The sequence below is a fragment of the Schistosoma haematobium genome, chromosome 4 (genome assembly GCF_000699445.3).
Source record: "Schistosoma haematobium chromosome 4, whole genome shotgun sequence".
Classification (NCBI taxonomy): Eukaryota; Metazoa; Platyhelminthes; class Trematoda; order Strigeidida; family Schistosomatidae; genus Schistosoma; species Schistosoma haematobium.
In genome coordinates, this window is record NC_067199.1 from 10,439,011 (window position 1) to 10,497,767 (window position 58,757).

Genomic DNA, 58,757 nt, shown 5'->3' on the forward strand with positions numbered 1-58,757 from the left:
CTCTCTAAACTGTAGAGCAAAACATCTTGGCTTAGCCAAAGTCAGAACAAGTAAGTCATTTGGCATGATAAACTAGCTGTTTCTAAAACGTGAATTGACACTGTTAGTATACAAATAAACAATGCAGTCTATTGAACAGGGAAAAGGAGAGATATCAATAACATACTGAACAGTGACTAGAGGATAGGAAAGTGAGCCGACGATGCAAATAATGTTTTAGAATGAACATGAGTTTGTGGTTGGTGAGTAAACAAGACATAGTCATACAAGGTCAGAGAAAGCTAATGTGGTGGTGGGCGTTTCACGTTATCATTGGTGAGTTCGATTATCGATCACACTTTACAGTGATCGGCCCCACTTCTCATTGTTCTCCTTGTCTTGACGTCATCTGCAAACAATAATGCCGGTGACTTAAGCAATGAGGTAATTCATTGGTGTAGAGAAGGAAAATCAGGAGACCAAAGATGGTGCCACACCATTTTGACTGGCTCCCATTCGGATAGCGTTCCACCAACATTCACTCTGTTTGCGGTCACATAAGGGGTTCCCCGTCTATTCTTTTGCAGTGCCTGTTATTCCTAGGCTCGAGAGCTTCTGCCTAAAACCCAAGTGTGAATGTTGTCGGAGGTTTTGCTAAGGTCTATGAATATCACATCGACAGACAGAACACTATCTAGGGATGCTGTCCAATCCTCCCCCACGATAAGTTGGTCAGGCATAATTGCTTGTTTCGAAACCCGTGTTGCTCGGGAGTTAACACATTACACGAACCTATGTGATTTAGTGACCCAACCCAAAATATTTTTTAGATAACTTAACGACTATTGTAACGACCGAAATGCCAATATTCGGTTTAAACGCAGAACCAACGAACCAAAATTTATTCGATTAGACTAAACTACGTTCTTCTGTATAGCGTACAAAGTGTTTTTGAGTTACTCGTATTGAATTATATCGAAACATAAACTCTGTGCTCATTTTAAACATTCTAATGTGGGAAATCAAAAATACAAAATACCTCAAACGATACAGCTTGTGCTATACAGTTAAGGGTTTTCCCAACACAAATTGGCGTGCTAAAAAAAACCAGTTAATACAAAGGAGTTCAACACCTGAGAATCAATAAAAGTACTCCCAACAAGATGGGATCAGCAACCTATCTTCAGGGATTCGGGCAGTTTTTTCAAGGAGACAGTCAAAAGTTAACAGTTGTAGTGGCATTGATTCTGGTGGGAGAGTAGTGTAGTGGCATTGGACCATAACCACACAATCCTCAAAGCTGAATACGAGATTACTCGGAAAATAGATATTCAATATTTAACACGGAGAAATACCTAACGATGGAAAAGGCGGGAACAATGAATTGAATTGACTGGAGTTGATCGAGTGGCATGGCTCGGCCATGCAGGCGTGGTCCTTACTGAATGTTACCTTATATCTTCTATTCATATTAAATATATTGTTCTTTCTCTAGCCTAAGCTTGTTCTTCATCATGTACTGGTAGTTGTTACGATACAATGAGTTGGTGTAGTCGATGGTGTGACTTCCACGTAAGATCTTATAGATTAGGCAGTTATATCGTGACAAATCTACAATTTTAGGATTAGGTCTATTATTAACGCAGTACTAATATCATAGTAGACCGTAATTCTACACAGTCACACACTGAACCACGCCGTGACCTTGAGCTTAGTCAAATGCGATCTTATTGTCAATAATCCGACAACATGCGACAGAAAACTTAGGTAACATAAAGTAAGTCTTTAATCAAAGTCACATAATGAATGCTGAAACGAGGAAGACTAAAGAATGCAAAGTGTGATTAAAAGAGATACGAATGAATGTTAGAATACACGATAAGGAGAGGAAACAAATAAGCGACAGTACTGTCCAACAAAATGATGAAGAGGGATTTTCAAAGTTTTCGTTCCGTCACAAGTATGCTGATTAGACTGACAAGTTGGTAGTTAGATACAATCTGTATCCGACCATCTTTAAATATATGACTGACTACAGCATATTTTCAGTCTTTAGGGAGTTGAGCGAATGAAAGGGATATGTTGAGGAGCATCTCGAGTGGTCTTCAAATGATGTCAGCAAAAGATGATAACAGTTATGGATGTAACCCATCAGGGCTCGATATCTTACAAGGTTAGAGGTTAGTGATCGATGGAAGCACAATTTCCTCAGTTACATGTTCAGGTCCTAAGGTTAGTATTTCGGTGTGTTTAGGACAAGCATTTTTAACAAAACACGTGGAGTAGACTTCGCCAAAATATTTTCATAAACTCTCAGTTTTTGCCAGATCTCATTCAGCTAATAAATTTTTATTGTCGCGCAACTGTAATTGGGAAACACCATCACTGAGTTTTTGTTCTCCGTTCAACGTACGAAAACAATCTTTTCGGACAAGCGCGACTATCATATGACAACTGTCTTTCGTAAATAGTACGGTATCAAACTATGATCTTTCTACATTTATTCCGGATTGTTTTGTATTCACACTAGGATGATTCGTATGCTTTTGACAAGAATAAGTCCTCAAAGTGTTTCCTGCGCTTCAATAGATTTCGGGTTTCCTTAACAATCCATGGAGGGCAATGTGGTGGCTTACGTCTTGACCATGGGATAAACGACGATGTTGCGGACTCGATTGTAGCCCTAAACCTATCCCATTCGTCGTCGATCGACCGCCCCAGTCGAGATAGCATGGTCTCTGATTGTCGGAATATTAGCTCCCCAGGTATTGGAACAGGGGGTAGCAGATACAAATTGTATGTCATGTGTCCGAAATTTAAGTTAAGACACAACATGATCACTAGTCACCAGTGGGAAAGGTGCTGAAAGTCGGTGAGATCCTCACAATGGTGCGTGAGTACAAGGTCTAGCAATGACGAATCATGTTCCAAGTCAATATGTGTCGGTTTTGCGATACATTTTGCAAGTGCACACTGAATAATGATTGAAAGGAGGTTGCTATCGAAACCTTCACCTGATGCTGTAAGCCCAATCCAGTTGATATGCGGTGCATTGAAGCCTCCAATGGTAAGGCCACATTCTGCCTTACTCTGAAAACAGATGCGTCTTAAGACAAGGTCGTTAGTAAGACGAAACGGACTACGGTATATTCCTCATATAATCATTAACCCGTCTCTAGACTTAATTATACAACATGCTAACTCACATGTACCACAGACATGCGCCTCTGATATGGTTGATTGTATACAAAAGTGATCCCTAACATATAACATCATGTCTCCTTTATTGGGACTTATAACTTGGACTTTTAATACGGATGTAGCCTGAGGTGAGCCGCGTTTTTGTGACAAAAATCACATCAGGACTTACATCAAACTTAGCCCAGACGTTTTATTTCGAAGACGATGACTTCTCGTGTAGCAAAAATTTAGGGTGTTTTGAGAATCGTTCGTTTCGTCTGTTAGCTCCCGAGTTTTTAACTCCGTAAGGACATTCGTCTACATGATTCCATCTTCAAACGGTCAATCTGGTTAGACGCTAATGTTTGAATAACGAGTTTTGCATGCGATATTCAATATTACGTCTCTTACATCAAAACCCTCGAGTACCAACTTCAAGATCCTTCTTGGTTGGGTCTCGGCCCCAAACCATTTACCAAGTCTTATTACTTTCGTGATATTTACTCCTGAGGCCTCTTCAGACAGTATATTTCTGATGGCTAATTTCACGAACTCCAGCTCACATGCATGCCTATTAGCAGGATCATTGTCTTTCGATTCCCCCAGATTCATAACAATTAAACTGGAAACTGGTTTAACTTCTTTGAAAGACGTGTTCACAACTTTCGATCGTTGTGTCAAACCCTGCCTGTTAACTGCTATGAACTTACCGTTGGTTTTTCTCGTAACAGAGTTGTGGAAGTCGAGCGAATGACTCACAACAATGTATGATGAGGCCAAACGTTTCCCTTTTACGATAGAGTTAAATATTGTCTTAATTTGTCACTTCGGAGGGGTAATTTGCAAGACAGGATATGGGTCCACCAAGGGCCCTGCAATTAAACGGGCGCTACCTTTTCTTCATTTCTATGTTTCGGTGTCATCCATTTCCCATCAGTCGCAGGACCGAAATTAGTACTACTTGGGACAATAGTGGTTTTGTCTGGAGTACTAGTTGCTGCTGTAGCAACCTGGACACCAGTATGTAATAGTATTTTGAACGTTAGTTGTTTCGGGAAAGACGTACCTATTGCATGTCGCACAGTTGGGTGTCTGGCACGTGCCGTAACGGCACTTACGACACCGACGCATTCTTTGCTATCAGTACACATGTTACAGGTACAGCCCTTATTAACATTTTTGTTGACCAACGCCAGAAGGGTAACTGCATCATGGATGAGTAATGCTTTGCTCGAAAAACAAAACATGCAAGGCCAATTGAAGTTAGGCTTTGAGCACTCAAAAATGGACGTGTAAAAAATTTCAGACACTAACCGAATCAATCAAGTCAAAGTCGACCAACTATGCTTCGGTGCAATAAATACACAAAAGCAAATTATTACACACAAGTAAAATATCATTTTAACTGAAATACACTCAATTAAAGTGGAAACAGTAACTTTGATACGTAAATTACGATCGGAACAGTAAGTTAACCTCAACGAGGAGTAATATCACAGTTCTTTTCAAATGGCGCGCCATACAGTCATAAATTTATGACTTTTTTTGAAATCATCGGCAAACTATTGTTACTTGGCATGAAAATCCCTATTCTCCTCCACAACCATTTGTGACCATAAATAATTATCTATTGGTTATTGGTTCACTGGATCATTCATTCGGTGTGTTGATAGCCCCGCGGGTTATATATTTGTTGGTTTCTTGAAGCATGCCATCTGGGGCACCTTTGTTTGTCCTAAGTAAGTACATTTTGCTGTTCTAACTTTCGCTAGACCGTACAGCTCGTGGAGAACAGGGAAAATCTGTACAGTTAGCGAACATTGAAGCGGGAAAGACTGTTGCCGAAGTAATAAGAACATGCTTAGGACCAAGGGCAATGTTGAAAATGCTCATGGATCCTATGGGTGGGATAGTAATGACTAATGATGGAAATGCAATATTGAGAGAGGTTTGGAAACAAATGTCCCCTTATTTTTCAGATTACTGTTGAGCACCCAGCCGCCAAATCGATGATAGAAATCGCACGGACTCAGGATGAGGAAGTTGGGGACGGTACTACCTCTGTAATTATCCTCAGTACGTTATTATTTTTCTAAATATTGCATGTCTCTAAGGTGGAGAAATGTTAGCAGTTGCTGCTCCCTGTTTGGAAAAACAGGTGCACGCTACAAAAATTATATCCTCATTCCGAAAAGGCCTCGATGAAATGCTTGTATTGCTTCGTGAAAAGCTGAGGTAATGTAAAATACAAATTGTGTATTCTCAAGTGTTCCATGTAATGCATCAAATGAACGAGAGGTCCAAAAGATAATTCAAAGTTGTGTTGGGACAAAACTCATAAATCAATGGTAATATAAATATTTGAATCACTCATAGTTAGGTCCGACCTAGCCTGCAAGATTGCTTATGACGCCGTAAAAATCGTAACAGTGGAAACCGACGGTCGTAAAGAAATAGACATCAAACGGTACGCAAAAGTGGAAAAGGTAAGAGAAGTTGAAACCATATTAGTCTCAGATTCCTGGTGGGTCTGTTGAAGACTCGGTTGTTCTTGATGGCGTTATGTTTAATAAAGATGTTGTACACCCTCGTATGTCAAGAAGAATAGAGAATCCTAGGATCTTGCTTATGGACTGTAATTTGGAGTATAAGAAAGGCGAAAGCCAGACAACAATGGAGTTATCAGATGATAAGGACTTCACGTAAGTTGCATTTGCATTACCTATTCATTTTTAGTCGTGCTCTAGAAATAGAAGAGTCCTTCATCAAGGAAATGTGTGACCAAATTATCCAATATAGTCCCAATGTTCTTATTACCGAAAAGGGAGTTAGTGACCTCGCTCAACACTATCTGAGCAAAGCCAACATATCCGTCATAAGGCGACTCAGAAAAACAGACAATCTACGCATCGCGAGAGCATGCGGTGCTACTATTGTCAATAGACCAGAAGAAATCAAGGAGGAAGATATCGGCGTCCAAGCTGGTCTTTTTGAAGTAAAAACAATAGGAGACGAGTATTTCACATTCATAACGAAGTGCAAGGTGAGTCTTTCTAGAGATAAACACTTATTTACAGAATCCCAAAGCTTGCACCATTCTGCTCAGAGGTGCCAGCAAGGATGTACTCAATGAAGTAGAGCGCAATTTGCAAGATGCCATGAATGTAGTTCGTAATGTTATGTTGGAGCAGCGATTAGTTCCTGGAGGTGGTGCCATTGAAATGGCCCTGGCACAAGAATTAACTCAAAAATCAAAATCAGTTAATTCTGCCGTTCAGCAAATGGTTTACCTCGCAATGGCACAAGCCTTAGAAGTGATACCCAGGACGTTAGCTAAAAACTGTGGTGCAAATGTTCTTCGACTTATCACGGAGCTTCGTGCTCGTCATGCTACTGATCCTGCTAAATATTGGACATTTGGTGTGAACGGAGTGTCTGGAAAGATTATCGATATGAAAGAACTGGATATTTGGGACCCCTTGACAGTCAAGGCCCAAACTCTCAAGACAGCAATTGAGGTATGTTTACACTTAACTGTTTGCTAATTTTTAGACTGCGATTTTGCTGCTGCGAATCGATGATGTTGTTTCTGGGGTAAAGAAGCAATCGGGAGATAATACACAAACTCCCACAGCCACTGAATGAAGTTTCTGTCACCAAGTAATTTTTAACCTAAAATATATATCGATTCTACCTGCGTTACATCTTGTTCTTTATTCGTAAGGCACATTCGTAATTATTTATTATATGCAAACATTTTCTGAGCACTACTACCTTTCTCTTGTTCCGATTTGTGTGCATCATGGTTGCTTGCAAGAGATTATATTGCCGATAATTTATTATCCAACTGTAGTCTACATTACTTTCAAGACATATTTAGAATTACAGTTCGTAGCAATAACATCGATGTGTACTGAATGGCTATCCCATTAAGTCAAGTAAGCTTATTTCACTGGTTAATCTCAGTTGCTAGGATTTTTCAGAAGTGTGACAAATCTTCAATCTTTAGAACTACAGGTTGGCTAATATCAACCTCCAGTTACTTTGAACATGGACTAGTCTTTGTTAAACAGCATTATATAACGGAGAGAGAGAGAGAGAGAGAAAGAGAGTAAAATAAAGAATTGGGTATAAATTGACCTGTTCTGTTTCTAGTATTTTGTTTCCAAATTTGCCTTCATTTTCCTTTGTCTAACGTTAACTTCCATCCATTATAATGGATACATATCTAGTCTGTTTTGTCGAGTTCACATCTTGGTCCTTGAATTATTTTTCTGTATTACATTCTCATACTGTCTAAAATAACACTGCCCCTAAGTCTTTATAGACCAAAACATTTTCCAAGCAGCTCTACTTTTCCTTTGTCGTGGTAGTAACTACAAATGCAGTACACTATGTACATTTGAGTTTGTTTATTAAGTAAATGTGATTTCATAACAGATCAGGCTAGTGCATTTGACTAATGAATTATAAATTAGGTGTAATACTCTTTCCGATATTTGGAACCGTATACTTTTCCTATTATCTTAGTTGTACTGCAGCATTTAAGTATATGATTGTTATTTACAACATTACTAACCCTAAATATTTCAGAATCATCCTATAAGGAAGAAGTTCAAATGTGTGAGGACTGTTATCAATCGACAAGTTATTCAAATCTTATGGCCTTGGTTGACATGTCGACTTTGGAATCGGTCTTTCTACCCATAAATCTACATGACGTCTAAGTACCAAGATTTTCAAAGTCTTTATACACCAACACTTCAGACAGAGTGAGACCATACAACCACCTTTCTCCACTGATCCGACCTGACAGTGGGGTTAGGCAGTGTTGCACAATATCAACATTCCTCCATCATTGCCTCCAATGACATTGCGGAACTGTCTTCACAGGAAGGACGTGGTGTTGTCACCTCTTTTTAGAGAAAGACTTTCTAATCTTAAGTATTTAGATGAAGTTGTCTTACTGTAGAATGATGTACGGTCTATTCAAATCATACTTGTTTAGTCTATGATCAGTGTCCGTAAGTTTGTGAATAGCGTTATTTCCATCAGTATGTCTCTGATGAAGTTCGACAAAAATAGATAATGAACAGCCTTGTCGGACACCACTTGAGGTTGAAATATCAGATGACATTTCGCCGTAAGCTCTGACTAGACTGGTAGTGTTCGAGTAAAGGTTTATGTACTTCTGAGGTACGCCTTTCAGTGACAGGCATTGGGACAGAATCTCGCGGTCTACGGAGTCAAATGTTGCTTCTAATTCAAGAATGACCACCACTGTCGGACGCCGATACGTATGCTTGTGTTTTAGAACCTGACGAATGGTTAATATGTGGTCGATGCAGCCACGACCAGGTCTGAAGCCAGCTTGATTCTCTCGTGTTTGCAGTTCACGAGTCTTAGTTAAGCGTCTGATAATTATCGAGGCTAGTATTTTAGATACTGTATTAGTTAAACTAATCCCTCTATGGTTGTCACAGGATGATTTTAACCCTCTCTTATATATTGGGACGATAAGTGATTGTGACCAGTCAGATGGAATAACGTCTAACTCCCAGATCTTAGCTAAAATATTAGTCAGCCTAATCGCTAAAATTGGACCACCATCTTTAAAGACCTCTGGAGCCAATCCATCTGGACCAGCTGCCCTTCTTCGTTTCAGATTAACTATAGCTTTTTGAACTTCTGCTAGAGTTGGGGGACCTACTTCAATGTTCCATTCACACTGTCTGGTAATGGTGGGTAGTTGTAGAGTAGCTGAAGGCCAGCTGAAATGTTCCGCCCATCGTTCTAAACGTCTGGACTGAGAGCAGATGAGGGTATCGTCTTTTTCCGAAATAGTCTGACTTACACTTGACTTATTAATTCCAGTTTCTTTTATTAGTCTGTAGAGCTGTATTGTGTTCCCTATAGCCGCCGCCTTTTCCATCTCTTTTGCTTTCGTTGCCCACCACTGCTCACGGTCGTTCTTTAGACTTTTGCTTAACCTAGATCTGATTTGTTGTCGCTCTTCATCGTGTTCAGAGCCTGATGGGATGAGTTTACGAGAATCCATCAGTCCAATAGACCTAGAGGAAATCCATTGGTTCTTTGTAACCCTGTGGTTTAAATCACTGATAGATGTCATTGCTGTTTCCACAGCTGTTTGTATAGCTTTCCAAGCAACATCTGGGTCAACCTCGTTTCCAGAACTACCTAATTGTGACCTCAGTTGTTCCTGAAACCTATTTTTGGTTTTCTCGTTACTCAACTCAGTTCTAATGGGTCTTTTTACTGTGGCTTTTTTGCGTCCAGTGAGGCGCAAGCAGATGCGTGCCCGTATTAGGACATGGTCGGAGTCCAAGAAGGTACTCCAGAATGAGCGGCAATCTTCTACCGACCCTCTCCAACGATGACTGATGGCAATATGGTCTATTTGAGTCCATCGTTGGTTTGGTGTAGGGGGTCGCCATGTTAGACGATGTCTCTCCTTATATTTAAAATTTGTGTTTGCTAAAAATAAACGATTGTCTGAGCACAGTTGCAGCAGACGATCACCATTATCTGTTCGCTGTGCCGGTATACTAAAATACCCAACTAAATATCTTTCTGTTCGGTTTAAACTACCTATTTGGGCATTAAAGTCACCTGCTACGAGTACTATGTCTGAACGTTTAGCTTTCTGAAGAAGTTCAGATAGCTTTCTGTAAAATTCATCTTTCACTTCATCTGAGCTGCAGTCGGTGGGAGCGTAGGCAGAAACGACGAAAAGCAACGACGTGTGTCCCTATCCTTCCGAGTTCTTACGGAGCCGTTTAGCCGAACAGCACATAGACGACTGTTGACGGGAATCCACTCTAACAGTGCTTGTTCTGCCCTCGTAATTAGTCTTATGCGTATACCAGCCAGTCCACGAGAACTAGCCACCGGGTCGTCAGACACGGGGGTGTGTCTCGTCGGCTCTCCGTTTTGGCGGAGTGAGGTCAAGTGAATGACCACACTAGGATCCTGTATGCGTGTTTTGGAGACAGCATACATCAATGGTACGAGATTCTAGGGTTTTAGCCAAGGGGGCCTGCTGGCCGGTTGTCACTTCCCGGCTTCCCACACCTGTGGAAGGTTTTTTCTGAAGGTACCTGGAAAGGAAATTGGTTTAAAGCTGGTCTTAGTGACCTTAGAGCGTGATTGCAGTGGTCAAGAGAGAACTACTTGAGGTCAGTCACACACGACCTTTCTGTGAGTAAATTTTGTCTTAGCCCCTCACTTGTTGGGACCTTACTGCCGGAGACGGATGTACGTGGGATAAGGCGAGGTGTGCATTTTTACGGTCGATCTTTTCTAATCCCACCCTTGTGGGAAGGCAGCATGCCTGTTATGCTGGTTGTCTGAAGGAAACACCTTACTGCTGTCACACTGTACAGTCAGGACAACTTTGCTCTCGAACCTTGGGTTTGCTGCTTTTAGTCTTTCCGCTATCCAACCAGCCTCTCTGGTATTGTAGGATCTTGGGAAACGATTGTTCCAGTCAGTATAGCTCGACTGGTTCATCACGATAGGCAAGACCAACCACCACGTCAAGGTAAGAGCAATGGTCAGTACGTTCATCCTGAGTATATTTACTCCTTATCTTCATTTAGTCTCAAGTTTTAGTATATCTGGCATGTGTTTAGCAGTGGGATGGATCTAGGATGTTTACCTGAAACGCATCAACGGGATATTAGTTATATTCGTTATCTTTATAATGGAGGAAAATGAATCAAACAGTAGCAAGAATACAGATGTTCTTGAATATATATTTCAGTAACTGAATTCACTAGCACAAACAGTAATTATAAAAAATTAGTTTATATCAGTATAGAGGTTGTGGAGATTGTTAAGTTTTTGATTGAGATCATAAACCGATTGGTGTTGGACCACCATCGAAAACCTGGAGGCACTGGACGGCCGTTTCGTCCTATTGTAGGACTTCTCAGCAGTGGGCATCCACGATCCTGCTCGCGGCATTCGAACCCAGGGCCTTCTGCTGAAGAGTCCCACAATAGGACGAAACGGCCGTCCAGTGCCTCCAGGTTTTCGATGGTGGTCCAACACCAATCGGTTCATGATCTCAATCAAAAAATTAATTTATAATGGGATTAAATGGACACAACTAGACTGGAATAATAATAGCATTGGATTAACACCAGATTTAGAACGATTTGTAATTGAATTGGTATTGACACTGGCATCTAGAATCACCAGATTTTTAATTGTTGGGAAATAAACCTGAGACTAGACTAGTCTCCATCGTATAAAAAATGAATGCAAACTGTCCAGTGTCAATTAGTCAGCATGTCTCAAGTATTTATAGGTCAGTATAATGTTAGGATACAATCAATATATATACAGAATGTTTGCGGATACTATCCTTCAAATTAGACTAGAAAAACAAAATTCTATAAAAGAATCAAGTTAAGTAACTTGTCCAATTTAAAGGTGATCATCTTTATAAGGAAGCATCAGATAGGTTGCCACTAAGTCAGGGTAGAATCAGAAATCTATTTCAACATAATTTTTGACTCTTGGTAGTATAAATATAGAACCTAAGTCAATATTTTGATGGAAATGATACAGAACACATAAGGGCAGCGATATTGAGAAGAACAACATGTAAGGATGTAAATACAATAAAATTTCAGATGACTCATACACAATTCTTTACAAACTAAAGAGAGTAATTTGCCAAATCTGACACAATCAGGGGAACAACTCAAATATTAATAGTTCTTTAACTTAATATCAATTGTGTCGTTGCCTCAATTGACCTTGAAAAGCATTACTAATGGTTAAGTGCTCAGGCGCGAAGCCAGTAGGTCCTGGGTTCGAATCCCGCGGGGTGCGGGATCGTGGATGCGCACTGCTGAGGAGTCCCATACTAGGACGAAACGGCCGTCAAGTGCTTCCAGGTTTCCAACGGTGGTCTAACATCAATTGACTCATGATCTCAACCAAAAAAATTACTATGAGACATGACTGGTTTATTTTCGTGCGAATCTAACCAATTGAGATATACACACATCGAACAAGCACATTGCATATAGCTGACCAATTGTAAATGAGCTTTATATTTTACGTCTATTGTGCATTGAACATCGCAAGTAACCCGAGTGAAAACTTCATTGTGATAATAAAACCTTTATGACTCTAAATGGTTTTATGGATACAAAAGTATAGTTGGTCACAATTTATTAACTGCGATTTCGAGATGGTGATTTGTAGCTCAGGTGGGTGATTTTGTTCTCTGAGCTGGATGATTTGGTCGTGGCGCCTTCATCGCTCTTATAAACGACATCAGCACAAACCTCAAGTAGAAGTAAAGTGTTCGAATTTATTCACATGACTCAGCTTGTCCTGTAGACCTCGATCGGTTATTGTTGACCTTTAGCCTGTCATTGTTTACTTCTTTATTTTGATTGTATCTCATTGGTTTGATTACCCGCTTTATGACTCATAAAATGCAATAATGAATAATCACACCAGCTGAATCAATTACATTTTTTACCCAACAAAATGAAAACTGAAGGCCATAATAACAAACGTTGAGCGTTAAAATTCATTGGGTTGGTGTAAATAAATTATGACGTTTAGAGTTGTCGTTATTACTTTGAAATTCAATTTATCTCATAAACATTCAATTTTAGAATTATTGCACGGAACATAGTATAAATCATAAATCTCACTCTTAATCAATGTCATATACTACTCCAGTAGACTAGTTGATGACTGGATAGTTTATAAAACTTCCTCTATCTAGTCCATCGTGTTTGACGAATTTGGACGACTAATTGGCACTAATTCACTAGTCCAAATGGTTTCACACCGTGTCCAATATGTTCCGATATGGTTATGATCAGGTTACTGAATGCTCTACACAAAAGTTTCGTGTCAGTTGAAACCCTTCAATGAAAAGGATCTGTAATCAAATAGGAACCAATGCTTCTTTCCTACATGATTGCTAATCACATCATTTCTAAAGATGGACTATTGGATGAAGTCTTTGAACTTGTCGACCATCAGTCACCTATGTTCGAAAAACCGATCGAAGTCCGTGTTTTTGTCCACGTTAGAACTAATGTCTCTTTAATAATAAAACTTATTTTTGCAAATAAAAGAACAATTGTTAGAATTTTTAGGAGACGAAAAACATTTTAAACTATTTTAGAGGAATATATAAATGTTTGTAAGCAGTCGTTAAGATATAAAAACCTCAGTCTAAATTTGAACGAATGGTTTCACAATATTTGGGTGCCGAGTTAACGTAGGACATTAAGGAGGAACAATATATCTATAAAATCTCAGCGACTAAATTTTTATTAAATTCAACGTTTCGCTCAGCAATCCGGTCCAAGCATTTCCAAGGAAATACAACCAAAATTGTTGAATACAAATTATTATATAGTTCTTCGGTTAACTGTTTATTAAGTGGGTTACCAAATCATGTTATCAATGCTCAAAGTATTTGCTGTAGTGCATATGAGACATGTGGTGTGTAACGAGAAGCTGGTTAGGATAACAGATTGTGTGTATTCCTATGTAGATCTGAGACATGAGAACAAATCTTATTGACTATTTACCGCATTGGATCGGTGAATTTTCCGAAGACAACATATGATTTTTATATATGATATGAGTCAAGCATAAAATGAAGATAAATAAGCTAAAGATAAATGTGTAGCGGTAAATACATCATCAAAATATATGGTTTTGTAATTCTACGACATTTCATGCTGAACTCATAAGTTTTACTGCACACAGCTGAAGGCGCTCGGTCACCCATCCACACCAGATCACGAGTGGGTAGGCCGTATTACGCATCCCTTGCAACTGTTAGTTTTAAGTATTTATTATTAGTTGCCTTGGGACAGCTATTCGTATTCCATCTCTTCTATTAATACTATTTGTATATGTCCATATGTATAGGGCCTCCGTTGTTAATCTTTCTTTGTAAGAACTAAAACCTTTTTGTAGGATTCTTGTATTGGATCTTTGATTCTTACTAGTTTAGATCTCAGAGTGCTCTTTGTTCGAAAGACTACTTTTATATTTCGAAGATTTAGGATCCTGCTGATCTCTACTGAAATTCCTTTACGATATGGGACCACTACCGTGTTAACCCATTCCTTTGGTTTACATTTACCCTATCTTTTTTCCCAATATTTTTAAATAAAATCCTTAGGATAATTATTCATCAAAGTTGGCGACAGTTGGAGAAACCGTTGATCCCAGAGCCACACTTGCACGTGTGCACAAATCTCAAAAACCGGAAAATGTTGAAGACAGACATAGATCCAGTAACGCCTGGGAAACCAAATGGACATCGTTATTTAAGTTCTGTGTCAGAACCTAAGAGATATACACAATATCTAAAACCTTCCTAATAGGAACATTAGTAAATAAAGAGCAAAAATCAAGACCTATCCTCCAGGGAGTACCAGTTCCCTCAAGATTACAGGTACACCTTGCTGACGAGTGCCAAGTAGCACGAAACCCGGGTCCAGGGTTTCCTGTTGACTACCTCCAACCACCATCTAAAAGTTATCTACTGAAGATAATGGAAGATGACCGCGCGACATTGTGGATTGGTTAAAGTCAGACATTGACACTGTTGAATGCCGGCTAAGTGGTCTAGGAGTTAGACGATCGCGCGTGGGACCAAAGGTGCTGGGTGGGAACCCAAGTTGCAGAGTCGGGGATGCGTAATTCTGAGGAGCCCCGTAATAAGACGAAACGGCCGTCCAGTGCTTCCTGGTTACTAATGGAAGTCTAACATTGATCAGTTCAAAAATCCCCATGACCTCAAACTGTAAAGTTCATTACCTATTTCTACTGCTGCATGTTGTGAGGTATCGACAACAAGGTCGAATCTGAATAAACTTTAGTTTACAGGATGATTCAGTCGATGATTGTTGACGTTCTACTGCCTACTGGAGATGATTACTCGGATCTTTGCTGATAGACAACAGTATTGATACCTTTGTCCTTGTTATAATGACAATTTTTCTGTCAGTTGTTTTATGGTATCTATTTCTTCTTTCGGTACTTAAGGAGCATTAAGTTTTTGATTTAATAATACAGCTGAGATTTTAACTTTCGCTGCATTCGCTTGATCATCCGAATTTACTTAAAGTTCAATGTCTGAGATTTTACAAATATATTCTTCCTCAATATTTTAGAATTTGGTTTGAATTATCCAGCTGTGTACTATCACTAGACTTCATATATCACATACATCAGGTTTGAGTCATCATAATTTTCATCTCAGAGAGATGTTTTGTAGTTACTTATTTACGCCTTTTAACCCTCGTGTAGGAGCATAGGCCGTCCACCAGCATTCTCTACCCAACCATACCCTGGACAATCTTTCCCAGTTACCATTCACCATTTTCATGTCTGCATTAAATTCTCGACGCAGTGTGTTCTTCAGCCTCCATCTTTTCCGTTTCCCTTCAGGATCCCAATTGAGCGCTTGCCTCGTGATGCAGTTTGATGATTTCCGCAATGTTTGTTCTGTTAAACTCCGTCATTTCCTCCTCATTTGGAAGCTGGTTCCTTTTTCGCACAATAGGTTGTTGCTGAAGGTAATCAGGCAACGGACATTGAGTATATTGTGCAGTACTAAGTATAAAATTCAACGTCTACGAATCTACACTCGTCACTAATTTGTAGTTCTATTGAGTCGTGACGAGTGGACTTCAACTCCGCTGAGAGTGAGACACTGCCGATGACATTGAATAAGAATTAAGCAATATTGTAAATTAATTGGAGCTAGAAATATAAGTAATTCGATGCTGCCTCGGTGGTCTATGGGTTAGGAGTTTGTGTACGAGACTAAAAGGTCCTGGATTCGATCACCGATTGGTTTTCTAGAGCTTATGGCTGAGAGATCCCATGTCAGGGCGAGACAACTCTTCAGTTCTTTCTGTTTAACAAGAGCTAACGGAAGTCAGTTCGTGATGTAAACTATGAAATTCAACAGTCTCCACAAATATTGTGCAGCAACTACATTTTAAAAATCAACGTTAATTCATATATATTGGTTGTCTGGATCTTTTCATTGATGTTTAGGATTACAAGTGATCGGTCTCTTTTGGCATCCTGTGCAGATTGCATCGATAGTGCTAGTAAGTCACAAGTCGCGGGGTGAACAACTCTAGGATGTATGTATATTCAACTGACGAGTCACAAACAGGACGAACACTAGTCCCTGATTCCGCTGCTAACCACCATCCATCTCTGCTTAAAATGAAGATATTGTTGGAGTTACTTATTCATTCCAGTTGTACACAAATCGTATATTGTACGAATGGCATTGCTTTTGTAAACTAGAAAAACTTGATAATATGTATTGTTAGAATTCCTATAGTTTAGTTACATCAAACGTAAAAACACTTCTTAAGATTTTAGATTAAATCAATGTTCCAAGCATGCATTTCAGATTAAAATTCACTGTATATTGTCCTTTACGTGATAATTGATTACAATACTATACATTTGATTATCACATTTTACTTACATGATTACGACAAGAATTTGGTAATTCATTAATTAATGTCATTAGAAACACTTTCAGGATGGAGAAAATAATTTGAAAATCTAGTATTCCTATTGTATATGATTTATTCTAGGTGATAAGGTGCAGTGATGTGGACACACTCCTCGTCTACCGTTAGATCATGAGATTAAAATGGTCTCAATATTAGCTATTTCACAAAACAGTCCTTCTTGAATCATGTTTCCTACAGCCATTGTTACAGTTATCATTCCACTACTCCGATATTTATCTTGACAATCTCATCTCGCTATGCTAATGTGTTATAGGAACTCGAATTAACATGCTAGATTCCATTTTGCTCACTGATTGTGAGTGGAAAATTACATACAAAGTAGCCAGGATTCATGTAGGATAATGCTATAGGAAAAATAGCACAAATTCGGACCATTACTTGTGGTTTGCAAAATTGAGATATTTATTCCATGGCAGTTGGCGAGACAACCAATACCATCACGAGATGTATCTGATCAACAAAGTGGATATGGAATATACCTCGAAAAATTTTAAATAAATTATGAGTGCTTGAAATGAAGTTTTTCGATTGTATCGTTTTATATCAAAATTAGCTGAGCCTCAGTACTTATTAAATTAACACACCAATAAAATACAACTCAAAAACCACCAGCTCGATAACTCACCGGAACCAGAACGCAGTTGGACAGCGTAGCGATACTGGGTTTCCAGAACAAACTGAGAATCCAACCATCACTTTCAACGGGAAACATTAAAATCATGATCAAACACCCTTGTTATGTTCTCTGTATTTTCAAAGATATTTTAAATGCATGTGCAAGTGATTGATTCCTGCCTGTATCAACCATAGTTAGTTTATTCCGACAAAACTTTAAAGTTGTGCTGCTTCGTTTACTCGGAGGAATGTAGTAGTTTCTCATTGGATAGACGAAAAGGGGTCATAGCCAACAGAATAGAAGAATAGAACGAGACTACAATCTACAGATAGGCTTAGAGCGAAGGTTGAAGGACCTTGAAGATGTTTACTAACAAGGATTAAAAATTTGTGTAGAACTAGGATTTAGATTCAAAGTTGTACGTTCGAGTTAGCAATAAAGTTTTCATCACGAACTGATGCCAAAATGCTACTTGGCCATATGGATAAATGGATTTCGAGCCAAAACGCAATATCTATTACCTGAGATCTGATTAGCTCGTCCATAAATTAGTCTCGCCAAAGAACACTCTGTAAACCAGTTGTATTCAGCAAATCCCGATTTTGCATAACGACTTAAGGCGATTATTATTCAGATTTTAACGGACCTTTTTAATTTCTTATTAACTACCAGTGTATGTCAGTTGTACTTAGTCATTTTAATAACTATGAATTTCTGTTGTACTGATTATTTCACCATAATTTTGTATTTAGTGAAAATTACTCAACCACAGAACTCTGTAATTAACAATAACCGAGTAAACTTATATGTAAACTCGATCTCTGTTGAACTCGTCCAATAAGTCTTAACAAGAAAGGTCTTCTGAAGTTGCTGAAGCGATGAGAATCGTTGTGGAAGTTATCGATGGAATTCACATATTTGTAGCAATAGATCAACATGAAGATAGATTCAATTACATTTTTATCGACTAGAGAACAGTTTTAAAAACATAAAACAAACTCATGTTTGAGACTATTTTATATGACATGGAAGATAAATCCAGATCTCCATTAATCAAATCATAATATAACTAATTTCGTAACCATTTGTTACTGAAGGATACACGTGTTTGTAAGGCAATAATTTTTCATCGAAAATTTATGGTTGCTAATTCAAAGATATTTACAAAACATCTTAAACTCAGAGGTTTTTGCTCACTTCGATATGAAACGGAAAATACTTTCGAGAAAAACCCAAGAGTAGAAATTATCATCATGAATAAACAATAATGCATATGTTTTCGTAAAGAATGGTGAGCCAACTAGTCTTACTGGAAAGTTGTTAACTGATAACATACATATCACCAAGAAGACAATATAGATAACATCACCCAATATCATTCAGCGATAAATAAATAAATAAAACTGAAGAACACTTGAACAGGAAATGACTACACACCTTCAAGTTGAATGTAACTACTGATATAGCTGAATTCTGTTGTAATCATATGTCATATTTATAAGCTCGCATAGGAACGTCAACTAAGTAAAATAAGAATTAAGTGGCCACACTAAAATTTACCCTTAAAAAACTACATTATGAATCCGTTCAACAACACGATGACTCGCCACCGTTCATAATTCATTGCGAAAGCGAATTTTATATATATATTAGAGATCTGACCATTCTAATGGGAGACCTAAATGCCAAGGATGGAATGGACAACACCGGATATGAAGACATCATGAGACGACATTGACTGAGAGAAAGGAACGCAAATGGTGAGAGATTTGCAAATCTATGTGCCTTCAACAAACTTATCATAGGCGGCACTATATTCCCGCACAAACGCATACACAAAACCACATGGAGTTCACCGTGTCACACTACGCAGAACCAAATCGACCATATCTGCATCAATAAAATGTTCAGGAGGACAATAGAGGAGGTGAGAACCAAGAGAGGAGCAGACATAGCACCAGGTCATCACTTGCAGGTCGCCAAAATGAAATTGAAACTCAAGAAGCACTGGACAACGGGGCAAACAACATCACAAAAGTTTAATACGGCTTTTCTTCGGGATACTAACAAACTCAACGAATTCAAGATAGTCCTCAGCAATGGATTCCAGGCCTTTCGTGATTCACTCAATCGAGAAGGAATTACTATGGAGAGCAACTGGAAAGGGATAAAAGAACCAATAACTTCAACATGTCATAAGGTTCTGGGCCACAAGAAATGGAACACTGTTGATACACTGTAAAACATTCAAGAACGGAGAAATAAGAAAGCAGCAATCAATACCAGACGAACAAGAGCAGAAAAAGCTAAGGCACAAGCTGAATACACAAAAGTAAACAAACGAGTGAAGAGGAGCATCAGAACTGACAAGCGTAAATATGTGGAGGATTTAGCAATGACGGTGGAAAAGGCTGCAAGAGAAGGACACATGAGACAATTGTATGACACAACAGAGAGACTCGCTGGAAATTATCGTAAATCAGTGAAAAGTAAGGAAGGCAAAGTAATCACCAACATCGAAGAGGCACACACAAACCTCCCAATCTATGTTGGACCACCAACAATTGAAGAGATCAGCATGGCCATCAGACAAATCAAGAGCGGCAAAGTAGCAGGACCATACAACATTCCAGCAGAGGCACTGAATGCAAATGTAACAGTAAATGCAAGGATACTTCACATTCTCTTCAGCAAGACTTGGGATGAAGAACAGGTACCAACAAACCGGAAAAAAGGACCCCTGATCAAAATGCCAATGAAAGGCGATCTCAGCAACTGTGATAACTACAGGGGCACCACTCCTCTCAATACCAGGAAGTCCTCAACAGGGTATTGTTAAACAGAATGAAGGACTCTGTAGACGCCCGACTTCGAGACCAACAGGCCGCATTCCGTAAGGATCGGTCGTGTAAAGACCAACTCGCAACACTGTGGATCATTGTGGAACAATCAATTGAGTGGAATTCATCACTCTACATAAACTTCATTGACTACGGGAAAGCATTTTATAGCATGGACAGGACAACACTATGGAAGCTTCTTCGATACTACGGCGTGCCTGAGAAGATAGTCAATATCATACGGAATTCCTATAATGGATTAAACTGTAAAATCGTGCATGGAGGACAACTGACAGACTCGTTCGAGGTAAAGGCCGGTGTTAAGCAAGGTTGCTTACTCTCACCCTTTTTCTTTCTCCTGGTGACCAACTGGATCATGAAGATGTCAACATCTGAGGGGAAGCATGGGATATAGTAGACAGCTTGGATGCAGCTGGACGATATAGACTTCACAGATGATCTGGTTCTTCTATCGCACATGCAACAACAAATGCAGGAAAAGACGACCAGTGTAGCAGCAGCCTCAGCAGGTCGCAACATACACAAAGGAAAAAGCAAGATTCTCCGACACAACACAGCATGCAACAATCGAATCACACTTGACGAAGAAGCTTTGGAAGATGTAAAAACCCTTACATTGACGGTGGATCTGATGCAGATGTGAAGGCGCGAATCGGTAAAGCAAGAGAAGAACATCTGGAACTCAAAACAATTGTCAACCAACACCAAGGTCAGAATTTTCAAAACAAATGTCAAGATAGTCCTACTGTATGAGGCGGAGACCTGTAGAACATCAGCGCTTACATTATGCATTAGACATCAAAATATTGTATGCTAACAGTAAGATACATTAAAAAATTATTTAGCCAATGAAAAACACAATTACGATAAGAAACTTAGGATGAAGTGATGCGGAATAAGACAAATTTCTTAATGTTTTTTAGTCGAATATACTTATGGACCTATTAATTCGACATACTATTCATCACTTATTAACTGAAATTTTTAGTTATCTAAAGGAAAATATGAAATTTCTGTTGAAAAATAAGTTACGGGCCCGCACACTGGACTTTAAGCTATGATATACCTTGTCTTGACTAACAATCCCTGTTGGCTAGCTGAATTAAATTAGGCGGGATCGGACCCTGTAATCCGATAATTGCAAGTTAAGTGTACTACCGAGCAACTTATAATTCCACCACAAAAGTAGTTGCCAGAGTAAATCTTTCATTATACAAAAAACACCTGCAAAACAATGGATATCTAAGACATTTATCAACATGAGACTAGCGAGTAAGGTACATTACTCACCCAGATCAAGTCTTAGCATGATCGAATATGTAAATATGTAGTGTCAGTTATTATTTTAAGCCCATTTACCTTATTCTAGTTTTCGGACAGACCAATCTATTCATTCTACTTGAGTCATATGTTGACCATGTTAGTTATTCGCTTACCAGTCTTCATTGTTTTTATGTGAGCATATATGTGTGTACACTTCTTATCCCATGTCTGTAGCTTATTTTTGTCTGCCTATAAATATTGGCTGACGCCTGACTAAAAATGAGTTGGCTCACCAGCGATCTCCACCCCGCATCGCTTCTCTTCCTGCTATTCCATTCACCTTATATACAAAGTATATGTATTCAAAATCCCATTCTCGTTATTTGACTTATTTGATTCCGTTATTGACTAACGTGATTAAAGTCGATGATAAACGAGAATCGGCGATAGCAAACATCCATACGATAGGAGTCAGATCCACGGGCCACTAGAAATGCCACTGTTAGTAGGACTTAAGTGGCTGTTTATTGAAATGAATCCAACTTGACAGTTTACACCAGTTATCTTAATTTCAACCGCAAGTGTACACTATTACACATGTACATTTTTGAAGCCAACAGTTAGACTAGTAAAACTAAAACTGACGTTGAATCACGAAGCTAATAAAAATAATCGTTTAAAGATCCCCATCATCAAATTTTAATCTTTTAACAAAAATAATCATCTCATTTTGAACATACGATTAATTCAATTTTGCGACTACTGATTGACAGTAATTATCTCACTATTATTTTATTCCAATTATTGTTTCCATTAATTAGTTCTTAGTCTCTAAAGGCTATTTTCAATGTGTATGAAATTGAATCGATGCACATTGTACCACATCTCTTACATAGTTTACCGTAGTATTAATAAAATAGTAAATAAATGTGTAGAAATTCGACAAATCACCATACACCTGTTCTCTAGTAGCGACATGACGCACGACAGAAAAGATAAGACAAATATACGTACAACAACAGCAGTGTCAACCATCAAAATTCAACGTGTAAACCGCGGAAATTATTTGAGATTAGACAAAGTCAAAAACAGAAAAACAAAAAGGAAGACAGTATTTTAAGTAAACTCACGAATCCTAAGGGGTTATGCACACGCACCCAGAACCTTAAGCAAGGAAGTTAATAATTTACAATGATTTTAGAAAATAACGGTAACAGGAGATAATTTAAAGCAATGTTAACTATTGAATAAATATGTATATATGTACACATGGTGTTCAGAAACATCACAAATCACAAGCAAGGAAGAAAGAGCGGAGGAGAGGCGTTGAGATAAATATATATATAAAATATACAAAAGAATAAACAAGAGGTATTATATCATCATTTCACAGATGCTTTTGTTAAATGTTGTCTGGACGAAAGTCTAATAATGGTTTTCATTTATTGTCCCAAAGAAATAATAGTAAGAGAAAAAAATCGGTGCTGACTAATGTTAAACGCCAAGATCATCATCACAGGGAGGGATTAATTAAATCCAAATGTTAAAAGAAAAAATAATTAACTCATACTGAAGAGATTTTGGAAGGGAGATATACAGTAGAAATGAAATAATATATGGAAATACTAGTTAAGCACATAAATCTATGATGAAAATTACAACCATATTTTACAATGATTTGTACTGAATCATTTCAAGTAACAGCTAGAAGTGAATCGTAGATTCCATTTTAATTATTGGGTGATGTCAGTTGATGAGATGTATCTAAAATGGTGAAAAAATCATAAAGCTTGTTAAGTAGTTCCAGGTACTAATTAGAGATCTTACCGTTGAATAATAGGGGATTTGTGACTTATTTGGAAATAGGAATAAATTCTATACATGAAATTGTTTTCAAATAACAGCTCGTGTTATATATTTCCGCTCTTAATGTATTCGGAATTCCAGCAAACACATAGTATCGGGTAAAGAGAGGAACACCGTAATTGGATAGACTGATAGTGTGATCACTTCACAATTCGTGATTAACTTGAGAGTTGACAGTATAAAATTACTGACAGATTTCAGAAAAAGATTACAAACATACCCAATTGGAAAGGTAGCTCATGAGACAAGAGTATAAGAATGGATACACACATGAATAATTTCAATCATACCAATTTTAATACATGGTACTTTAAATGCACGACAACAATTTGATAAAATATAAACACGGATCATACCGAACAAAAGAGATTCTACAATTTAGAGCTCTTTTTGAGTATCACACATAGAATATTGAAATAACAGCATCTGACTTTTATCTACAAATAACATTCCCTTATCAAAACATTACAAAACGAAGAAAATTTTCTTTTCGACGAAATCATTTATTTAAACTGTACAACGTTTGCTAATATATATGGTTGGTTAATCAAAATCGACTCAACTGGTACAAATTTGTATTGACCAATGCTTTAATAAAATACCAGCACAGATATTAGAATTTGGACAGAGTTGATTTATAGTGATGATCTACAAATATTCTCTACTTCCGATAACTGCGTTTTACGGTCATAAAGTATAATAGAGAGAACTGTTATACAGCATAATTGTCCTTTAATAGGCGTACAGACATCTCGAGTACGACATGATTGGTGAAAGTTTACAAAGTCAAAGTCAGCTATCTGAGTCCACGCGAAGATATTATCAAACACCAATTCACAAGGGCTGACAAGACTTTCAAGATAAGTGAAGAGGTCAACAAACTCAACTACATGAATTTTACCTTCGATTTAGATGTTACCACAGAGTCATGAAGGTATGTTTTGCCTTTTAAGAGGAAGAAACACGTCATAAAATACACGGTGATCAGAAAACCCTGCAATTCGACCATCTCCATAAAATCACCTGACAGGAGGTCAGTTCCTGAAAAGTAAGACGAGTGTTATCTCTGAAAGAATGACTAGAACAAGTGGAAACGGGTAAAGTTGGCAGCCCTAACGAAAAACAGTTGATGTTTCAAAATCTGGTAACAATCGTCACAAGCTTTGACTCAAGTAGCAGTATTTGAGCAAACAACATTTACAATGCTTGTGTACTTCTTTGGTACAGATTGTGAAAACAAAAACTTTCGCAAAGCCTATCAGTCAATCGAATGTCGCCTTAAAATCAATAATAACCTTAAAAGTTTCAAGCTGTTTAGGAATACAAAGTAAGTGTAGTGATGTTGACAAGCACAGAAATACGAAAATAAGGAGTCAATGGAATAGTGCCAAGCAAGTAAGCAAATAGTTAACTTACAGTTATAATGTTGAGTACTCAGTAGTAACATAGGACACGTTATGCGTTGTAGTTGATGGAACATTAAGATGGTTAGATTGAAAATAAGCACTTCTACTGGGTACTGATAGGTTCGATACAGTAGATGACGCCAAAATAGGTGGAGTTGTTAATCTTGGCACAACAGTTTGGGTCAATGACTGATTATGTGTTGGATAAACTGAAACTGGTTGAGATATTAGACATTCCATTGAATATGTTGAGGAATTGAAAGAATGAGTAAATGAATCGGATGATGAGTAAACTGGATTACCAAAATTCGACATCGACGGTTGTGTAAGAGTAGTTGAAGACGTTCGAGAGTATGGATGAATACTATCAAATGCTTGAGATGATAGTTCATGGTTATAGGACATATTATCGGAGGAAAGACTGTATAAATCTTCTCGAAGAATATCCGGATCCTGTTTTAAAGTCTCGGTGATGTAATGATGATTACCAGTTGATAAGGGAACGTTGACTGAAGCCATTACATCAGGATCAATAATCAAACGACCAGCATCTTCTTCTTCAGATTCATCCTCAGAAAATGTAGGTATATCGACTGTGTCGGATAGAATACCTGAAACTTTGAGATCCGGAAATACATGTGGGAATTGAGTTAGGAGTTCTGAATGTGTGGCACTAAATGTTTTATCAAAGTCTTGTGGATCGGTAGTTGATATATTTGATTCAGGAATAATCCCTGAAGTAAATGGACTTTCTGTGTCTTCTTTTGATGAATTTTCAACAATTTGATGTATTTTGTTATTAGTAATTGGGACATCTAGATTCGGTAATGAAGAAGAATTGTTAACTTCATTTTCAAAAGAATTTTGTGCATTATTGCTCAAAACCTCAGCACACTTGAGCTTACTTCTCAATTTCGGTTTCGAAAGAATGATTTTTAAACGAACATTAGATTTATTATTTGTTAAAGAAGAATTGTACTCTTCTACCAACAACTTTTTATCTTCAGAAGTATTAGCATAAACCTTATTTTTAGTCTGCTGCTTTGATCTACGTTTAGATATCACATGTAATTTTGATTCTATAGACGCAGTGACTTCCCCGTCTATGTTATTATAGGTACTTTGACCTAAGGATACATTCGAAGAATCAAAAACTGATGGACATAACATCGAAGGTTCTTGTTTCTCACAAGAGACTTTGGTTTTGTTTTTTCTTACTTTGTTATTTAGATGTTTACTTCGCTTTGTGGTCGCGTTCACTTCTACACCAAGGTTTATGTCGGGAATGGATAGTGATGATGCAGTTTGTGAAACCTCCAACTGTTTGGCATCATCGAGAACAGATATTTCAGATGGCTGAGATAAAGATTGTTGATGTATTGTGCTGCTAAAAACTTCGTGATCCCATTCACTTTCACTATCAGTAGAGTGAGTTTCTTGCCTTTTTTCTGCCGCTTGTTTTGCTTCATTAACTGCCTGACGAAAAACTCCACGTTTCTTTTTGTTATCAAATCGTTTACAATGTTCTAGGAAATGAAATAATTTATCACATGGCATGTATGACACCTGATTCCAAGCAAACCAATGAAGACAGGCAGTATAACAAACCTGCTCTGATGTTAAAAGTGGAGATGATTGTTCTTGGAAATCCACGACGGGGCGTACTTGTTCAGAATTCGGTAAATCAACTTCATTGGCAACTACACGTTGTATGCTAGTAATCTGTGCAGGCCAGTAAGGCCATCCTGAAAGTTTGCTCCAAACTAGGTCACCGACACGAAAAACAATGCCGTCATGTAACTTACAGCGTTTTACTAAAGGACCTGATATTATTAAACTCTCGCATGTAGATCCCTTCTTTGAAGAACTGGCGGATGGTGACGGTGACGGTGAACGTAAACCATTGCAAAGAATGTCTAACTTCAAAGCAGATGGATTCGCATTCGCTATTGAACTATTTTCTTCACTCACAACTTTAGAAGCCGAAGTAGCTAATTCTAGATGTGAACCAGTCTGTAACTTGACAACTTCATATTGCGTCGGTACAGTTTTTGAACACCCAGAAGGTTGTCTATTCCGATTAATTTTAATCTTTATTACAGGAAGGGCAAGACCAGAACTATCACTTGTCGGGGTCAAGCATGGAGACACATGAGATGTAGACTTTTGGTCAGTTATGTCCAAATATTTCTCGGACTGTGAAGCGTCCCCTGATTCAATGTTACGACTGTTTAACGACCCATTATGCAACTTAACCTTAGAAGATACATTGCTATTACTTTTTAAAGTACTTTCGCTAGGACTAACACTAGATCCATCACCTGACCGAATTCGCAGTCGGTTTAAACTAGGAGATTGTGCATTACATGATGCAGAGTTTTCCGTATCTGTATTATTGGATGAAGTTGAAATATGACTTGCTGCAGTGGAACTAGGATTACTGTTTCGTTCATCTTGACACCTTCTAGCTCGTGCCTCACGCATCCATCTGTTTTTTGGTTTTTCGTAATCAAAAGCTTTACGTCGACTTTGTGGAGAGAAATTACTCTCACTCATAGAAATCCCAAAATTGTTTGAGGCAGAATTGTGTCCATACGTAGACGTTTTACAAGTTAACTGTACGGAAGCAGAATGCTTCTCCTTAGATGGGCTTGACAGGCGTGGGCTTATACTATTTGGGATATTTTCTTTTTGTGGAAAATCACCATCAAGAGAATCACTAGGTAGAATTTCATCCACTTCTGAACGACTTTCTAAATCTTTCACAGAACAAGAAGGACCCAGTGAATCCAAAGTGACAGAAAGTGGGTTCAGCTGAGTACGAGTACGGTATCGAGAGTTTTTTCGTACGCCAAGATTCGTTTTTGAAGATGTTAATGAAATTATTTCTGATTTTTCAGAACCTTTGCGAGTAGCGTTTGATTCAACTTTTATTCTGCTATCACTAGTCGAGTTGATATTTCCAATTTCTTGTTTGGAAGAGATTCTAGTTTTTTTCCCAAACGGATAACGAAATGGAGAGGTGACAGATACGTATTGAGCTTTGATTCGATTCTTACGAGTTTGTTCCTGAGACGAAAGAGAATCAACAGAATCTGTCTTACCGACTAGGATTGGAGAAGTAGGAAAATCTTTGGTTTCCTCCGATGAAGGTACTGCAGGGTCAGATGAATCCGGATTAACGACAGGTGGTGTTGCGACCAGGACTGTATTACTAACATTAATCGGTTCAGTGAGTTTCTGAGAACTTAGTCTAATCTTCTTCAGCTTTTGCTTATCGGGAATAACATCGACTTTCCGTTTCTTCGACATGACTAATTTCGGTTCTAACGATTCTGGAGTCTTAGTCGACTGTTCAGAAATAAAATGCTTTTTAGATTTTGAGCGTATATCAGAACTAGAATCAATTTCTGATTTTGACGAATCATCCACATTTATCTTCATTTCTTCATTTAGTTTGGGGATGATTGGTGGAGTGACGTGGCGAATAGACTGAGAATTTCCATTGAGTGTCGCTAGTGTAATTTGGTCAGAAAAGTTGTTTTTAGGAAGATAATGATTTATTTCGTTGTCTGAATTTAGGGCAGATGAATCCGAAGTGCGACGATCTATCTGATCAGTGAGGAAGGAAGAGGAAAGTTCCGTACCATGTTCTTCTAAATGGAATGCTTTTTTACATTTTCGACAAACAAATCGCCGAGGTCGTAATATTCGTGACAATTGTGGAGCTGGTTGGTTTCGATGGCTTCGTTTTGTTGGATCAGGCTGGAAGACATTTAGATTTGAGGGTTGGCCTTCCAATTTGTAGGAATAACGTTCAGTTGAACAAGGAATAGTTTTGAGGTTTATCCCTGATGCTGTTCCACTTAAAGGAGGCCAAAATGGTGCACTAGTTATTCTTTCTAAATTTGTCCCATATTCATTGAATTTCCTACAAAAAAACACCGAATTTTAGCTTAAGTCAATTTATTTAAACTTTGAGAATTTCATTGTGTAAACAATAATGTGTACGATAACAAGAATATTGTACATTTTGAAGCTTCACTGAATAAAATATGGTTAGTCACTAGTATCCATCACAAGTTTCAGTATGGTGTAATTAAGACCAAACAACACATTAAGCACTTAGTCGTCACATTGATTCGTGTTTACAGTGTGCAATAATTTCTCGACTTTTCCTACCAGTAAGAGCAATACGATTATTGGCATTAGATTACTGTCGTGATTTCTAACATCTACAAGACCTTACATATTCGTGTGTATTTCTTTAACCTTACTTCTATTACTTAAGGAGCTTTTTCATTTGAAACATCGTTTGTCTCATGGGCTAGGAGTGTGAATAATCAATCCCAGTGACAACTGATTCTAATCTTATCTATTGAGCTCATTTTGCATTTCTAACGAGAAACTCATTTTACTGTTCATCTAAAAATACTGGTGAAAGATTCTATGAATTTGATTTTCTTGAAAGTGAAATCTTAGGTGCAGAATTCTTATTTACACACACACAATTCATCGCCAACATCACCTTATGTCCCAATCAAAACACCTACCGAACACAAGTGAAATGTTTATTTTATCAACTACTTTACTTTTGTAAAAAAAATCCATTTCTTTGAATACAGACTCAATATCAAGAAAACACTCAAATTTATATGAAATATTGAGCTATAACTAGAAGTGGAAGCATGAGATAACATACACATGGTCGAACGACAAAGGCTAACTGAGTCAAAACTATTAATCAAGAAACTATTGTTTTACATAAGACTAAAATAGAGTCCAATTAAAAACTTTAGATGCAAAAAGGAACTAATGATGACGAAGATGAATTTACGGTGTAAAATCTTCTTGGTCGATGATAGACTGTCCTATTCCTAAATGATATACTTTTAACAAATTCCCATTTTGAGTGATGTAATATATTACATGGGCTCGCTTATATACAAATAATCATGACGTTGAATCTAGGGACCCACGAAGAGAAGTAGTAGTATTATTTACCAAGCAAAATCTATAAGTTGAATGTTAATTTGTTTTAATGATAAAAACGTGAAACAAAAAAGGTAGGTAGTACATTTTACTGACAGCTAGCTGCATATAAGCGAGGACAATGTGATAGATACAAAAGAGGAAACGAAACGTAATATTACTTAGTTTACTTATTATCAATTACAGTGTAGGTGACACGTTTAACTGCATATCAAAGTTTGAATGTAGTGCTGCTCAGTAGTAATAATTCATGGGTATATAATGTTACCAGAATTGTATTTATGTGGATGACGCATGTTTTAAGAGTGAAGTATTACAGATGTATGGTGGGACAACCGGGTAGAAGTTAATGAGGAATGCCAAGGAAGGTGGCAAGTCCCACTGTAAACATTCACCGACTAAAGTGGTTGGAACTTGTTATGAATGGTTAGCCTTTATCAATCACACTATGTAAACTAGTGTTGGAGAAAAACTAATAACCCACCATGCTATTAAATTGGTTCGTGAAGAAGTCACTGATCTTATTATTACCGTTTATTCAGCAGCTGAGGCAAGATTACTGACCAGAAGTGAAACTATAAGGTAGAAAAAAACAGAAACCAACACGAGCTGTAATTCATTAAGATCATCCTGATATCCAGCAAAAGTCACGCAGAACTGTTAGTGAGTGATTCCCAATAGTGTATCTTAATCTCTTGCCACAGGATCCAAATAAGCTAGCAGAATAATTAGCGACCTAAACATTCCAGATCCACCTTTAACCAGATAGCGTGAAAATAACAATCCAAGTCAAATATGCATATGGGAAAATAGTAGTAAAAACAAGTAGTTCGAAGGCAGGATACCAGATATTCAATTGCAAAACAGGTAAACAATAGACATTTCTACGACTAATGTTAAACATCCAAACGTGCAAAAATTAAGACATTTTTTATCGATGGTTCTGTTGTTTGATGCTTTGGACAGTTCATAACTTAGTTGTATGTATTAAAATGTACTTCAAATAAATCCATTTGAGTAAGTTCGAAGTATTTTACGCATTTTTTAGAACACAAACTTACCATTGGGTACTATGAAAAATGCTCTCTTCTCAAATGTTCGATGGACTAACATGATACATAAACACAGCCTTATGCACCAACGCCACTATAGACATAGGTAGATGGGACATGATCATTAGCTTCAGGTTACAGTCCTTAACACAACTAATTTATCTCTGGATAAGTAAAAGAGTCAATATTTAACTACATTACTATTAATAGTCAGAACGATAATAAGCAAGAAAATATTGAAAGACCTGCAAATCATTATCATACCCAACGTAGAACCTGATGCATGTTTTTTATTTAAGTTGCGTTGCTACATTAGCGCAGAAAGAAAATTAAAGACATAGTAAAGGTAGTAGCAACACCAGTAGCAAAAAAAGAAAGGTACATGGAGATTTCAGGACTCAGGTCCTAGAAAAAGACGAGAAGTGGATGCAACTCTACTATTGCGAGCGACTTCGAACCATGACACCCAAAGTATCTAATCGATCGTTACGACAATGGCCTAGGCCCCGACCAGGCACTCTACACCCACTGATATGGCTCAAACCTACAAAAAGTAGTCGCCACGGTTCTGTTCATGCATTTTAAACTGTAAGCCACATCCATTTAAAGCTGGATCTCCATAATACTAAGGGAACAATAAATTTAACCAATTTCATCATTTCCAGAAACAAAACAAATCAGTACATTCATATTATCATAAAGATTTAACAGATTATTGAGGTACATGGCTTATCTAATACAGATTAGTGAATAAACTGGTCATGATAAGCACTAGTTTTTAGCAAAAATAACGTATGAAGATTCAGGAAGTCAACATCTTTTTAAATCATTGTATATGGAATACTTACAAAAACTGTGTCAAGACTAGAAGATACATCAAGAGTAAACTGGAGTGACAATTTCCTCCAATCTAATAGCAGGATTAAATGGAATTCATCTTAACGGAAATAAATTCGACCTTCAAGAAAATATACACGGTCAATACAATGAAATGAGAAGTTTATTGAATATGAATCATATTTGCTCAAGTTGGATTTGAAATCGACCGATGTTTTGAAATGATTGATAGAAATAAGATTAGACCATAATTGCAATCGATTTTTTATTTAACACAATTGTCAGTTATGAATTGAATTGAACAGTCGGGGATGGAATGTAGAGTCAACGCCTAGCAAAAGGTTCTTTGGAAAAAAAAGTGGGACATTAACTTCAGGATTATTCTCGCTGACCAATGCAACGCAACAGACTGAATTTGTAGTAATACATTCAGTCGCAGAGACAATATATACTATACTGTAAACTTCTGTATATAGAATCTCATATTTATTAGTGGTAGCAGAAAAACAATCAAACCAATTTATAAACCTTTTGATCACATCAATAAATACATATACTAATTACCAGGTCCATGAAATAGTTATTGATCGGATACAAGACGAAACAACTTAAAATCAAAATTGGTGAGCAAATAAGTGTGACTATCACTTTCTTGCAAATTTCGGAAACCTTATTGTGCTATACTCTTTGATTCTCAAGTCTTACTTTACTTTCTTTGTTAGTAACTATTAAGTGCTTGTCCTTTATTTTCCTCGTTGATTTCATCCAGCAGAATTGAAATTTTGCAGCTACTCTAGAAAGGTACATGTTTAGACTAAATAAACGCTATAACAAGAAGTGGTGAATTAAAAAGACCTACACAAATTGAGAATAGGGTGATGTAAAAGAATCAGGTAATTAGTTGTAAGTCATTGGTAAGAAGCACAAGTACCCACTTAATATCAAAGCATAGTGCATATGACATCGAATTACTTAGAATAGTGACCACATTGTAACTTGGTCGATAAACACTAAAGACTAAACAAACATGGAATCGGGTATCACTTAATAATTAATCACCAATGTTAGTTTTATTCACCCTTCGTTTGACTACGATGTCGTAGAATGATTGTGAACTGGTTATTTTCGTATTTCTACGCTAAAACTTCTATATTCTTACCAAGTATACTAATTGGTGTCTTCGAATAACATAGGGCTTTTGAAATTATCTTGGAGAGATGGATTAATCACGAAAGTGAACTGACTTTCAACCAACTACTCCTACGTACAAATCCTGCTCTATTTAGTTCGGTTTAGTCAGTCGAGTAGCATCCCTAACTCTCAAGATAAATTGGGATTCAAAACTACGTACACAAACCTATCCTTGGTACGAAAAAGTTATATAGTGAGAATAAATATTACCAAAGTAGATTAACTCATCGTACCATCATTTCTAAGATATGGATAATGGTAGTGATTAGATTAAAATTTTACATACCTAAGATGTCTTACGACTTTCATAGGACATTTCTATGCTATTATGATACTTACAACATGATAACTAAAAGGTAAATAAGGCAAAATGATATTAACCCGAGTTAAATAGATATTTATTCTCAAAATCCAACAGTGAAAGAAAGAAGCGTTAATATACCCAATATTACTTGAATAAAAGCGACGGTAAAGTGTTCAAGAAATCAGAACTATTTTTTCTCAGATAACAGAAGACCAATATTTATTTAGCAGCGTTCGGAATATACGTGGTGGATGAAATGGCTGGTAATTAGCACAGACACACTCAGTCTTTTTACCTTAAAATACCCACACTTTTAGTCCACAAATTTTTTTCTTTATCATGCCGTTTTTCTTACTACTACTGACACTGCTACAGTTTATACTACAGCAGCATTCGTCTTGATAATATCACCTTGCTGTGATGATATAATGTGGCAACTTGAGCTGATACACGCACCATGGTCTATATTGCTCATTATATATATATATATATATATATATATATATATATATATATATAGGATGGCTAAAGGCTCGTTACAATAACAATATTTCTCGAATTACAATCAATTATATTCAAGCTACTACATACTTGAAATATGCGGTAATAAGAGTCTTTTTATTGATACGTTGATGGTAAGGAGGCGTACTGGGTGCTTCAACCACTCGACAACTGTGATGTGTACGACAAAATGTCCTTCGATAACTTGAGCTACGTTATTTAACAATTGATTTAGAGAAAACACATAAGATATGGAAATTACCATAAAGGCAATGTCAGTACTTTTTAGAAAGTTTTTTGCCGCACAGTTGTTTCTTTAATGGGATCATCATTTTTCTTCGACTTTTTATAATGCTAACATGCGTGGTAAACTACAGGACAGAATGACCGGCTGAGAAAATTAAGGCAACTCGATGTCATGGTACAGCCCTCAATGAAGTCACCTAATGTGATAGCTAGACACTAATAGACTAACAAAAACTTAACGCCATTAGTCAAATCCTACCTAAGAGTCATGGACCAAAATAAAACACTCAATGTTTGGTAAAAACTAAAACCATCAGTAACACAACAGGAGTTGGCAATGATAAACCTCTCTCAACAGCAAACAGCTGATCAGATTTATCTCTTTATTAATTAAAAGATGGAAACTAACTTAGGTTGACAAAAGCAGCAGAATATAAAAGTAGCAATTACATATAGTGTAGAAGAGCAACCAACAACCAAATGGTAGAAGAATAGTCAATCAAAATTAACTTATTTACCAGGTACAAAGGCATGAGTCACATCCTAAACGTGGGGACTAGTGATACTCCACGGTTGCCCAGAACGAAGTAGTTGAAGCGAGATCTGAACCTGGGAAAGGCTAAGAGTTGGTTTTAATCACTAAGCCACCGCCCCATGATAAGCAAAAGCTAAGTGAAAGAGGACAAGAAATAATACGCAAAACTTTTCTCTTTTATACATCCTGAAAGTATAAAGAGAAAACAGTTGTGAAAGTATTACAACTACTAATACTACTATCCACAATAGGTTTTAACACCGGTCTACGTAGAGACTAAAATGTGAACCGATTACTTGACAAGACGTTTCCACTTCAGATGTGAACAATACTAAACTAGTGATTAGACGGTTGCATAATCTACCAATTGATTTGTCGTGTATCACCTTATTAAATCAGACTAACAAAACTTAGCAGACAAGTACAGGCTTGTATAACACGCATCAAATAGTGAAAATCGGAGGCGCTGAGCGATATGAATAGAAAAATAACAGCAGACTTAAGACCTGATAGTTAATCAATCACGGGCAGCGTAGGCCCTGGCACACACATGCATTAGTCACCAGACCGTATCAGCACAGTGGGATGGAATTATCAAGACGAGCTAGAGTAGTAGCAATATTATGTGGTAGTATGGAAAATCAAGTGTAGACAATATGATTCAAGAGTGGATCCGCAGAATAAAAGGTAGGAGATTCGATAGTTGAAATTCAATGAGCTACAGACTCACTCTAGTTTATATATTTGTGATACGCTCTGGTGAAATGTAATTTGACTTAAGGATTTCAAGACGTAAAAAATCATAACTTTTAAGGTTACTCCATGCACTCAATCCGCTTCATTCATATGAGTTGCATTAGTCACATATGGCGCTGAACAGTCCAACGAAAATGCTACCTCGTTTAGTTTACCACTGAAATTCTAAGATGCGTATGCATAGCACTGGGATACAACCACAAGCTAATTATATGTAATGCGCTTAAAATACCTCAATCGATGAAAGCCTATGCTTACACCAGGTGGTTTACCACCATTTCTGATATTCCATACATAGTCGGTTAACGTGGCAGATTTCCTTACTTATTTGAACATATAAATATTGGTACAAAGGGGCACCGAATACATATGCGTCACTCAAGTCACTTGATTTGCGTGTGGGCTGTGATACTGCACCACACAATAACGATGAGGTTGTGGAGACAGAGGACGGAAGATGAGTATAACAAAAACAGCGACAATCGAAAAAAATTAGTGTATGGGAGTGAAATAATAATCGGGGAAGCAATCCAGTTAGCAAAAATACAACCAGAAATAATTCTCTCAGTTAAGGAAGTTATGTTCACTTTTATGAAGTAAAAGAAAGTTACAGCAAGATCCAAACTTGCTTTCATTTCAAGGGAATTATGAAGGACCAACAAAATCGTGTCCCAGCGTTGACAAATAATGCACGACGTGGGATTCTCTGGGACGACATCCCCAAGACACCGGATTAGATGTTACAAGATAGTGATATCAATCAAATTGTCCCAACTGTGCCCGAACACACACTGCTGAACCTCTGCACTACTAAAATGATGTCGCTGAATGTCAGCAGTCCTTCATGGACAACGACCAGGCACGGAGTCGTCGAACATTCCCAACTCGGAGAAGTGGAGTTACGCAAGCATAAAGCAAAATTCTCACCAACGCGTTTCAGACCCAACTTTTAACAATCAGACTAACATCATGAAGGCGCCGAAGATGGCCCAGATTGGCTTGAGACGCTCTGGCTTTCACTATACATGAATGGATGTCATCACTCACGCCGCCACTAGCACTTACGCAGCTACCCAGATACACGAACTTTTCAATTTCAGGGTCTTTCCAGTCTTGAAGACGTACTTTCACCCGGAAGGTGCAAGGTGCATGCCATACCTACGAACACCAATTGCCAACTGATTAAGAGCGAACTGTATTACTTGAGTATTATTTGCCCTATTAACATACTCCCTATACGGATAAAAACCAATGCTATACTTTAGTATCCTTTTTATTTTTTTAGGCATTCTACCATACATCACTAAGAATTCCGGGGAGTGTGTATTTAAACCTACTAAGTTTGAAGCAGTTGTCTGGACCAACCAAAACATTAAATAGATAATGTAAACGTGAAAAAATCTTACTGAGCAACCATTTCGACAGAAACCAGACTTCATCAGACCGCAAGACAGCAAACAGAATATACTTAGCGCGGTGAGCACTTCATCAATGACAAGCATTTTTAATATATAGGCATTATGGTGATTATAAAACTCACTCCCGACGTTTTTATAGGTTTAAATGGAAGTCAGAAAGAACGTTGTATAGCGGTAAGCGAGTAACTCATCTTCACAAGACTAACTGACAAGGGAACTTCTTGAAATCTGATCTTTAGGTGACTACATGAGTGAAACAAATAAGCATTCCGAGAGGAATACCATTAAGAATGACTGTATGACATCAATGCTGTAAAAATGTGAATGTCGAGCAGCTACAATAAGGCTAACTAGAGGGTGTTTTCCCAAAGTCAGAGAATATGTGAAGACAAACTAAACATGTGACTCATGTAAATTTCGAAATTGAATTATTAAGTTTATCTAGCCAGATCTTTAGCTTATATCAGTGTTTAAAAAGTAGAAGAAAATTGCGAACTATTGGACAATATTAACTTTTATAAGCTTCAGTTAATCTTGAGAGGGACAATAAATAGTACGTTTCGAAAAACCGTTCAAACAACCCTACCCAATAGTTTCTTGCAGTAAAATTCCACGGAAGATTTTATCCCCATCTATAAGCTTGACAGAAATCAATTCTCCAGTGAGATCTTCAACTTTTACTAATATACTTCCTCCCTTAGTGATGGACATGCCCTCAGCTGAGGAGGACGACGCCATCTTCGGAGAAAGACCAAATCTCGCTCACTGATGACTGGTACAAACAAACACTACTAAAGTATAACCTGATGTTTGATCAGATGCATTAGTATTTAGAAATAATACCAGTTAGAAGTTAAGTTATTTAGGGCGAAATAAATCCGAAATAACATTAAAAAGGTCGTGTTTGGTGTCCAACGAAGCATTAATAAGGGAACTTCAAGTGGTGTGTGTGACACTCGGTCTTCAAGAAACGAAGCAAAAAACTTTCAGTCATTTTGAGGATTATTGTGCTAAGTTGAATCTTATGCATATGTTTCTTTAAAGTTGCTTTTGATACATTTTAAACGGCTTTCAAATTATGCAATACAACGACACGCGCGTTATTTAAAACGGAAGTGGTATTTTTCCTCGCTGAGTAAATCTTATTGTATTGATCGTTTATTACATATCAAGACTACTGTTTACACTTTGATTGAATTTAGTTCAGTTAAAATATTCGATTAGAGTATCATTTATGTTTCTGAAGTAGTTTATTGTCGGTACTTTTGAGTATTTTGTTTTCTATTGTATTTGTTAGTACTTTTGGTCCTAACAATTTACAGTTTTCCATTTTTTTGGTCATAGATCATTTTTGCTTCTGAGTACTATTGTATCTATTTTTAGAAACAGGACCTCTGTTTGATGACTAGTCAGTGCAAATAAACAACTGCCAACGTCCGAGCTGTCGATATCCCATTGAAAGCGGTATGCAGTGCGATGAGTGCAAAGACTAGTACCACGGAGTTTGCACGAATTTGACGCCTGCAGCTTTTAAACGGTTCGGTAAAAACGGTTGCTTATGGACTTTTCAGCAGTGCTGTTCGGACGCAAACAGCTTGCTAACCGAGGTAATCTCATTGCTGCAAATACTGCAAAAAAGTGTTTTAGCAAGCGCGGTCGGGGCAGATCGGACAGCACTCGCTCTGTCAACACACAAATTGATGTGAAGCAAATTCAGGCGAGCTCGGAGATTGCTGACTCATATCGATCAAAGGAGGAAAGATAGTCTTCAAAGAGGTCTGTCTTGAATAAAAACTCAAAAAAGGAATTTTTCTCTGTCCCCCGTCCTCTAAATGGCATCCAGCAGGAAACGCTTAGGAACCGCAGTAGCAAGGCTCGATCGGTTTTTAGCGGGAACCACAACCTGACTTCCTGAGTTGTCGATAACCCTCCCGAATCCCATGATATATTTGGCGCGACTATATTTGCTACTCCAAGCAACGTTGGCGAATGGGTACAGGTTGTAAGGAAGAAACAACATAGCGATATGAAAGAGAATCTTCCCCCCCAAAAAAAGTAGTCGAGAAATCGAAGACTGATCACAGTGACAGGTCAGTTAGTTTTCATAGAATCAAGGAGAGTAAAAGCTTTGAACGGAAATCTCCAATTGAGCATGACTTTGGGCTGATAAAACAGATACCAAGTCAACTTAAGCCTGAAAATATCTCCGGAGTCACCTTGTTAAAGGTGTATAGACTAGGTAGTCAAGTGAACTTAAAACCTAATCAAACCAGGCTGCTTGATGTAGTATTAAAATCGGCAAATGAACGGGACTTAATTTTACAAAATCGACATAAATTAAAGGGTTCAAGGGTTTTCGTCCGTAAGGAATTGCCGTTGGCAGACCAAGAAAAAAGACGGGAAGCCAAAAAAGAACCACAACTTTGGTTGAAAGCTGGCGAAAAGACCTAAAAATTGTAAATTTTCGGGTTGTGAGGCTTCATTACAAATCCCCACACACAAACACTGGACAGCGTGACCATTAAAGAACTCGATGTCTTTGGTCTACTAAATAAGCTCGACATAGGTAAATCCACGGGGCCCGAGAAATTACATCCTAGGCTACTGAAGGAATTATCTAACTTCGTAGCGAACCCTTTAAGTATATGCTTTAACCTATCCGTGACGCAATGTCGTTTACCCAAAGACTGGAAAAACGCCATAGTAAGTCCTGTCTTCAAACCAGGTACGAAACACAAACCTGAGAACTACCGCCCCGTTAGCCTAACTAGTGTGGTTGTTAAAATCTTAGAAAAGATTATTCGGAAGGAGCTGTTTAAGTATCTCGATAAAAACCGGATCCTCTCGGAGAAGCAGCATGGCTTCAGAATAGGTTATTCTTGTCTCACTAACTTATTAGTGGCTCGTGAAAGCTGGTGTGCTCTTAAGGACCAAAAGCTACCTGTAGACGTCGCCTTCATTGATTTCAGTAAAGCTTTTGACAAGGTTCCGCACAACCGGCTGTTATATAAGTTAAGAAATGTCGGGATTGGAGGCAATTTATTGATGCGGATAGAAGAATTCTCAGTTGGGCGTCAACAAAGAGTAAGGGTGAACTCAAAGTTATCTAGCCGGGGAATTGTGCTTAGTGGAGTACCCCAGGGTACAGTTTTGGGGCCAGCGCTATTCCTCTTGTATGTAAATGACCTTCCTCGTCTCTTATCATAATCGGTCTTGCTATATGCTGACGATGTCAAGATATGGAGAACTATAAGATGTAAGACTAATAGCTTAGAACTTCAAAATGACCTGAAGAAGTTATCTGAATGGTCTCAAACATGGCAGTTGCCGATAAATACTTCCAAGTGTGTTGTGATGCATACCGGTCATCAAGGTACAGATACATACACGATGAATAACACTGAGCTACCTGTCGTCCAGACATATAGTGACTTAGGAGTTATCGTCAGTCAAGACTTAAAGACTACTGCACACTGCCGTGCAATAGCTGCCAAAGGTTTTAGAACGTTATGGTCAATACGTAGAGCTTTTAGTCATGTCGACGCTAAAACGTTTTTAACTTTGTATACAGTGTTCGTACGTCCTAAACTTGAGTACTGCATACAAGCGGCTAGCCCCTGTTTAAAAAAAGACAGTGAGCTTCTGGAAAAGGTTCAGAGAACGGCGACTAAGCTGATTCCCGGAATAGCGAAGCTTCCGTATGAAGTTCGACTGGCCAAGCTGAACCTTTTCCCGTTTTCATATCGTAGAACTAGAGGCGAATTGATTACAGTTTTCAAATTGCTTTGTGATAAATTTGCACCTGATATGCCCTCATTTGTCTTGCCTTTCAAAACAGAGAATTTACGAGGACACTCCAAAAAGGTTCACAGTCCCGGAACAAATTACTTGTCACCTGACTATCGAATTTCCCATCAAATCATCAACGAGTGGAATTTATTACCTCAACACGTGGCTGTGGCCCCATCCGTCGACTCTTTCAAAAGAAAGCTAGATCAACTGAATAACCGTAACTGCCAGGGTTAATACAGGCCATTAAGCCTCCTGTCCTTTCCAAACTGAAACTGAAATGGATTTATTTGTCTCGAAAATTATCTCATGTTTTAAGTTTGTTACGTTTGATAAATCTGATGATGTCACAGGTATTCAGTGTTTGACAACGCTTCTACCAGTAACACCTTCTAATATATTTCGTTCCCACCAAGGGAAATCAAAAGACAGAGTCGAGGAGATCGGAAGAGTATATTTGGCGATGACCAATATATCGGAATTCTCTGATCTAATCTGGCTAGCGATTGCGGTTGATGTTGAGCACGGCGTTACCACACGTGATCTGGTGCAGATGCCTGACCGAGCGCCTTCAGCTAGATGAGTCCACTAAAACATATGGTCAGCATCCAATGTCGAAAACTTAGTGCTATTTATTCTGGGGATTTATTTACCGCTACAGATCACTCCCCCTAGTGGGGCAGTGACGACCCTAAGACGTGGCCAGCCAGAAGTTTAAACCCAACGAGTTTGTCGTTGGTAAACACTCTTCTGATAGCTTACTAAATTTAGCAGCGTCTGGTCGTCTTTCCTTACTATATGGGACGGAGGTACAACATAGTAAAAAAAGAAAATGTACAATGAAAATTTCGGATCCTCATAAACGTCATCGTTCTTTTCCAGCCGTCCTGGAAAAGAAAAAAGAAAATGTAAGTGCATGTCGAAAATACACTCGTATGTGCGTAAAAGCACAATGTCGGCGGAAAAAAATGGAAAATAAACTCATGAACACGTAATAGCGTTAAAAAAATTGTTTTTTTGTTTTGTTTTTTTAAATAGAAATAAAAATATATAAGCATATTAAAATTGTTTTTTTAAAAAAAAATATAAAATTTCGAGAAGTGCCTTACGTGCAATAGTCGTTTAAATGTTCTGGAAATCTCACCCTTCTTCCAGAACGCGTCTTTTCAAGTTTATTTTCGGATACTGTCGAAGTATCATCGTGTGTGTTGGTTGTCGGATGAGGTATTATAAGTGTCGGAGTCGTGTCGTTCGATTGTACCGAAGGAAAATCGACGTGGATAGGATTTCCTTCTAAATACGCTGCTTTTAAGCGATCGATGCTGATGCTATCGTTTGTTCCGTTCTTATCGACTATATAGTACTTAGATTCACGTTGAAGAACTTTGAAGGGTCCTTCGTATGCTGATTCGAATGGTCGTCGATGCGAGTCTCGACGAATGAAAACGTGTGTACTATATCGTAAGCCAGGTTGAACGAAAACATCAGTTGATTGAGGTCGAGTGAAAGCAGGTTTAACTGAACGCATTGCGTTTGTAAGCCTGTTCGTGTAGGAGGTTAGATCCATGTTCATTGAAGAGGATGAAGGATCCACGAATTCTCCTGGAAGTCGAAGTGTCGTTCCATAAACGAGTTGAGACGCAGTGTATCCAATGTCAGCTTTCACTGCATTGCGGATACCTAGTAAGACGAGTGGAAGAGCGTCGGTCCACTGTGAAACGTTTGCTGCTGATAGCGAAGCTTTCAGTTGTCGGTGAAAACGTTCTACCAACCCGTTTGCTTGTGGATGGTAGGCGGTCGTTCGGAAGCGAGTGATTCCTAAAAGTGTGGTCAGACGACGGAAAAGATCGGATTCAAACTGACGTCCGCGGTCTGTAGTGATGGTTGAAGGGCAACCGAAGTTTGCTACCCATCGTTCGACGAAGGTGCGGGCCACTGTTTCAGCAGTGATGTCCTTAATAGGTACTGCTTCTGGCCATCGAGTGAAACGGTCAACGCAGGTTAAGAGATAAGAGTATCCATTTGAATCTGGTAAAGGTCCTACCAAATCCAGATGAACATGGTCGAAACGGGCATCGGGAGTTTTAAACGAGCCTAAGGGACATTTATTGTGTCTGATAACCTTAGATTTTTGGCAGCTTACACAGGAGCGTGCCCACTCCCTCACGTCTTTATTCATTCCAGGCCAGCAAAACCTTTCTGCTATAAGCTTGATAGTTGCACGAACACCTGGATGCGAAAGTTTGTGCAATGTGTTGAAGACATTGCGTCGATAATGTTTCGGCACGATTGGGCGATCCCTACCTGTAGATGTGTCACAAAGTAAGGTTTCTTTACCTGTTCCCATCTGTTTGATGCGTAGTTTAAGTGTTGTGGACGATAACTCGTGCTGAAGATCACTGTCTTCTTTTTGAAGCTCGGCGAGTTTAAGAAGGTCAATTCCTTGGAAACTGTTCAAGGAAGTTATACGAGATAAAGCGTCTGCAACTACATTGTTTGCTCCAGAGATGTGTTGAATATCTGAAGTAAACTGCGAAATGTAGTCCAGTTGTCGAGACTCACGAGGAGAGTACTTGTCAGAAGGAGAGCTTAACGAGAAAGTGAGCGGTTTATGGTCCGTGAAAAGAGTGAATTCACGGCCTTCGATATAGTGTTGGAAATGCCGTACAGCACAATACATAGCTAGGAGTTCCCTACCGAATGTGCTGTACCTAGATTCGGTGTCTAGCAACCTTCTAGAGAAAAATGCCAAGGGTTGCCAGGAGTTGTTAACCCATTGTTGTAAGACTCCTCCGATTGCTGAGTCGGATGCGTCTACTGCGATGCTAATGGGTGCTCGGGTGTCCTGATGTGCGAGCATTGTTGCTTTAGCAATCAGTTCCTTAACTGTGGAGAATGCTTTTCGTGCGGTGTCGTCCAAATTAATGGATTTCGCATTTCCACGAAGTTGGTCGGTCAGAGGTTTCATAAGTAATGCGCATTACGGCATGAAACGTCTATAGAGACTTACGAGGCCGTTGAACGTGCGTAATTGCTTGACGGTGGTCGGTTCTGGGTAATCCAGAATGGCCGCCACTTTGGTCCTAAGAGGTCGAATGCCTTGAGCATCGATAGTGTGTCCCAGAAAGTCTAACGAGTCGGTTCCGAATTGGCATTTCTGAACGTTTACAGTAATGCCATGTTTTTGAAGTCGTTCGAAAACAAGATCCAGATGCTTGAGATGTGTTTCTCTGTCCGGACTTGCGATTAGACAGTCATCAACATACGCGTGTACGAAGTTGAGACCTCGAAAAACGTCGTCTATGAATCTTTGGAATGTTTGAGCAGCATTCCTTAGACCGAAAGGCATTCGCAAAAATTCATAGAGTCCGAAAGGAGTTATGATAGCTGTTTTCGGTATGTCGTCAGTAGCCATAGGGATTTGGTTATACGCTTTAACCAAGTCGATTTTCGAAAAGACAGTTGTACCTTTCAAGGTAGCTGTCAAATCGTGAATGTGAGGCAACGGGTAACGATCGGGAATGGTTTTCGCATTCAATCGCCGATAGTCACCAGTTGGACGCCAATCGTTGCTGTCCTTTTTAGGGACCATGTGCAACGGAGATGCATATGGGCTACTTGAAGGTCGTATGATTCCTAAGTCCATCATGTGATCGAATTCGTTTTTCGCTAACCTTAGCTTTTCAGGAGCTAGTCGTCGTGCTTTAGAGAATACAGGTGGTCCTGTAGTCGTGATGTGATGTGTAACGTTGCTGGTTACACACGGTAGTTTCGGTTGAGTTTGTTGTATCCCAGGGTACTTATCGAGTAGTGGTTGATAGAGTGGGTCTATCATATGTTTAACTGTGACTGGGGATACTCTACAACCAGTAAAAGAAGTTACGCAAACGGACAAATTAGTGTTCCCGTCTACTAGCCTCCGTTTGCGCGTATCGATGATCAGATTGTGGTGTTGTAGAAGGTCCATACCAATGATTGGCATAGAAACATCTGCAACAACGAAAATCCAGTGTATGGGTTTGCGTAAACCCACGTTAAGGTAAACGCACCTTTTGCCATATGTAGCGATCGGTTTTCCGTTTGCCGCCTGTAAGTTTAGGGTCGATTCGTGTAGTCGGTCGTTAGGATTTGCTGGGAGAACGCTAACTTCTGCGCCAGTGTCGACGAGGTAGCGAACTCTCGTTGTCACATCTGTGACGAATAACAGACGGCTTTGTTCGCCGGCTACGGTTGCCGTTAACGCGTGCCGGCTTGGAAGTTTCCCGAATTGTTTTTCGAATCAGTCGGTTTCGTGTTGGGAAAATTGCAGGGTTTTCTGCAATTTCTGGAAAGCTTTCCATACTGGTTATGATACCAGCACCAGTCGGGGTTATCTGTCTCTCGTGGTCTAGAGACAGATCGCTTACGAGAAATGCTTCTACGTGGTGTGCGTGATCTCTTACGGTCGGTACGAAGACTAAGATAACGCGTGAGTGTGTGACATAAGTCGGTTATATCATTCTGAGTCGTGTGAGGCTTTTCTTTGACTGAAAATACCTCGGTAGTAGAAGACTTCGTAATTTCTAGAATGCGGTCGGCAGATGCAGCTAGCTCGTCTAAGCCGTTGTTCTGGAACGAGACCAGAACTGCTTGCACCTGTTGGGGAAGTTTTGACAAGAAGAGTTGTTTGAATAGACCTTCGTCGAAAGTTCTTAGGCCTATAACCTCTCTCATCCGTTGCAACATGTCCGTCGCAGAACCGTGTTGCAGGTCGATGTTATTGAAGAGTTGATCTAACCTTTGTCGATCGGTTAGATCTCCTCGTTTAAGAATCGAGCGTTTTAAGATTTCGTAAGGATCGAAAACATCACTAGTAAACACACTAGGTGTTACGTACCTGTTGAATTCGCGCGGTAGTGCCTTGACTACTGCGAGGAATTGTGCACGTGTGTCGATCACGCCGTGCTCGGAGAAGTCGGCTTCTGCGTAGCAAAACCAGGCTTCGATGTTGTCGGGCCAGAAAGGCATCAGTTGAAACGAAGGTGGGGACAAAGTCTTAAACTTGAGTACTTTAGGTGTCTGTTCAGTCATGATGAAGTATGAAGTACGATAATGAACGAGGGGAAAAATATATATATCCAAGAAAAAACACGAAAAAAAATCACAATGTTCAAAAAAAAATAAAAAATAAGGCAATGATATATAAAAAATCCCAAAAAGGAACAGACTCACAGTTACAATTAGGTGTACCAGATCACGTTGGGTTCACCGATGATGATGTCACAGGTATTCAGTGTTTGACAACGCTTCTACCAGTAACACCTTCTAATATATTTCGTTCCCACCAAGAGAAATCAAAAGACAGAGTCGAGGAGATCGGAAGAGTATATTTGGCGATGACCAATATATCGGAATTCTCTGATCTAATCTGGCTAGCGATTGCGGTTGATGTTGAGCACGGCGTTACCACACGTGATCTGGTGCAGATGCCTGACCGAGCGCCTTCAGCTAGATGAGTCCACTAAAACATATGGTCAGCATCCAATGTCGAAAACTTAGTGCTATTTATTCTGGGGATTTATTTACCGCTACAAATCCCTAGACTTGAAGAATAAAAAAGCCTTTGAAATTGTACTTGTCGTCTTCTGAATTCCTTAAGACCTTTTTAGACTGAAGATTTCCTGTCACTCAGGATTTTACTTCAAGTATTTCATAGTACAACTGTTGTTAAGTGGTTAATATATAATTTTCTTCCTATATTTGTGATTTGCATAGTTTCAGACGGTTTTGGAAGTAATATAAAACTCCTTCTTGATTTAATTAATGTGTCTAGTATCAATGTGAGAATAAAGTACTCATAACATTCTCTACACTTCATTCGAATCTTTTCTACATGGTACATGTTGCTTACATAATGTCATTGAAAAATGTGTCTAAACTTTTCAAAACCAAGGCTTCCTTCTCAGTTCACGTGTAAAATAATAAACTGTATATAGTCGTGTATTATATCATGATCGATCTAGTTCAAGTTGCTTTTTAGATTTTAATAATTAGCGACATTTCATTGCTTTGCTACGCGTTTATTTGTTATGTCGCCCCCACCACTGCCAGAATAAATGATTCTTTTTCCGTCCTTTACTCTTTCCGTACTTTGCTATATAGATGATCTATCGCTCTCAATGAATAAAACCTGATTATTCATGGTGTAACATCATTCCACTTGAAATCACAATAAATTAGATGGTACTCTACACAACTATGCACTGTACAACTGTCTTCACTTCCAAATCAAGTGAATGGTATACATTTGTGTGCCGTTTGACTCAACTGTACACAAATATGCGACGAGACCTAACGAATTGCTCATTTCTGTTATCATCAAGTGTTGCGAAGGCTTTCGAGAAGATGCTTTAGGCGATAATCCACCCTCCAAAGATCACAAAAACTCCTTCCGGCCTCAGAGGGACGGGTGTATTTATTAGAACAGGATTAAACCGGTACGGCTTCAGCTGTACCCGTTTCATATGATAACTCTGTATAACTAAGGATCTCAGTCAGCCTTGTGTGGTCGATGGATCTTTCAAATGTCTGCCTTAATAACTTGTTGCCAAGTAATTTGCTTGCCATATTGATAGCGGGTAGCGGGGAATCGGGAATAAATCACGTTGTATTCTAGACGACTCATCTCCCTCGCTTGTCAATCAATCAGGTAATAGAAAAAAAATTTTCTTTTCGCCATGAGGCAGTTTAGTCTTGGGTCTAACTCACGCATTTCTAATATTAAGGCTGAATCAGTAAACCTGTGGTGGTATCGAATCTTAACAGCACAATTTTGAAGCTGAGCATATAATTACTGAGATTTACATTCAACATGCAACACCCAGGGCAGGCCCAAGATGGTGGACGCGGGAGCAGTTGATCGGTATGGCATGGCTCAGTCTTACAGGTGTGGTCATCTGCGCAATAATTCACAATTCACATTAAAATGTATTATTCTATTCCCAGACTGAATATATTCTTCAGAAGTGTCAAACATCGTTCTGCTGAGTGTCACGATACGACAAGTCCGGATAGACAATGATGTGACTTTCACGTAAGATCTTATAGATTACGTTTTCACATCGTGACAAACCTAAAGTTTTGAGGTTAGGTCTATTATAATAATAACAAAGATTAATGTATCAATACCGAGGCAGACCATAATTCTGCGAACCCACCCTGTCGAGGCCTTAATCTGAATCGAGACAAGCTCTCTCCTGTGTATCACTGGACAGACGGATCAACGGATTAACAAAAGTGACTAAGTCAACCAGATGCAGCAGCAATTATACGCCTGTCGCAAACACTCCAAACTATGGAAACAGTGCCCTCAACAGTCAGCACCCGTTAAACTTACCTATATTTGTTACCTCTCATAGAGTAGCATACGCCAACCACCAGCATTCTCCACCCAACTCTATAATAATATATTTCTGCAATGGCAGGCACATGCAATTTATACAGGTATGATCTACAAATTAAAACATTTATTGTTTCATAGTATGCATGTTAAATAAATATAGTCTATAAAAATGAATATCAGTTCATTCCTTCAGATATACTGAGTAATCTTCAAAATATTCTCTAAAGTGGCATCGCGTCCACGTCACAAACGAGGTTCAATCTCCACATTATTGTGTTAGGATTTTGGTCGTACTAACTATTTATGCAATGCAACTTTTTAAGTTTATAGTTGTTATAAAGTAGATTTGTAGAGCGCTTGTTGTGGACTATGACCTTGGGAAAACACTTATATCTAGTTTGTTCCAGATGTCAGAATTTTCATAGCTGTACCTTCAGAGCAAGATTCTGAAAAAAGGGAAACCGAGGAGCAGCATGGCCTTTGGATATGAACGATAAACAATACTTAACATTTTTAGTGGAACAGACAGAGGTATGATAAATTATTAGATTAAATTCATACTAGCACTTGTTGCTTGAGTGAAATGTGATCAAAGGCTTCAGATGAGAGAATGCAGTAATAAAGAAAAATGAGTCGTGATATTTACCAAAGTGGAGTAAGCTCAAATGAAGGAAGGGAAGTCAGGGTTGGAATAAGGAAGGCTGCTTATTAGAACAGATATTGCATATAGAGAGTAAAGTGCCAATAAAATTAATAACTGTATCTTTTATTGTCTTTTTTCATCCGATGTCTGCCACACAGACGTAGTGTAGAAGCCCGAGTTAGCACGTTATAGATTGTCTTAGTAGAATAGCTAATCAGCATAAAATTGGAAACATGAGTTTGAATGGTGAGCGTAGGAGAACAACCTTAGTATCACAGATTGACTGACTTGTTCTCAAACATGAAGAGCCTGATGCAAACAAAATATGCTGCCCCGAAAACATGGATGGATTGAAGTCATCAACGTCACCATCAATGCTTGCTGGTCAGTAACTCCACCGTCCCTCCTTTTGTGATCCTTCACAGTTGCCATTCACCTTTTACATGTCTGCATTCAATTCTCGACACAATCAGTTATTTGGCCTCCCTCTTTTCTGTTTATCCTCAGGATACCAAGTTAGCGCTTGCCTCGTGATGTAGTCTGATGATTTCCACAATGTATGTTCTATCAAACTCCAGCGAATTTCCCTAATTTTCTCTTCAGTTGGAAGTTGGTTTGTTCTCTCCCACAGTGAGGTAAGCAGCCTTGTCTAATACATCTGTCAACTACCCTCCATACACGACTTTGCAGTGTAGTTTGTCGTATGAACTCTCTATGATGTTGATGGTTTTCTCAGGTACACCATAGTGTCGGAGAAGGTTCCATAAGGTTCTCCTATCCACACAGTCGAACACCTCATAGTCAGTGAGGTTGATGTATAGTGACGAGTTGCATTCAATTAATTGTTCAGCGATGATCTATAGTGTCACTATCTGATCAGTGCTTGAACGGTCCTTACGGAATCTGGTCTGTTGATCTTGAATTTGGCCGTTTACCGAATCTTTCATCTAGTTCAGCGACATTCTGTTGAAAACTTTCCCTAGTACCGACAGTAGTGTGATGCCTCTCTAGTTCCAACATTTTCTCAGATCTCCTTTCTTTGGTATCTTAATCAGGTCGCGGTTGTGACTTTTCTCCGGCTGATTGTCACGTGATTGATTCATCAATCAGAATACGACTTATGTGACCTTAGCACTGCGCCAAACCAATGATGTATTGATCGGTATGAGCAGCCTAGCATCCTCACTAGTCCTTTTTCCTGCCTAGCCCTGCTTGTTAAGTTCAGAACGCCGATATCAGCTCCCACTATGCGATTCATTTATTTCAAACATACTTGGTTTACATACAAGCAAACCAGACCACATCCCACCATAAAGTAAAAATAGCTATTGTACAAGATCAAGCCAAAATGTGACTGATTGTGGGAGACTGTAATTAATAAACCGCGTGTAACTTGAGAATATTAAATCGTATAATAATAGTCTATGGATCAAAATAGAACTTATAATAAGAGGAGTATAGATATACATAATCTAGTTACTTAATAGTTATACAATAAAAATATATGCACAATATTAGTCCATTAATAGCTCTCAGAAGTTACCCATAATTTAATCTCCGCTAGGATATAACACTATCCTCTTTTCAGTCTGTCGATACTTGTTCTTCCTCACAAACCTTCCTGAACGGAACGTGAAGCGTGTTTTCAGTTACTTCTATATGTGACCTGAGTGTTTTAGCTGGTATGTTTTCGGGTCCAACTGCTTTCCCACTCTTGATTTGTCTGATGACCATCCTTATTTCTTCCGTTGTTGGTGGAGTGCAATCAGTAGGAAGGTCTGTATATGCTGCTTCGATGTGCGGTGGGTTGAACGGAGCTGACCTTTTGAAGAGTTCCTCAAAGTGTTCTCCCCATCTGTTCCTTTGTTCGTGAACTTCAGTGATTGTTTTGCCTTATTTCTCCTTGACCGGTGTTATAACTTGTACTTGACCTGTGTCCTATTAATGTATGACGTAATGATACCGCCATTAGAGGACAGTAATGCTCTTCTTCACTTGCTTGTTTAATTCAGTGCATTCAGTTTGTTCCTTGACTTCTTCTGTTCTTGTTCGGCTGTTGTTAATTACTGTCTTCTCGTTCTTCCTTTCTTCAATTTTGTCCAAGGTTCCCATAGATGATGATGCTTGTTGCGACCCACAACCTCCCGAAATTTGCTTCTTTGATCCATTTCCAATTGTCGTCCATCATAGTTTCTTCTTCTTTGAGTAGATCTTGTAATGCTTGGAACCTGTTATTGAGAGTTATCTTGAGTTGGTTGAGTTTGTTAGTATCTGGAAGGAAGTATCTACTGAATCTTTGTAATACTGTTTTCCTAGTTGTCCAGTGTTTGTTTAGCTTCAGTTTCATCTTGGCAACCATCAGTTAATAATAACAATAACTTATTCTCAAATAACAGTTTGTTACATGAGACATGCCAGTTTACAGGCAAGATCAAATTGTTACAAATGATACAATATCTACTGTAGGAAATTACTCAGCAATGTTGATAATTTATAAGATATGAAATATAGATGGTTGTAGTCAGTATAACAGTTGGCGCGCTCCATGAAAGTGGCGTTGCAACATGCAACTGTTTGTCAAGGATAGATTTACTGAAGGTGGGAGCTTCTAGAAATCGCAACCTTATATCCCTTCGGAATGTCTGATACTTTAAGGATGATTCAGGATGAAGTCACCCGTTCCATATCTCAAGGGGGCCGAAAAAGGGAGCAAGTAAAAGAAGGGGTGAGAGGCAGAGCAGCCAACGTTTACGGAAGAAAATTTAAGTTATGGCTACTCAGTCTAATTTTCTTTTGTTAGAGTATTTACTAAGCAAGAGCATTCTAATAGTTTAAAGAAAATAAGTGTGAATAATGTATGGGTGAATAAACACCTGACAAACGGAGGTGGTTCAGAAAGGAGCTGAGAGTATGGGATTATGTGTAGTTATAAAATATAGTGCTAAAAACAGTACTGTGATACACAATTGGCAATCTCCTTCTTTTCGAAGCTATTGGAGCCTTTTTATTTATTTATTTATGGATTTTATAGGGCCTAGAGTAGACTTCGTATTTTAGTGAATTGTCTAGTTTGCTTTTAATAGGATTACTGGGTAGGTAGTGAAACCAATTCAACGTTCTAAACACGGTTTAGTGAGGTATTTTGCATGATGAATCAGCATCAATACCATAAGTTCGTGACATCCCACTAGACCATAAGGAGCCGTAATTAAACAAAATGTTCTGCCCTACAGACATGGGTGGATCGAGGTTATCTCCACACCATCATGTTTGTTGGTCAGTAACACCACCTCCTCTTCTTTTGTGATGTTAGGCTCTCTTACGTTTGTGGTAAGTATGAATACTGCTTTAATCAAAGTCCATGGTTGGAATACACTGTCTGTACTAGTTCCACGTTACAAGCAAATCAGATAGTTAAAGAACATGTATTATGGGTTAGATGTCCATTTAGTATATCACACTTCTATGGAGATAACTAATGGTTTAAAGAAAGTAAGGACTAATAGCAAATCAAAGGATATGAAAGAGTATATAATTGTAAAACAAATTTTTAGGGTAAGAAAGATAAAACATTGAGCAGCTCACAAGGCTATTTGACCAGTTTTGAGCTTCTTATGATCGGCCTTAGTTGATCAGCATTCATAAGATTAGTGAGTTATCCGTCTACTTGCAATAGAAAAAAAAGGCATGAAACTGGAAAAATAATGTATATTTAACCTGTAGAGAGATTTGGGGACTGAAAGTGAGGGTTAGGGGCATAAGGCCATGATTAATAAACAGTCAATAATAAGAAGGGATAAGCCATATGTTCTGTAATTTAGTTACATGAGGGTTGAAATAGGGTCCGTTATATTCATGATTTCCCTAGACATTAGGCGGTCCATATTAATGTGCCTCATTGGTGGGCAGGAGTCCAAGGAATAGTTGATGGAGCTCTTTAGAGTTTAGTAACAAGGTTATTAGCCTTTTGAATTTGGTAAAAGTGTCACAGTTACGGACAGGTATTGACAACCTGCCCCATAATAAAATATATTGCAGTGACAAAACTTACAATGCATTGGTTTTTGATGTTTTACGGTAAGTAGTGTATGTGCGTTGATTATGAGTCTGCCGACTGGGTCATGGATCATGGTTGGGCAGGAGATTAAAATTGAGTCTATATATTGCTTTATAGAAAAATATTAGATTGTTCCTTAGCCGACGGTGTCATGAAGGTTCTAAGGATAGGTGCTTACACCTATCTGTGTAATCGAGAGTGGAGTCACTTCCCAGCAGTTGGCGTGTGAAGCTCCCCTGAAAATCTTCTACTCTTATCTTGTCCATGGTATTCATGTTTGAGAAGGTAAAAGACCAATATTCAACGAAAGGTTTTGTGCATATTTTGTAGAGATTAAGCTTGGCCTCTGTTGTGAAGTTTTTGATTATGAAACAAATTAACCGTCTGAATCTAGAAATAACAAACGAGGCATGTTCTTCAAACTTTAGTCTTCCTGTGTAATAAATTTCAAGTTCGTTTATTGATTTGAGTGTCTGGACTCTGATTTTATTTAGATGAGGTTGTGGTCCATAGAGACTTTTTCCAAAATTCATGATCCCACACTTGTTGAGGTTAAATGGTAATGGACATTTTTTGCTCCAGATAGTGAGGTTATTGAGGTCACATTGAATCTGGGATACACTTTCGCCTAGAGTTTCAAGCCTAAATCTGCATACTATTTTCAGATCATTGTCTGTTTGTATAACTTCTTTTTCTGGTTGTAAACTGTCCGTGGTCACAGTAAAGCACGAGACCAATCTATACTGCCAACAGATACTCGATAAGTTTCCAAAATGTACCAAACGCAACCGAAATTGCTGCGTGTAACCAACGATGTTACACATCATGTAACAACTACAAGACCACCTCTGTTCTCGAAAGAGCGCCGACTAGCTCATGAAAAGCTGAGGTTGACCAAAAACGAATTCGACCACACGACAGACTTAGGGATCTTTAGGTCATCAAACAGCCCATGAGCAACTCCCTTGCACATGGTCTTCAAAAAGAAAAGCAACAATCGGCGTCCAACTGGTGACCGTCGGCGACTGAGTGCGAAAATCACTCCTAATGGTTACCCGTTTCCGCACACTCATGGTGTGACAGCTATCTTGAAAAATACAACTTTTTCTTCGAAAATCGATTTGGTTAAAGCATATAACTAAATTTAAATGGCTGTTGATGACATTCCTAAAACCCCTATCGTCGCACCTTTCGAACTCTTCGAATTTTTGCACATGGATTTCGGCATAAAAAAACGCTGGATAAAGTTTCCTGAGATTCGTCGACGACCTCTTCCGAGGTCTGAACTCCGTACATGCGAATGCAGATGACTACTTAACTGCAAGTCCGGACAGAAAATCTCATATCCAGCATCTATACCTTGCCCTCGAACGACTGTATAAACGCGGCGTTGTTGTTAATACTCAGGAAATGTCAAGTCGAAAACGACACCACGATTTTTCGGACACCTTATTGATGCTCAGGTCATTCAAACTCTGAAAAGCAAAGTAACGGCCATTCTGGATTACATGGAACCAATAACAGTCAAGCAATTAAGCAGGCTCGACAGTCCGGTAAGTTCATATCGACGGTTCATACCGAATCGCGCGTCTCTCATAAGACACTCAACAGACCTACCTTATGGAAATACGAAATCCATCAATTTGGACGACATCGCCAAAACAACGTTTCTCGCACTCCAGGACACCGAAGCACCCACTAGTATCTCAGTAGACTTGTAGTGGCATTGGACCATAACCACACAATCCTCGAAGCTGAACACGAGACTACTCGGAAAATAGATATTCAATATTAAACGCGGAGAAATACCTAACGATGGAGAAGGTGCGAACAAGGAATTGAATGAATTGGAGTTGGTCGGATGGCATGGTTCGGCCATGCAGGCGTGGTCCTTCTGAATGTTACCTTGTATCTTCTATTCATATTAAATATACTGTTCCTTCTCTAGCCTAACCTTGTTCTACATCATGTATTGGTAATTTATACGATACAGTGAGTTGGTGTAGTCGATGGTGTGACTTCCACGTAAGATCTTATAGATTAGGCAGTTATATCATGACAAATCTACAATTTTAGGATTAGGTCTATTATTGGAGCAGTACTAATATCATAGTAGACCATAATTCAACAGACTCATTCAACTCGGCAATCGGAGGAGTCTTATAGCAATGGGTCAACCACAACTGACAACCTTTATCACTTTTCTTGAGACGACCGCAGTTCACTGAATTGAGTCATCACACTTTTGTCAGGGAACTCCTCTCCATGTCTTGTGCCGTGCGGCACTTTCAACACTCTGTAGAAAGTCAGGAATTCACTCTGTTTACCGACCATAATCCTCTCATGCTTTTTCATAGCTCATCTTCAGACAAGTACTCTCCTCGAGAGTCTTGACAACTGGACTACATTTCGCAGTTTACTTCAGACATACAACACGGTTCTGGAGCAAACAACGTAGTTGTGGAATCCGTGCCTAGTATAACTTCTTTGAACAGTTTCCAATAAATCGACCTTCTTAAACTCTCCCAGTTTCAAAAAGAAGACATTGATCTTCAACACCAGTTATCCTCGACAACCCCGGGGCTACGTATCAAAAGATGAAAGCAGATAAGAAAGCTTCACTGTGTGACAATCTACATGTACGGATCGTCCAATCGTGCCGAAACATTATCGAACCAACATATTTAATACGTTGCACAAGCTTCCTTATCCAGGTGTTCCAGCATTCAACGAGTTCATCGTAGGACGAATTGTTGACCTGGTGTGAATAAAAACGTGAGGTAATGGATGCGCTCCTGAGTAAGCTGCCAAAAAACCTAAGGTGGTTAGACGCAACAATTGTTCATTAGGCTGTTACACAACCGCCGTCGCTCGTCTTGACCATTTTTATCTAGATTTAGCAGGACTGTCATCAGATTCAAATGGATACTCTTACCTCTTAACTTCTGTAGACTATTTCATACGATGGCCAGAAGCAGTACCTACCAAGTACATTACTTCCGAAACAGTGGTCGACTCCATCGTCGTTTAACCGGTAGAGAACTTCTTATGTCCTTCAATTATTTCTACAGACCGTAGACGCCAGTTCGAATCTGTACTATTCCGTTGTCTTACTACAATACTAGGAAGCTCACGATTCCTAACGATTTCATAGATAGTCAAAAGTCTCACTTTCAGCTGCAAATTTATCACAATACACCAACGGCTTTCCACTCGTGTAACTCGATATTCTCAATGCAGTGAAATCTCACTTTGAATTTTCTGCAGTTCAACTCATTTACGGCATAGCATTTCTATTTCCAAGAGATTTTGTATATTTTTAATCTTTTTCGCTGAGTTCCCACGCTCCAGAACGAACAAGGCTTACAAAAACTATATGTTCAGTTGAACATTTTTCCACTCAAGTACCGTCAACTAATGTTTTTGTTCAACCAGTCCTACGTTTTTGAACGTCGCGACTCACTTTGACGACCTCTCGAAACGGCATATGGATGACCCTTCAAAGTCCCTTCGCGTGAAGCTAATCTGGCAGCTGACCTAAAACAACGAGTTCTGGCAGGAGAATAAGGTTTTCAAAACACTTAAACGATTAACTTACGTAGGACACAACATAACGTTTTCGTTCATTTTGAATTGTTCTGTATCATTGTGTCAAACAAATTTTTTTTGACATGCTTATAAATATATTTATTAATTTTATTCCTAAAAGAATTTTTCGTCACTTTTAAGCTTAGATGTGCTTATTTTTTTCAACAACAAAAATCAATTCTTGAAAAATCGTTTATACGCCACTGCGTGTTTACAAAACGCACGCATATAAGTTTAGTTTTCTTTTTTTCCGTTTTGTGTCTTTACATAAGTACAAGTGTAATTCGACATGCACTTACGTACCATTAATAAACACTTGAATCTTCTAGATGATGGCTCCAGGTCTCCTCCCCATACATTTGTTTTGAAAATTCTGACCTTGGTGTTGGTTGACAATTGTTTTGAGTTCCAGATGTTCTTCTCTTGCTTTGCCGATTCGCGCCTTCACATCTGCATCAGATCCACCGTCAATGTAAGGGTTTTTACATCTTCCAAAGCTTCTTCGTCAAGTGTGATTCGATTGTTGCATGCTGTGTTGTGTCGGAGAATCTTGCTTTTTCCTTTGTGTATGTTGCGACCTGCTGAGGCTGCTGCTACACTGGTCGTCTTTTCCTGCATTTGTTGTTGCATGTGCGATAGAAGAACCAGATCATCTGTGAAGTCTATATCGTCCAGCTGCATCCAAGCTGTCTACTATATCCCATGCTTCCCCTCAGATGTTGACATCTTCATGATCCAGTTGGTCACCAGGAGAAAGAAAAAGGGTGAGAGTAAGCAACCTTGCTTAACACCGGCCTTTACCTCGAACGAGTCTGTCAGTTGTCCTCCATGCACGATTTTACAGTTTAATCCATTATAGGAATTCCGTATGATATTGACTATCTTCTCAGGCACGCCGTAGTATCGAAGAAGCTTCCATAGTGTTGTCCTGTCCATGCTATAAAATGCTTTCCCGTAGTCAATGAAGTTTATGTAGAGTGATGAATTCCACTCAATTGATTGTTCCACAATGATCCACAGTGTTGCGAGTTGGTCTTTACACGACCGATCCTTACGGAATGCGGCCTGTTGGTCTCGAAGTCGGGCGTCTACAGAGTCCTTCATTCTGTTTAACAATACCCTGTTGAGGACTTCCTGGTATTGAGAGGAGTGGTGCCCCTGTAGTTATCACAGTTGCTGAGATCGCCTTTCATTGGCATTTTGATCAGGGGTCCTTTTTTCCGGTTTGTTGGTACCTGTTCTTCATCCCAAGTCTTGCTGAAGAGAATGTGAAGTATCCTTGCATTTACTGTTACATTTGCATTCAGTGCCTCTGCTGGAATGTTGTATGGTCCTGCTACTTTGCCGCTCTTGATTTGTCTGATGGCCATGCTGATCTCTCCAATTGTTGGTGGTCCAACATAGATTGGGAGGTTTGTGTGTGCCTCTTCGATGTTGGTGATTACTTTGCCTTCCTTACTTTTCACTGATTTATGATAATTTCCAGCGAGTCTCTCTGTTGTGTCATACAATTGTCTCATGTGTCCTTCTCTTGCAGCCTTTTCCACCGTCATTGCTAAATCCTCCACATATTTACGCTTGTCAGTTCTGATGCTCCTCTTCACTCGTTTGTTTACTTTTGTGTATTCAGCTTGTGCCTTAGCTTTTTCTGCTCTTGTTCGTCTGGTATTGATTGCTGCTTTCTTATTTCTCCGTTCCTGAATGTTTTACAGTGTATCAACAGTGATCCATTCCTTGTGGTGGTGCTTCTTGTGGCCCAGAACCTTATGACATGTTGAAGTTATTGGTTCTTTTATCCCTTTCCAGTTGCTCTCCACAGTAATTCCTCTCCATTGAGTGCATTTTGTGCTTGTTTGGATATCATCAATGCAACTCCTTGTGTATGTGATGCGTTTTCTTCTTCACGACCAGGGTACAACAGAAGTTCCCCTGAAGCTACTCGTTATCGCCCAACCTGCGTCTAATGTGTTTCACTGATTTCAAGCAGCTCCAGGTTGTATCTCTTCATTTCTGCAACAATTTGTAAGACTTTCCCAGTTTCCCACATTGTACGAGAATTCCATGTACCTAAATAAATGATTGCTCTTGTTTTCAGGAGAAGCATCGGCCTCGTGACTTTCGAATGAACTCGACTTTCATCATGAGGTGTCATAACTCTTCTAAATGAAGACTTTCTGACTCTCAGGGCAGAGTTTAAATTGTCTGAATAATTTTTTCTGGTTATCGTTTTTCGAGCCAGTCAGATTTCTGCAGGATGGGGTCGCTAACCTCATGTCTATTCATCCTCCTTTATCCAGGCTTGGGACCGACATTAGCCCCAGAGGTACTCCAGGGAGAGTCGTCTCCAATGCTGTTTGACTGCATATTGTGTCAAATGCATTTCATATTTTCTCCGTTCTTCCCGGATTTTAATTATACGCTTACTTCTTTCCGACCTGTAGAGTTCCATGGTATTTGCTGTGCCAAGGCTGATCTCGGCGTTCCAACATTTCCTCTTTTGTCTCGGTAGATGTTGAACTTACCGGCCTATCTATGGATAGCCGTGCTTCTTCATTGGGACTGTCCAGGGTATATACGGTCAGGTTACCCGGTTGTGTAACTGCCTAAAATGAGTCCACGCCTCTTCTACGGATGACCCAGAGTCAATTATCCAGTTTTTAGCCGATGCCGCAGACTTTATCGCCTTTGTGTCTGCCTTCCATATGGTAAG

The 58,757-nt window shown here is 38.8% G+C and overlaps 3 protein-coding genes across 3 annotated transcripts; 1 reads left to right on the forward strand and 2 right to left on the reverse strand.

Moving 5' to 3' along the window:
- The first annotated feature begins 4,674 nt into the window (after positions 1-4,674).
- Positions 4,675-7,288, forward strand: CCT3 (T-complex protein 1 subunit gamma). The gene is made up of 11 exons (XM_035730080.2): positions 4,675-4,898; positions 4,932-5,107; positions 5,139-5,235; positions 5,274-5,394; positions 5,427-5,507; positions 5,540-5,645; positions 5,677-5,861; positions 5,896-6,202; positions 6,237-6,677; positions 6,712-7,097; positions 7,133-7,288. Exons 1-10 carry the CDS (start codon positions 4,868-4,870, stop codon positions 6,802-6,804), a joined length of 1,638 nt encoding a protein of 545 aa, XP_035589247.1. The 5' UTR covers positions 4,675-4,867; the 3' UTR covers positions 6,805-7,097; positions 7,133-7,288.
- An 834-nt stretch (positions 7,289-8,122) lies between these two features.
- MS3_00007359 (uncharacterized protein) lies at positions 8,123-10,179 on the reverse strand (the record flags this gene model as incomplete). The annotated part of the gene is made up of 2 exons (XM_035730079.2): positions 8,123-9,823; positions 9,949-10,179. The coding sequence occupies 2 exons, from the start codon at positions 10,177-10,179 to the stop codon at positions 8,123-8,125; spliced, it is 1,932 nt and encodes a 643-aa protein (XP_035589246.2).
- Positions 10,180-10,896: 717 nt separating this feature from the next.
- Positions 10,897-37,689, reverse strand: PWWP2B_3 (PWWP domain containing 2B). The gene is made up of 4 exons (XM_051215623.1): positions 37,176-37,689; positions 24,768-28,688; positions 11,245-23,249; positions 10,897-11,052 (listed from the first exon to the last, which is right to left on the reverse strand). The coding sequence occupies exons 1-2, from the start codon at positions 37,325-37,327 to the stop codon at positions 24,770-24,772; spliced, it is 4,071 nt and encodes a 1,356-aa protein (XP_051066155.1). The 5' UTR covers positions 37,328-37,689; the 3' UTR covers positions 10,897-11,052; positions 11,245-23,249; positions 24,768-24,769.
- Between the last annotated feature and the right edge of the window lie 21,068 nt (positions 37,690-58,757).

Coding starts and splice junctions, on each gene's coding strand:
- CCT3 (XM_035730080.2), top strand. CDS start 4,868: ATGCCATCTGGGGCACCTTTGTTTGTCCTAA. Junction 4,899..4,931: donor GGCACCTTTGTTTGTCCTAA/GTAAGTACATTT, acceptor AACTTTCGCTAG/ACCGTACAGCTCGTGGAGAA. Junction 5,646..5,676: donor GGTACGCAAAAGTGGAAAAG/GTAAGAGAAGTT, acceptor TATTAGTCTCAG/ATTCCTGGTGGGTCTGTTGA.
- PWWP2B_3 (XM_051215623.1), bottom strand. CDS start 37,327: ATGGCGTCGTCCTCCTCAGCTGAGGGCATGTCCATCACTAAGGGAGGA. Junction 28,689..37,175: donor TTACTGCAAGAAACTATTGG/GTAGGGTTGTTT, acceptor GTTTTTTTGTAG/GAAATTCAATGAATATGGGA.